Raw genomic sequence first — 72,089 nt, 5'->3', positions numbered from 1 at the left:
AAAGAAGGTTCAACATTTGTCTTAAAATGGAGGTGTTATAATTGTTTTTCATGCATTATATTATGAAATGTGGTAAAGTTGCAAAGTAGGTACCACATTTATCCAAAAATATGGAATTTGTATACATGTTTTACCCAAATTTATTAAGAAATGCGATAAAATTACAAAGAAGATGCAACATATGTCTTAAAATGGATATGTTATAATTGCTTTTCATGCTTTCATTATTTAATATGGTAAAGTTGTAAAGTAGGTACCACATTTATCCTAAAATATGGCATTTGTATATATGTTTTACCCGCATGTGTTAAGAAATGCGGTAAAATTACAAAAAACGTGCAACATTTGTCTTAAGATGGATGTGTTATAATTGTTTTTCATGCATTTATTATGAAATATGGTAAAGTTTTAAAGTAGGTACCATATTTATCCTAAAATATGGTATTTGTATACATGTCTTACCATCATTTATTAAGAAATGCGGTAAAATTACAAAGAAAGTGCAACATTAGTCTTAAAATGGATGTGTTATAATTGATTTTCATACATTTATTATGAAATGTGGTAAAGTTGTAAAGTAAGTATCACATTTTTCCTAAAATATGGTATTTGTATACAGGTTTTACCCGTACTTACTAAGAAATGCGGTAAAATTACCAAGAAGGTCCAACATTTGTCTTAAAATGGATGTGTTATAATTATTTTTCATGCATTTATATGAAATATACTAAAGTTACAATGTAGATACCACAGTTATCCCAAAATATGGTATTTGTATACATGTTTTACCCGCATTTATTAAGAAATGCGGTAAAATTACAAAGAAGGTGCAACATTTGTCTTAAAATGGATGTGATATAATTGTTTTTCATGCATTTATTATGAAATATGCTAAAGTTGTAAAGTAGGTACCACATTTATTCTAAAATATGGTATTTGTATACATGAGTTACCGACATTTATTAAGAAATGCGGTAAAGTTACAAAGAAGGTGCAACATTTGTCTTAAAACGGAGGTGTTATAATTGTTTTTCATGCATTTTATTATGAAATGTGGTAAAGTTGCAAAGTAGGTACCACATTTATCCCAAAATATGGAATTTGTACACATGTTTTACCCACATTTATAAAGAAATGCGATAAAATTACAAAGAAGGTGCAACATATGTTTTAAAATGGATGTGTTATATTTGCTTTTCATGCTTTCATTTTTTAATATGTTAAAGTTGTAACGTAGGTACCATATTTATCCTAAAATATGGCATTTGTATATATGTTTTACACGCATGTATTAAGAAATGCGTTAAAATTACAAAGAAAATGCAACATTTGTCTTAAAATGGATATGTTATAATTGGTTTCACGCATTTATATGAAATGTGGTAAATTTACAAAGTAGAAACCACATTTATCCTAAAATATAATATTTGTATACATGTTTTGGAAAATTCCAAAGAAGGTGCAACATTTTTCTTAAAATGGATGTGTTATAAATGTTTTTCATGCATTTATTTAAAATGTGGTAAAGTTGTAAAGTAAATACCACATTTATCCTAAAATATGGTATTTGTATACAGGTTTTACCCGTAGTTACTAAGAAATGCAGTAAAATTACAAAGAAGGTCCAACATTGGTCTTAAAATGGATGTGTTATAATTATTTTTCATGCATTTATATGAAATATACTAAAGTTACAATGTAGATACCACAGTTATCCCAAAATATGGTATTTGTATACATGTTTTACCCGCATTTATTAAGAAATGCGGTAAAATTACAAAGAAGGTGCAACATTTGTCTTAAAATGAATGTGATATAATTGTTTTTCATGCATTTATTATGAAATATGCTAAAGTTGTAAAGTAGGTACCACATTTATTCTAAAATATGGTATTTGTATACATGAGTTACCGACATTTATTAAGAAATGCGGTAAAGTTACAAAGACGGTGCAACATTTGTCTTAAAATGGAGGTGTTATAATTGTTTTTCATGCATTTTATTATGAAATGTGGTAAAGTTGCAAAGTAGGTACCACATTTATCCTAAAATATGGTATTTGTATACATAAGTTATCAGCATTTATTAAGAAATGCGGTAAAATTACAAAGAAGGTGCAATATTTGTCTTAAAATGGATGTGTTAAAATTGTTTTTCATGCATTTTATTATGAAATGTGGTAAAGTTGCAAAGTAGGTACCACATTTATCCAAAAATATGGAATTTAAATACATGTTTTACCCACATTTATTAAGAAATGCGATAAAATTACAAAGAAGGTGCAAATTATGTCTTAAAATGGATATTATATAATTGTTTTTCATGCATTTATTATTTAATATGGTAATGTTGTAAAGTAGGTACCACATTTATCCTAAAATATGGTATTTGTATACATGTGTTACTAGTATTTATTAAGAAATGCGTTAAAATTACAAAGAAGGTGCAACGTTTGTCTTAAAATGGAGGTGTTATAATTGTTTTTCATGCATTTTATTATGTAATGTGGTAAAGTTGCAAAGTAGGTACCACATTTATCCCAAAATGCGGTATTTGTATACATGTTTTACCCGTATTTATTAAGAAATGCTGTAAACTTACAAAGAAAGTGCAACATTTGTCTTAAAATGGATGTGTTATAATTGTTTGTCATGCATTTATTATGAAATATGGTAAAGTTGTAAAGTAGGTTTCACATTTATCCTAAAATATGGTATTTGTATACATGAGTTACCAACATTTATTAAGAAATGGGGTAAAATTACAAAGAAGGTTCAACATTTGTCTTAAAATGGAGGTGTTATAATTGTTTTTCATGCATTATATTATGAAATGTGGTAAAGTTGCAAAGTAGGTACCACATTTATCCAAAGTATGGAATTTGTATACATGTTTTACCCAAATTTATTAAGAAATGCGATAAAATTACAAAGAAGATGCAACATATGTCTTAAAATGGATATGTTATAATTGCTTTTCATGCTTTCATTATTTAATATGGTAAAGTTGTAAAGTAGGTACCACATTTATCCTAAAATATGGCATTTGTATATATGTTTTACCCGCATGTGTTAAGAAATGCGGTAAAATTACAAAAAAGGTGCAACATTTGTCTTAAGATGGATGTGTTATAATTGTTTTTCATGCATTTATTATGAAATATGGTAAAGTTTTAAAGTAGGTACCATATTTATCCTAAAATATGGTATTTGTATACATGTCTTACCATCATTTATTAAGAAATGCGGTAAAATTACAAAGAAAGTGCAACATTAGTCTTAAAATGGATGTGTTATAATTGATTTTCATACATTTATTATGAAATGTGGTAAAGTTGTAAAGTAAGTACCACATTTTTCCTAAAATATGGTATTTGTATACAGGTTTTACCCGTAGTTACTAAGAAATGCGGTAAAATTACAAAGAAGGTCCAACATTTGTCTTAAAATGGATGTGTTATAATTATTTTTCATGCATTTATATGAAATATACTAAAGTTACAATGTAGATACCACAGTTATCCCCAAATATGGTATTTGTATACATGTTTTACCCGCATATATTAAGAAATGCGGTAAAATTACAAAGAAGGTGCAACATTTGTCTTAAAATGGATGTGATATAATTGTTTTTCATGCATTTATTATGAAATATGCTAAAGTTGTAAAGTAGGTACCACATTTATTCTAAAATATGGTATTTGTATACATTAGTTACCGACATTTATTAAGAAATGCGGTAAAGTTACAAAGAAGGTGCAACATATGTCTTAAAACGGAGGTGTTATAATTGTTTTTCATGCATTTTATTATGAAATGTGGTAAAGTTGCAAAGTAGGTACCACATTTATCCCAAAATATGGAATTTGTACACATGTTTTACCCACATTTATAAAGAAATGCGATAAAATTACAAAGAAGGTGCAACATATGTTTTAAAATGTATGTGTTATATTTGCTTTTCATGCTTTCATTTTTTAATATGTTAAAGTTGTAAAGTAGGTACCACATTTATCCTAAAATATGGCATTTGTTGTAAGTTGTAAATGCGCCTAAGAGGGGGGGTGAATTAGGTGGTTAAAAATTCTTCGATCTTGTTTCCGGTTTATGGTTATTTTTCGTTTAAGTGGGGAAAAATAAATTGCGGAAAGTAAAAAGACACCGGAAATTATAGTGGTTCCCTTCACAATCCGAAGGTACATCCACTCCCCTTTCCACACGAAAGAGATTTCACTATAGTTAGAATTATGGTACAGCCTATTCACACAAACGGTGATGCCTACTATCTAACCTATAGGTAAACAAGTGTATGAAGAACAATCCTCTTCAACACCAACCCCTTGTGTCCAACAATCCTGGATCACAAGTCAAACAGAAATAATTCTTTTGAATATTTTAACAAAGTGTAGTATTATCAATCTTCTCTTGATTGATCTTCTCCTTAGATAAATAATTCACTCAAAAGATAATATGCAAGTGTTCAACAATAGAATGAGATGAAACTTTGATTATGAACACTTTTTAAAAATATTGAAAGAAAATATGAAAGAGTGATTATTTGAAGTTTGTATGAAAATTCTTGGAGGTGAAAATTCATTTGAAAATTTAAGAATTTATATTGCCAAATACCTTTTCAAAGAGGTATCATTTTCTCCATGAACATTGATGAAAAGATATAATTTTTCAAAAACCTTTTTACTGTAACGAACAGTGTTAACGGGTTAACCAAATAGGTTAACGGGTTAACGCAGTGTTAACAGGTTAACCAAATAGGTTAACGGGTTAACGCATATTAACGTTAGCACAGGATTTCAAAAAACTGGACTGTTAACCGGTTAACCCATATGGTTAACCGGTTAACACTGTTGAAATGCAGAAAAAACTTTAAGAAAATTGTGTTTTGCATTTCAATGTGTTAACAAATGGTTATGTTAAAAGATGCAAATGCATATCATGATTGTTGAACACTTGTATACTAATCTAAGAGTGAGTTAGATATACCTAAGAAGTGAATCAACAATCTTGCAAACGGTTGACTTGAAAAATGAAGCTTGATCAAATGGTTCCTCATGCGTATGTGGCTTGATCACTTTGATGCTTGAAATATCTTTGAAGCTCTTCTCTTTGATTAATCCAAGATACATCTTCAAGACTTTAAATAATATGAAATCTTGTTCTCGCTTCAATGTCTTGATCCATTTCCTTTTTGAGCATGCATAACATCTTGAATGAATAATGTTGTCTTCATCAAAACCATTTAGAGGCTTGCCTTCACATTTGTATATATCTTTTACACGCATGTATTAAGAAATGCGTTAAAATTACAAAGAAAATGCAACATTTGTCTTAAAATGGATATGTTATAATTGGTTTCACGCATTTATATGAAATGTGGTAAATTTACAAAGTAGAAACCACATTTATCCTAAAATATAATATTTGTATACATGTTTTGGAAAATTCCAAAGAAGGTGCAACATTTTTCTTAAAATGGATGTGTTATAAATGTTTTTCATGCATTAATTTAAAATGTGGTAAAGTTGTAAAGTAAGTACCACATTTATCCTAAAATATGGTATTTGTATACAGGTTTTACCCGTAGTTACTAAGAAATGCGGTAAATTACAAAGAAGGTCCAACATTTGTCTTAAAATGGATGTGTTATAATTATTTTTCATGCATTTATATGAAATATACTAAAGTTACAATGTAGATACCACAGTTATCCCAAAATATGGTATTTGTATACATGTTTTACCCGCATTTATTAAGAAATGCGGTAAAATTACAAAGAAGGTGCAACATTTGTCTTAAAATGAATGTGATATAATTGTTTTTCATGCATTTATTATGAAATATGCTAAAGTTGTAAAGTAGGTACCACATTTATTCTAAAATATGGTATTTGTATACATGAGTTACCGACATTTATTAAGAAATGCGGTAAAGTTACAAAGAAGGTGCAACATTTGTCTTAAAATGGAGGTGTTATAATTGTTTTTCATGCATTTTATTATGAAATGTGGTAAAGTTGCAAAGTAGGTACCACATTTATCCAAAAATATGGAATTTGTATACATGTTTTACCCATATTTATTAAGAAATGCGATAAAATTACAAAGAAGGCGCAACATATGTTTTAAAATGGTAAAGTTGTAAAGTAGGTACCACTTTTATCCTAAAATATGGCATTTGTATATATGTTCTACCCGCATGTATTAAGATATGCGTTAATAATTACAAAGACAATGCAACATTTGTTTTAAAATGGATATGTTATAATTGGTTTTCATGGATTTATATGAAATGTGGTAAATTTACAAAGTAGAAACCACATTTATCCTAAAATATAATATTTGTATACATGTTTTGTAAAATTACAAAGAAGGTGTAACATTTGTCTTAAAATGGATGTGTTATAATTGTTTTTCATGCATTTATTATGAAATGTGGTAAAGTTGTAAAGTAAGTACCAAATTTATCCTAAAATATAGTATTTGTATACAGGTGTTACCCGTAGTTATTAAGAAATGCAATAAAATTACAAAGAAGGTGCAACATTTGTCTTAAAATGAATGTGTTATAATCATTTTTCCTGCATTTGTGTGAAATATGCTAAAGTTGCAAAGTAGATACCACATTTATCCAAAAATATGGTATTTGTATACATGTTTTACCCGCATTTATTAAGAAATGCGGTCAAATTACAAAGAAAGTGCAACATTTGTGTTAAAATGGATGTGTTATAATTGTTTTTCATGCATTTATTATGAAATATGGTAAAGTTGTAAAGTAGGTACCACATTTATCCTAAAATATGGTATTTGTATACATGTGTTACTAGCATTTATTAAGAAATGCGGTAAAATTACAAAGAAGGTGCAACATTTGTCTTAAAATGGATGTGTTAAAATTGTTTTTCATGCATTTTATTATGAAATGTGGTAAAGTTGCAAAGTAGGTACCACATTTATCCAAAAATATGGAATTTAAATACATGTTTTACCCACATTTATTAAGAAATGCGATAAAATTACAAAGAAGGTGCAAATTATGTCTTAAAATGGATATTATATAATTGTTTTTCATGCATTTATTATTTAATATGGTAAAGTTGTAAAGTAGGTACCACATTTATCCTAAAATATGGTATTTGTATACATGTGTTACTAGCATTTATTAAGAAATGCGTTAAAATTACAAAGAAGGTGCAACGTTTGTCTTAAAATGGAGGTGTTATAATTGTTTTTCATGCATTTTATTATGTAATGTGGTAAAGTTGCAAAGTAGGTACCACATTTATCCTAACATGCGGTATTTGTATACATGTTTTACCCGTATTTATTAGGAAATGCTGTAAACTTACAAAGAAAGTGCAACATTTGTCTTAAAATGGATGTGTTATAATTGTTTGTCATGCATTTATTATGAAATATGGTAAAGTTGTAAAGTAGGTTTCACATTTATCCTAAAATATGGTATTTGTATACATGAGTTACCAACATTTATTAAGAAATGGGGTAAAATTACAAAGAAGGTTCAACATTTGTCTTAAAATGGAGGTGTTATAATTGTTTTTTATGCATTATATTATGAAATGTGGTAAAGTTGCAAAGTAGGTACCACATTTATCCAAAAATATGGAATTTGTATACATGTTTTACCCAAATTTATTAAGAAATGCGATAAAATTACAAAGAAGATGCAACATATGTCTTAAAATGGATATGTTATAATTGCTTTTCATGCTTTCATTATTTAATATGGTAAAGTTGTAAAGTAGGTACCACATTTATCCTAAAATATGGCATTTGTATATATGTTTTACCCGCATGTGTTTAGAAATGCGGTAAAATTACAAAAAAGGTGCAACATTTGTCTTAAGATGGATGTGTTATAATTGTTTTTCATGCATTTATTATGAAATATGGTAAAGTTTTAAAGTAGGTACCATATTTATCCTAAAATATGGTATTTGTATACATGTTTTACCATCATTTATTAAGAAATGCGGTAAAATTACAAAGAAAGTGCAACATTAGTCTTAAAATGGATGTGTTATAATTGATTTTCATACATTTATTATGAAATGTGGTAAAGTTGTAAAGTAAGTACCACATTTTCCTAAAATATGGTATTTGTATACAGGTTTTACCCGTAGTTACTAAGAAATGCGGTAAAATTACAAAGAAGGTCCAACATTTGTCTTAAAATGGATGTGTTATAATTATTTTTCATGCATTTATATGAAATATACTAAAGTTACAATGTAGATACCACAGTTATCCCAAAATATGGTATTTGTATACATGTTTTACCCGCATTTATTAAGAAATGCGGTAAAATTACAAGAAGGTGCAACATTTGTCTTAAAATGGATGTGATATAATTGTTTTTCATGCATTTATTATGAAATATGCTAAAGTTGTAAAGTAGGTACCACATTTATTCTAAAATATGGTATTTGTATACATGAGTTACCGACATTTATTAAGAAATGCGGTAAAGTTACAAAGAAGGTGCAACATTTGTCTTAAAACGGAGGTGTTATAATTGTTTTTCATGCATTTTATTATGAAATGTGGTAAAGTTGCAAAGTAGGTACCACATTTATCCCAAAATATGGAATTTGTACACATGTTTTACCCACATTTATAAAGAAATGCGATAAAATTACAAAGAAGGTGCAACATATGTTTTAAAATGGATGTGTTATATTTGCTTTTCATGCTTTCATTTTTTAATATGTTAAAGTTGTAACGTAGGTACCACATTTATCCTAAAATATGGCATTTGTATATATGTTTTACACGCATGTATTAAGAAATGCGTTAAAATTACAAAGAAAATGCAACATTTGTCTTAAAATGGATATGTTATAATTGGTTTCACGCATTTATATGAAATGTGGTAAATTTACAAAGTAGAAACCACATTTATCCTAAAATATAATATTTGTATACATGTTTTGGAAAATTCCAAAGAAGGTGCAACATTTTTCTTAAAATGGATATGTTATAAATGTTTTTCATGCATTTATTTAAAATGTGGTAGAGTTGTAAAGTAAGTACCACATTTATCCTAAAATATGGTATTTGTATACAGGTTTTACCCGTAGTTACTAAGAAATGCGGTAAAATTACAAAGAAGGTCCAACATTTGTCTTAAAATGGGATGTGTTATAATTATTTTTCATGCATTTATATGAAATATACTAAAGTTACAATGTAGATACCACAGTTATCCCAAAATATGGTATTTGTATACATGTTTTACCCGAATTTATGCGGGTAAAATTACAAAGAAGGTGCAACATTTGTCTTAAAATGAATGTGATATAATTGTTTTTCATGCATTTTATATGTAATGTGGTAAAGTTGCAAAGTAGGTACCACATTTATCCTAAAATATGATATTTGTATACATGTTTTACCCGCATTTATTAAGATATGCTATAAAATTACAAAGAAAGTGCAACATTTGTCTTAAAATGGATGTGTTATAATTGTTTTTCATGCATTTATTATGAAATATGGTAAAGTTGTAAAGTAGGTACCACATTTATCCTAAAATATGGTATTTTGTATACATAAGTTATCAGCATTTATTAAGAAATGCGGTAAAATTACAAAGAAGGTGCAACATTTGTCTTAAAATGGATGTGTTAAAATTGTTTTTCATGCATTTTATTATGAAATGTGGTAAAGTTGCAAAGTAGGTACCACATTTATCCAAAAATATGGAATTTAAATACATGTTTTACCCACATTTATTAAGAAATGCGATAAAATTACAAAGAAGGTGCAAATTATGTCTTAAAATGGATATTATATATTGTTTTTCATGCATTTATTATTTATATGGTAAAGTTGTAAAGTAGGTACCACATTTATCCTAAAATATGGTATTTGTATACATGTGTTACTAGCATTTATTAAGAAATGCGTTAAAATTACAAAGAAGGTGCAACGTTTGTCTAAAATGGAGGTTTATAATTGTTTTTCATGCATTTTATTATGTAATGTGGTAAAGTTGCAAAGTAGGTACCACATTTATCCTAACATGCGGTATTGTATACATGTTTTACCCGTATTTATTAGGAAAATGCTGTAACTTACAAAGAAAGTGCAACATTTGTCTTAAAATGGATGTGTTATAATTGTTTGTCATGCATTTATTATGAAATATGGTAAAGTTGTAAAGTAGTTTCACATTTATCCTAAAATATGGTATTTGTATACATGAGTTACCAACATTTATTAAGAAATGGGGTAAAATTACAAAGAAGGTTCAACATTTGTCTTAAAATGGAGGTGTTATAATTGTTTTTTATGCCTTATATTATGAAATGTGGTAAAGTTGCAAAGTAGGTACCACATTTATCCAAAAATATGGAATTTGTATACATGTTTTACCCAAATTTATTAAGAAATGCGATAAAATTACAAAGAAGATGCAACATATGTCTTAAAATGGATATGTTATAATTGCTTTTCATGCTTTCATTATTTAATATGGTAAAGTTGTAAAGTAGGTACCACATTTATCCTAAAATATGGCATTTGTATATATGTTTTACCCGCATGTGTTTAGAAATGCGGTAAAATTACAAAAAAGGTGCAACATTTGTCTAAGATGGATGTGTTTATAATTGTTTTTCATGCATTTATTATGAAATATGGTAAAGTTTTAAAGTAGGTACCATATTTATCCTAAAATATGGTATTTGTATACATGTTTTACCATCATTTATTAAGAAATGCGGTTAAAATTACAAAGAAAGTGCAACATTAGTCTTAAAATGGATGTGTTATAATTGATTTTCATACATTTATTATGAAATGTGGTAAAGTTGTAAAGTAAGTACCACATTTTTCCTAAAATATGGTATTTGTATACAGGTTTTACCCGTAGTTACTAAGAAATGCGGTAAAATTACAAAGAAGGTCCAACATTTGTCTTAAAATGGATGTGATATAATTGTTTTTCATGCATTTATTATGAAATATGCTAAAGTTGTAAAGTAGGTACCACATTTATTCTAAAATATGGTATTTGTATACATGAGTTACCGACATTTATTAAGAAATGCGGTAAAGTTACAAAGAAGGTGCAACATTTGTCTTAAAACGGAGGTGTTATAATTGTTTTTCATGCATTTATTATGAAATGTGGTAAAGTTGCAAAGTAGGTACCACATTTATCCCAAAATATGGAATTGTACACATGTTTTACCCACATTTATAAAGAAATGCGATAAAATTACAAAGAAGGTGCAACATATGTTTTAAAATGGATGTGTTATATTTGCTTTTCATGCTTTCATTTTTTAATATGTTAAAGTTGTAACGTAGGTACCACATTTATCCAAAAATATGGCATTTGTATATATGTTTTACACGCATGTATTAAGAAATGCGTTAAAATACAAAGAAAATGCAACATTTGTCTTAAAATGGATATGTTATAATTGGTTTCACGCATTTATATGAAATGTGGTAAATTTACAAAGTAGAAACCAATTTATCCTAAAATATATTTTGTATACATGTTTTGGAAAATTCCAAAGAAGGTGCAACATTTTTCTTAAAATGGATATGTTATAAATGTTTTTCATGCATTTATTTAAAATGTGGTAGAGTTGTAAAGTAAGTACCACATTTATCCTAAAATATGGTATTTGTATACAGGTTTTACCCGTAGTTACTAAGAAATGCGGTAAAATTACAAAGAAGGTCCAACATTTGTCTTAAAATGGATGTGTTATAATTATTTTTCATGCATTTATATGAAATATACTAAAGTTACAATGTAGATACCACAGTTATCCCAAAATATGGTATTTGTATACATGTTTTACCCGCATTTATGCGGGTAAAATTACAAAGAAGGTGCAACATTTGTCTTAAAATGAATGTGATATAATTGTTTTTCATGCATTTTATATGTAATGTGGTAAAGTTGCAAAGTAGGTATCACATTTATCCTAAAATATGATATTTGTATACATGTTTTACCCGCATTTATTAAGATATGCTATAAAATTACAAAGAAAGTGCAACATTTGTCTTAAAATGGATGTGTTATAATTGTTTTTCATGCATTTATTATGAAATATGGTAAAGTTGTAAAGTAGGTACCACATTTATCCTAAAATATGGTATTTGTATACATAAGTTATCAGCATTTATTAAGAAATGCGGTAAAATTACAAAGAAGGTGCAACATTTGTCTTAAAATGGATGTGTTAAAATTGTTTTTCATGCATTTTATTATGAAATGTGGTAAAGTTGCAAAGTAGGTACCACATTTATCCAAAAATATGGAATTTAAATACATGTTTTACCCACATTTATTAAGAAATGCGATAAAATTACAAAGAAGGTGCAAATTATGTCTTAAAATGGATATTATATAATTGTTTTTCATGCATTTATTATTTAATATGGTAAAGTTGTAAAGTAGGTACCACATTTATCCTAAAATATGGTATTTGTATACATGTGTTACTAGCATTTATTAAGAAATGCGTTAAAATTACAAAGAAGGTGCAACGTTTGTCTTAAAATGGAGGTGTTATAATTGTTTTCATGCATTTTATTATGTAATGTGGTAAAGTTGCAAAGTAGGTACCACATTTATCCTAACATGCGGTATTTGTATACATGTTTACCCGTATTTATAGGAAATGCTGTAAACTTACAAAGAAAGTGCAACATTTGTCTTAAAATGGATGTGTTATAATTGTTTGTCATGCATTTATTATGAAATATGGTAAAGTTGTAAAGTAGGTTTCACATTTATCCTAAAATATGGTATTTGTATACATGAGTTACCAACATTTATTAAGAAATGGGGTCAAATTACAAAGAAGGTTCAACATTTGTCTTAAAATGGAGGTGTTATAATTGTTTTTTATGCATTATATTATGAAATGTGGTAAAGTTGCAAAGTAGGTACCACATTTATCCAAAAATATGGAATTTGTATACATGTTTTACCCAAATTTATTAAGAAATGCGATAAAATTACAAAGAAGATGCAACATATGTCTTAAAATGGATATGTTATAATTGCTTTTCATGCTTTCATTATTAATATGGTAAAGTTGTAAAGTAGGTACCACATTTATCCTAAAATATGGCATTTGTATATATGTTTTACCCGCATGTGTTAGAAATGCGGTAAAATTACAAAAAAGGTGCAACATTTGTCTTAAGATGGATGTGTTATAATTGTTTTTCATGCATTTATTATGAAATATGGTAAAGTTTTAAAGTAGGTACCATATTTATCCTAAAATATGGTATTTGTATACATGTCTTACCATCATTTATTAAGAAATGCGGTAAAATTACAAAGAAAGTGCAACATTAGTCTTAAAATGGATGTGTTATAATTGATTTTCATACTTTATTATGAAATGTGGTAAAGTTGTAAAGTAAGTACCACATTTTTCCTAAATATGGTATTTGTATACAGGTTTACCCGTAGTTACTAAGAAATGCGGTTAAAATTACAAAGAAGGTCCAACATTTGTCTTAAAATGGATGTGTTATAATTATTTTTCATGCATTTATATGAAATATACTAAAGTTACAATGTAGATACCATAGTTATCCCAAAATATGGTATTTGTATACATGTTTTACCCGCATATATTAAGAAATGCGGTAAAATTACAAAGAAGGTCCAACATTTGTCTTAAAATGGATGTGATATAATTGTTTTTCATGCATTATTATGAATATGCTAAAGTTGTAAAGTAGGTACCACATTTATTCTAAAATATGGTATTTGTATACATGAGTTACCGACATTTATTAAGAAATGCGGTAAAGTTACAAAGAAGGTGCAACATATGTCTTAAAACGGAGGTGTTATAATTGGTTTTCATGAATTTTATTATGAAATGTGGTAAAGTTGCAAAGTAGGTACCACATTTATCCCAAAATATGGAATTTGTACACATGTTTTACCCACATTTATAAAGAAATGCGATAAAATTACAAAGAAGGTGCAAAATTATGTCTTAAAATGGATATTGTTATATTGTTTTTTCATGCATTTATTTTTAATATGGTAAAGTTGTAAAGTAGTACCACATTTATCCTAAAATATGGTATTTGTATACATGTGTTACTAGCATTATTAAGAAATGCGTTAAAATTACAAAGAAGGTGCAACGTTTGTCTTAAAATGGAGGTATGTTATAATTGTTTTTCATGCATTTTATTATGAAATGTGGTAAAGTTGCAAAGTAGGTACGACATTTATCCTAACATGCGGTATTTGTATACATGTTTTACCCGTATTTATTAGGTAATGCTGTAAACTTACAAAGAAAGTGCAACATTTGTCTTAAAATGGATGTGTTATAATGTTTGTCATGCATTTATTATGAAATATGGTAAGTTGTAAAGTAGGTTTCACATTTATCCTAAAATATGGTATTTGTATACATGAGTTACCAACATTTATTAAGAATGCGGTCAAATTACAAAGAAGGTTCAACATTTGTCTTAAATGGAGGTGTTATAATTGTTTTTTTGCATTATATTATGAAATGTGGTAAAGTTGCAAAGTAGGTACCACAGTTATCCAAAAATATGGAATTTGTATACATGTTTTACCCGCATTTATTAAGCAATGCGATAAAATTACAAAGAAGATGCAAACATATGTCTTAAAATGGATGTGATATAATTGCTTTTCATGCTTTCATTATGTAATATGGTAAAGTTGTAAAGTAGGTACCACATTTATCCTAAAATATGGCATTTGTATATATGTTTTACCCGCATGTGTTTAGAAATGCTATAAAATTACAAAAAGGTGCAACATTTGTCTTAAGATGGATGTGTTATAATGTTTTTCATGCATTTATTATGAAATATGGTAAGTTTTAAAGTAGGTACCATATTTATCCTAAAATATGGTATTGTATACATGTCTTACCATCATTTATTAAGAAATGCGGTAAAATTACAAAGAAAGTGCAACATTAGTCTTAAAATGGATGTGTTATAATTGATTTTCATCAATTTATTATGAAATGTGGTAAAGTTGTAAAGTAAGTACCACATTTTCCTAAAATATGGTATTTGTATACAGGTTTTACCCGTAGTTACTAAGAAATGCGGTAAAATTACAAAGAAGGTGCAACATTTGTCTTAAAATGGATGTGATATAATTGTTTTTCATGCATTTATTATGAAATATGCTAAAGTTGTAAAGTAGGTACCACATTTATTCTAAAATATGGTATTTGTATACATGAGTTACCGACATTTATTAAGAAATGCGGTAAAGTTACAAAGAAGGTGCAACATTTGTCTTAAAACGGAGGTGTTATAATTGTTTTTCATGCATTTATTATGAAATGTGGTAAAGTTGCAAAGTAGGTACCACATTTATCCCAAAATATGGAATTTGTACACATGTTTTACCCACATTTATAAAGAAATGCGATAAAATTACAAAGAAGGTGCAACATATGTTTTAAAATGGATGTGTTATATTGCTTTTCATGCTTTCATTTTTAATATGTTAAAGTTGTAACGTAGGTACCACATTTATCCTAAAATATGGCATTTGTATATATGTTTTACACGCATGTATAAGAAATGCGTTAAAATTACAAAGAAAATGCAACATTGTCTTAAAATGGATATGTTATAATTGTTTCACGCATTTATATGAAATGTGGTAAATTTACAAAGTAGAAACCACATTTATCCTAAAATATAATATTTGTATACATGTTTTGGAAAATTCCAAAGAAGGTGCAACATTTTTCTTAAAATCGATGTGTTATAAATGTTTTTCATGCATTTATTTAAAATGTGGTAAAGTTGTAAAGTAAGTACCACATTTATCCTAAAATATGGTATTTGTATACAGGTTTTACCCGTAGTTACTAAGAAATGCGGTAAAATTACAAAGAAGGTCCAACATTTGTCTTAAAATGGATGTGTTATAATTATTTTTCATGCATTTATATGAAATATACTAAAGTTACAATGTAGATACCACAGTTATCCCTAAATATGGTATTTGTATACATGTTTTACCCGCATTTATTAAGAAATGCGGTAAAATTACAAAGAAGGTGCAACATTTGTCTTAAAATGAATGTGATATAATTGTTTTTCATGCATTTATTATGAAATATGCTAAAGTTGTAAAGTAGGTACCACATTTATTCTAAAATATGGTATTTGTATACATGAGTTACCGACATTTATTAAGAAATGCGGTAAAGTTACAAAGAAGGTGCAACATTTGTCTTAAAACGGAAGTGTTATAATTGTTTTTCATGCATTTTATTATGAAATTGGTAAAGTTGCAAAGTAGGTACCACATTTATCCTAAAATATAGTATTTGTATACATAAGTTATCAGCATTTATTAAGAAATGCGGTAATTTCTATACCTGTTTTACCCGCATTTAATAAGAAATATGGAAAAATTACAAAGAAGGTGGAACATTTGTCTTAAAATGGATGTGTTATAATTGTTTTTCATGCATTTTATTTAAAATGTGGTAAATTTACAAAGTAGAACCACATTTATCCTAAAAATATAATATTTGTATACATGTTTTGAAAAATTACAAAGAAACGGCAACATTTGTCTTAAAATGGACGTGTTATAATTGTTTTTCATGCATTTATTATGAAATGTGGTAAAGTTGTAAACTAGGTACCACATTTATCCTAAAAAATGGCATTTGTATATATGTTTTACCCGCATGTATTAAGAAATGCGTTAAAATTACAAAGAAAATGCAACATTTGTCTTAAAATGGATATGTTATATTTGTTTTTCATGCATTTTATTATGAAATGTGGTAAAGTTGCAAAGTAGGTACAACATTTATCTATGCGTAAAAGTTTGTATACATGTTTTAGCCACATTTATTAAGAAATGCGTAAAAATTACAAAGAAGGTGCAACATATGTTTTAAAATGGATGTGTTATAATTGTTTTTCATGCATTTATTATGAATAATGGTAAAGTTTTAAAGTAGGTACCACGTTTATCCTAAAATATGGTATTTGTATACATGTGTTACCTGCATTTATTAAGAAATGTGGTAAAATTACAAAGAAGGTGCAACATTTGTCTTAAAATGGAGGTGTTATAATTGTTTTTCATGCATTTTATTATGAAATGTGGTAAAGTTGCAGAGTAGGTACCACATTTATCCTAAAATATGGTTTTTGTATACATGTCTTACCCTCATTTATTAAGAAATGCGATAAAATTACAAAGAAGGTGCAACATATGTCTTAAAATGGATGTGTTATAATTGATTTTCATGCATTCATATGAAATATGGTAAAGTTACAAAGTAGATACCACATTTATCCTAAAATATGGTATTTGTATACATGTTTTTCCTTCATTTATTAAGAAATGCGGGTAAAATTACAAATAAGGTGCAACGATCGTCTTAAAATGGATGCGTTATATTGTTTTTTCATGCATTTATTATGAAATGTGGTAAAATTGTAAAGTAGGTACCACATTTATCCTAAAGTATTGCATTTGTATAAATGTTTTACCGTGTTTATTAAGAAATGCGGTAAAATTACAATGAAAATTCACCATTTGTCTTAAAATGGATGTGTTATAATTGTTTTTCATGCATTTATTACGAAATGTGGTAAGGTTGTAAAGTAGGCACCACATTTATCCTAAAATATGGTATTTGTATACATGTTGTACCCGCATTTATTAAGAAATGCGGTAAAATTACAAAGAAAGTGCAACATTTGTCTTAAAATGGATGTGTTATAATTGTTTTTCATGCATTTATATGAAATATTTTAAAGTTGTTAAGTACGAATCACGTTGATCCTAAAATATGGTATTTATATACATGTCTTACCCACATTTATTAAGAAATGCGATAAAATTCAAAGAAGGTGCAACATATGTCTTAAAATGGATGTGTTATAATTGATTTTCATACATTCATATGAAATATGGCAAAGTTACAAAGTAGATACCACATTTCTCCTAAAATATGGTATTTGTATACATGTTTTTCCTGTATTTATTAAGAAATGCGGAAAAATTACAAAAAAGGTGCAACGATCGTCTTAAAATGGATGTGTTATAAATGTTTTTCATGCATTTATTATGAAATGTGGTAAAATTGTAAAGTAGGTACCACATTTATCCTAAAATATGGTATTTGTATACATGTTTTACCCGCATTTATTAAGAAATGCGGTAAAATTACAAAGAAAGTGCAACATTTGTCTTAAAATTGATGTGTTATAATTGTTTTTCATGCATTTATTATGAAATGTGGTAAAGTTGTAAACTAGGTACCACATTTATCCTAAAAAATGGCATTTGTATATATGTTTTACCCGCATGTATTAAGAAATGCGTTAAAATTACAAAGAAAATGCAACATTTGTCTTAAAATGGATATGTTATATTTGTTTTTCATGCATTTTATTATGAAATGTGGTAAAGTTGCAAAGTAGGTACAACATTTATCTATGCGTAAAAGTTTGTATACATGTTTTAGCCACATTTATTAAGAAATGCGTAAAAATTACAAAGAAGGTGCAACATATGTTTTAAAATGGATGTGTTATAATTGTTTTTCATGCATTTATTATGAATAATGGTAAAGTTTTAAAGTAGGTACCACGTTTATCCTAAAATATGGTATTTGTATACATGTGTTACCGGCATTTATTAAGAAATGTGGTAAAATTACAAAGAAGGTGCAACATTTGTCTTAAAATGGAGGTGTTATAATTGTTTTTCATCCATTTTATTATGAAATGTGGTAAAGTTGCAGAGTAGGTACCACATTTATCCTAAAATATGGTTTTTGTATACATGTCTTACCCTCATTTATTAAGAAATGCGATAAAATTACAAAGAAGGTGCAACATATGTCTTAAAATGGATGTGTTATAATTGATTTTCATGCATTCATATGAAATATGGTAAAGTTACAAAGTAGATACCACATTTATCCTAAAATATGGTATTTGTATACATGTTTTCCTTCATTTATTAAGAAATGCGGTAAAATTACAAATAAGGTGCAACGATCGTCTTAAAATGGATGCGTTATAATTGTTTTTCATGCATTTATTATGAAATGTGGTAAAATTGTAAAGTAGGTACCACATTTATCCTAAAGTATTGCATTTGTATAAATGTTTTACCCGTGTTTATTAAGAAATGCGGTAAAATTACAATGAAAATTCACCATTTGTCTTAAAATGGATGTGTTATAATTGTTTTTCATGCATTTATTACGAAATGTGGTAAGGTTGTAAAGTAGGCACCACATTTATCCTAAAATATGGTATTTGTATACATGTTGTACCCGCATTTATTAAGAAATGCGGTAAAATTACAAAGAAAGTGCAACATTTGTCTTAAAATGGATGTGTTATAATTGTTTTTCATGCATTTATTATGAAATATTTTAAAGTTGTTAAGTACGAATCACGTTGATCCTAAAATATGGTATTTATATACATGTCTTACCCACATTTATTAAGAAATGCGATAAAATTTCAAAGAAGGTGCAACATATGTCTTAAAATGGATGTGTTATAATTGATTTTCATACATTCATATGAAATATGGCAAAGTTACAAAGTAGATACCACATTTCTCCTAAAATATGGTATTTGTATACATGTTTTTCCTGTATTTATTAAGAAATGCGGAAAAATTACAAAAAAGGTGCAACGATCGTCGTCTTAAAATGGATGTGTTATAAATGTTTTTCATGCATTTATTATGAAATGTGGTAAAATTGTAAAGTAGGTACCACATTTATCCTAAAATATGGTATTTGTATACATGTTTTACCCGCATTTATTAAGAAATGCGGTAAAATTACAAAGAAAGTGCAACATTTGTCTTAAAATTGATGTGTTATAATTGTTTTTCATGCATTTATTATGAAATACTTTAAAGTTGTAAAGTACGTACCACGTTGATCCTAAATATATGGTATTTGTATATATGTTTTACCCGCATGTATTAAGAAATGCGGTTAAAATTACAAAGAAGGTGCAATATTTGTCTTAAAATGGAGGTGTTATAATTGATTTTTATGCATTTTATTTTGAAATGTGGTAAAGTTGCAAAGTAGGTACCACATTTATCCTAAAATATGGTATTTGTATACATGTCTTACCCACATTTATTAAGAAATGCGATAAAATTTCAAAGAAGGTGCAACATATGTCTTAAAATGGATGTGTTATAATTGATTTGCATGCATTCATATGAAATATGGTAAAGTTACAAAGTAGATACCACATTTATCCTAAAATATGGTATTTGTATACATGTTTTTCCTTCATTTATTAAGAAATGCGGTAAAATTACAAATAAGGTGCAACGATCGTCTTAAAATGGATGCGTTATAATTGTTTTTCATGCATTTATTATGAAATGTGGTAAAATTGTAAAGTAGGTACCACATTTATCCTAAAGTATTGCATTTGTATAAATGTTTTACCCGTGTTTATTAAGAAATGCGGTAAAATTACAATGAAAATTCACCATTTGTCTTAAAATGGATGTGTTATAATTGTTTTTCATGCATTTATTACGAAATGTGGTAAGGTTGTAAAGTAGGCACCACATTTATCCTAAAATATGGTATTTGTATACATGTTGTACCCGCATTTATTAAGAAATGCGGTAAAATTACAAAGAAAGTGCAACATTTGTCTTAAAATGGATGTGTTATAATTGTTTTTCATGCATTTATTATGAAATATTTTAAAGTTGTTAAGTACGAATCACGTTGATCCTAAAATATGGTATTTATATACATGTCTTACCCACATTTATTAAGAAATGCGATAAAATTTCAAAGAAGGTGCAACATATGTCTTAAAATGGATGTGTTATAATTGATTTTCATACATTCATATGAAATATGGCAAAGTTACAAAGTAGATACCACATTTCTCCTAAAATATGGTATTTGTATACATGTTTTCCTGTATTTATTAAGAAATGCGGAAAAAATTACAAAAAAGGTGCAACGATCGTCTTAAAATGGATGTGTTATAAATGTTTTTCATGCATTTATTATGAAATGTGGTAAAATTGTAAAGTAGGTACCACATTTATCCTAAAATATGGTATTTGTATACATGTTTTACCCGCATTTATTAAGAAATGCGGTAAAATTACAAAGAAAGTGCAACATTTGTCTTAAAATTGATGTGTTATAATTGTTTTTCATGCATTTATTATGAAATACTTTAAAGTTGTAAAGTACGTACCACGTTGATCCTAAATATATGGTATTTGTATATATGTTTTACCCGCATGTATTAAGAAATGCGGTAAAATTACAAAGAAGGTGCAATATTTGTCTTAAAATGGAGGTGTTATAATTGATTTTATGCATTTTATTTTGAAATGTGGTAAAGTTGCAAAGTAGGTACCACATTTATCCTAAAATATGGTATTTGTATACATGTCTTACCCACATTTATTAAGAAATGCGATAAAATTTCAAAGAAGGTGCAACATATGTCTTAAAATGGATGTGTTATAATTGATTTGCATGCATTCATATGAAATATGGTAAAGTTACAAAGTAGATACCACATTTATCCTAAAATATGGTATTTGTATACATGTTTTTCTTGTATTTATTAAGAAATGCGGTAAAATTACAAATAAGGTGCAACGGTCGTCTTAAAATGGATGTGTTATAAATGTTTTTCATTCATTTGTTATGAAATGTGGTAAAATTGTAAAGTAGGTACCACATTTATCCTAAAGTATGGTATTTGTATACATGTTTTACCCGCATTTTTATTAAGAAATGCAGTAAAATTACAATGAAAATTCACCATTTGTCTTAAGATGGACGTGTTATAATTGTTTTTCATGCATTTATTACGAAAAGTGGGAAAGTTGTAAAGTAGGTACCACATTTATCCTAAAATATGGTATTTGAATACGTGTTTTACCACCCTTTATTAAGAAATGCGGTAAATATACAAAGAAAGTGAAAAATTTGTCTTAAAATGGTTATGTTATAATAGTTTTTAATGCATTTATATGAAATGTGGTAAATTTACAAGGTGGGAACCACATTTATCCGAGAATATAAGATTTCTATACCTGTTTTAACCGCATTTAATAAGAAATATGGAAAAATTACAAAGAAGGTGGAACATTTTTCTTAAAATGGACGTGTTATAATTGTTTTTCATGCATTTATTATAAAATGTGGTAAAGTTGTAAAGTAGGTACCACATTTATCCTAAAAAATGGCATTTGTATATATGTTTTACCCGCATGTATTAAGAAATGCGTTAAAATTACAAAGAAAATGCAACATTTGTCTTAAAATGGATATGTTATATTTGTTTTTCATGCATTTTATTATGAATTGTGGTAAAGTTGCAAAGTAGGTACAACATTTATCTATGCGTAAAAGTTTGTATACATGTTTTAGCCACATTTATTAAGAAATGCGTAATAATTACAAAGAAGGTGCAACATATGTTTTAAAATGGATGTGTTATAATTGTTTTTCATGCATTTATTATGAATAATGGTAAAGTTTTAAAGTAGGTACCACGTTTATCCTAAAATATGGTATTTGTATACATGTGTTACCTGCATTTATTAAGAAATGTGGTAAAATTACAAAGAAGGTGCAACATTTGTCTTAAAATGGAGGTGTTATAATTGTTTTTCATGCATTTATTATGAATGTGGTAAAGTTGCAGAGTAGGTACCACATTTATCTAAAATATGGTATTTGTATACATGTCTTACCCTCATTTATTAAGAAATGCGATAAAATTACAAAGAAGGTGCAACATATGTCTTAAAATGGATGTGTTATAATTGATTTTCATGCATTCATATGAAATATGGTAAGGTTACAAAGTAGATACCACATTTATCCTAAAATATGGTATTTGTATACATGTTTTTCCTTCATTTATTAAGAAATGCGGTAAAATTACAAATAAGGTGCAACGATCGTCTTAAAATGGATGCGTTATAATTGTTTTTCATGCATTTATTATGAAATGTGGTAAAATTGTAAAGTAGGTACCACATTTATCCTAAAGTATTGCATTTGTATAAATGTTTTACCCGTATTTATTAAGAAATGCGGTAAAATTACAATGAAAATCACCATTTGTCTTAAAATGGATGTGTTATAATTGTTTTTCATGCATTTATTACGAAATGTGGTAAGGTTGTAAAGTAGGCACCACATTTATCCTAAAACATGGTATTTGTATACATGTTTTACCCGCATTTATTAAGAAATGCGGTAAAATTACAAAGAAAGTGCAACATTTGTCTTAAAATGGATGTGTTATAATTGTTTTTCATGCATTTATTATGAAATATTTTAAAGTTGTTAAGTACGAATCACGTTGATCCTAAAATATGGTATTTGTATACATGTCTTACCCACATTTATTAAGAAATGCGATAAAATTTCAAAGAAGGTGCAACATATGTCTTAAAATGGATGTGTTATAATTGATTTTCATACATTCATATGAAATATGGTAAAGTTACAAAGTAGATACCACATTTCTCCTAAAATATGGTATTTGTATACATGTTTTTCCTGTATTTATTAAGAAATGCGGAAAAATTACAAAAAAGGTGCAACGATCGTCTTAAAATGGATGTGTTATAAATGTTTTTCATGCATTTATTATGAAATGTGGTAAAATTGTAAAGTAGGTACCACATTTATCCTAAAATATGGTATTTGTATACATGTTTTACCCGTATTTATTAAGAAATGCGGTAAAATTACAAAGAAAGTGCAACATTTGTCTTAAAATTTATGTGTTATAATTGTTTTTCATGCATTTATTATGAAATACTTTAAAGTTGTAAAGTACGTACCACGTTGATCCTAAAATATGGTATTTGTATATATGTTTTACCCGCATGTATTAAGAAAGGCGGTAAAATTACAAAGAAGGTGCAATATTTGTCTTAAAATGGAGGTGTTATAATTGATTTTTATGCATTTTATTATGAAATGTGGTAAAGTTGCAAAGTAGGTACCACATTTATCCTAAAATATGGTATTTGTATACATGTCTTACCCACATTTATTAAGAAATGCGATAAAATTTCAAAGAAGGTGCAACATATGTCTTAAAATGGATGTGTTATAATTGATTTGCATGCATTCATATGAAATATGGTAAAGTTACAAAGTAGATACCACATTTATCCTAAAATATGGTATTTGTATACATGTTTTTCTTGTATTTATTAAGAAATGCGGTAAAATTACAAATAAGGTGCAACGGTCGTCTTAAAATGGATGTGTTATAAATGTTTTTAATGCATTTGTTATGAAATGTGGTAAAATTGTAAAGTAGGTACCACATTTATCCTAAAGTATGGTATTTGTATACATGTTTTACCGGCATTTTTATTAAGAAATGCAGTAAAATTACATTGAAAATTCACCATTTGTCTTAAGATGGACGTGTTATAATTATTTTTCATGCATTTATTACGAAAAGTGGTAAGGTTGTAAAGTAGGTACCACATTTATCCTAAAATATGGTATTTGAATACGTGTTTTACCACCCTTTATTAAGAAATGCGGTAAATATACAAAGAAAGTGAAAAATTTGTCTTAAAATGGTTATGTTATAATAGTTTTTAATGCATTTATATGAAATGTGGTAAATTTACAAAGTGGAAACCACATTTATCCGAGAATATAAGATTTCTATACCTGTTTTACCCGTATTTAATAAGAAATATGGAAAAATTACAAAGAAGGTGGAACATTTGTCTTAAAATGGATGTGTTATAATTGTTTTTAATGCATTTATTAAGAAATATGGTAAAGTTGTTAAGTAGGTACCATATTTATCCTAAAATATGGTATTTGTATACATGTTTCATCCGCACTTATTAAGACATGCGATAAAATTACAAAGAAGGTGCAACATTTGTCTTAAAATGGATATGTTATAATTGCTTTTCATGCTTTCATTATTTAATATGGTGAGGTTGTAAAGTAGGTACCACATTTATCCTTAAATATGGCATTTGTATATATGTTTTACCCGCGTGTATTAAGAAATGCGTTAAAATTACAAAGAAAATGCAACATTTGTCTTAAAATGGATATGTTATAATTGGTTTTCAGGCATTTATATGAAATGTGGTAAATTTACAAAGTAGAAACCACATTTATCCTAAAATATAATATTTGTATACATGTTTTGAAAAATTACAAAGAAGAGGCAACATTTGTCTTAAAATGGACATGTTATAATTGTTTTTCATGCATTTATTATGAAATGTGGTAAAGTTGAAAAGTAGGTACCACATTTATCCTAAAAAATGGCATTTGTATATATGTTTTACCCGCATGTATTAAGAAATGCGTTAAAATTACAAAGAAAATGCAACATTTGTCTTAAATGGATATGTTATATTTGTTTTTCATGCATTTTATTATGAAATGTGGTAAAGTTGCAAAGTAGGTACAACATTTATCTATGCGTAAAAGTTTGTATACATGTTTTAGCCACATTTATTAAGAAATGCGTAAAAATTACAAAGAAGGTGCAACATATGTTTTAAAATGGATGTGTTATAATTGTTTTTCATGCATTTATTATGAATAATGGTAAAGTTTAAAGTAGGTACCAGGTTTATCCTAAAATATGGTATTTGTATACATGTGTTACCTGCATTTATTAAGAAATGTGGTAAAATTACAAAGAAGGTGTAACATTTGTCTTAAAATGGAGGTGTTATAATTGTTTTTCATGCATTTTATTATGAAATGTGGTAAAGTTGCAGAGTAGGTACCACATTTATCCTAAAATATGGTATTTGTATACATGTCTTACCCATATTTTTTAAGAAATGCGATAAAATTTCAAAGAAGGTGCAACATATGTCTTAAAATGGATGTGTTATAATTGATTTTCATGCATTCATATGAAATATGGTAAAGTTACAAAGTAGATACCACATTTATCCTAAAATATGGTATTTGTATACATGTTTTTCCTTCATTTATTAAGAAATGCGGTAAAATTACAAATAAGGTGCAACGATCGTCTTAAAATGGATGCGTTATAATTGTTTTTCATGCATTTATTATGAAATGTGGTAAAATTGTAAAGTAGGTACCACATTTATCCTAAAGTATTGCATTTGTATAAATGTTTTACCCGTGTTTATTAAGAAATACGGTAAAATTACAATGAAAATTCACCATTTGTCTTAAAATGGATGTGTTATAATTGTTTTTCATGCATTTATTACGAAATGTGGTAAGGTTGTAAAGTAGGCACCACATTTATCCTAAAATATGGTATTTGTATACATGTTTTACCCGCATTTATTAAGAAATGCGGTAAAATTACAAAGAAAGTGCAACATTTGTCTTAAAATGGATGTGTTATAATTGTTTTTCATGCATTTATTATGAAATATTTTAAAGTTGTTAAGTACGAATCACGTTGATCCTAAAATATGGTATTTGTATACATGTCTTACCCACATTTATTAAGAAATGCGATAAAATTTCAAAGAAGGTGCAACATATGTCTTAAAATGGATGTGTTATAATTGATTTTCATACATTCATATGAAATATGGCAAAGTTACAAAGTAGATACCACATTTCTCCTAAAATATGGTATTTGTATACATGTTTTCCCTTTATTTATTAAGAAATGCGGAAAAATTACAAAAAAGGTGCAACGATCGTCTTAAAATGGATGTGTTATAAATGTTTTCATGCATTTATTATGAAATGTGGTAAAATTGTAAAGTAGGTACCACATTTATCCTAAAATATGGTATTTGTATACATGTTTTACCCGCATTTATTAAGAAATGCGGTAAAATTACAAAGAAAGTGCAACATTTGTCTTAAAATTGATGTGTTATAATTGTTTTTCATGCATTTATTATGAAATACTTTAAAGTTGTAAAGTACGTACCACGTTGATCCTAAATATATGGTATTTGTATATATGTTTTACCCGCATGTATTAAGAAATGCGGTAAAATTACAAAGAAGGTGCAATATTTGTCTTAAAATGGAGGTGTTATAATTGATTTTTATGCATTTTATTTGAAATGTGGTAAAGTTGCAAAGTAGGTACCACATTTATCCTAAATATGGTATTTGTATACATGTCTTACCCACATTTATTAAGAAATGCGATAAAATTTCAAAGAAGGTGCAACATATGTCTTAAAATGGATGTGTTATAATTGATTTGCATGCATTCATATGAAATATGGTAAAGTTACAAAGTAGATACCACATTTATCCTAAAATATGGTATTTGTATACATGTTTTTCTTGTATTTATTAAGAAATGCGGTAAAATTACAAATAAGGTGCAACGGTCGTCTTAAAATGGATGTGTTATAAATGTTTTTCATTCATTTGTTATGAAATGTGGTAAAATTGTAAAGTAGGTACCACATTTATCCTAAAGTATGGTATTTGTATACATGTTTTACCGGCATTTTTATTAAGAAATGCAGTAAAATTACATTGAAAATTCACCATTTGTCTTAAGATGGACGTGTTATAATTATTTTTCATGCATTTATTACGAAAAGTGGTAAGGTTGTAAAGTAGGTACCACATTTATCCTAAAATATGGTATTTGAATACGTGTTTTACCACCCTTTATTAAGAAATGCGGTAAATATACAAAGAAAGTGAAAAATTTGTCTTAAAATGGTTATGTTATAATAGTTTTTAATGCATTTATATGAAATGTGGTAAATTTACAAAGTGGAAACCACATTTATCCGAGAATATAAGATTTCTATACCTGTTTTACCCGTATTTAATAAGAAATATGGAAAAATTACAAAGAAGGTGGAACATTTGTCTTAAAATGGATGTGTTATAATTGTTTTTAATGCATTTATTAAGAAATATGGTAAAGTTGTTAAGTAGGTACCATATTTATCCTAAAATATGGTATTTGTATACATGTTTCATCCGCACTTATTAAGACATGCGATAAAATTACAAAGAAGGTGCAACATTTGTCTTAAAATGGATATGTTATAATTGCTTTTCATGCTTTCATTATTTAATATGGTGAGGTTGTAAAGTAGGTACCACATTTATCCTTAAATATGGCATTTGTATATATGTTTTACCCGCGTGTATTAAGAAATGCGTTAAAATTACAAAGAAAATGCAACATTTGTCTTAAAATGGATATGTTATAATTGGTTTTCATGCATTTATATGAAATGTGGTAAATTTACAAAGTAGAAACCACATTTATCCTAAAATATAATATTTGTATACATGTTTTGAAAAATTACAAAGAAGAGGCAACATTTGTCTTAAAATGGACATGTTATAATTGTTTTTCATGCATTTATTATGAAATGTGGTAAAGTTGAAAAGTAGGTACCACATTTATCCTAAAAAATGGCATTTGTATATATGTTTTACCCGCATGTATTAAGAAATGCGTTAAAATTACAAAGAAAATGCAACATTTGTCTTAAAATGGATATGTTATATTTGTTTTTCATGCATTTTATTATGAAATGTGGTAAAGTTGCAAAGTAGGTACAACATTTATATATGCGTAAAAGTTTGTATACATGTTTTAGCCACATTTATTAAGAAATGCGTAAAAATTACAAAGAAGGTGCAACATATGTTTTAAAATGGATGTGTTATAATTGTTTTTCATGCATTTATTATGAATAATGGTAAAGTTTAAAGTAGGTACCAGGTTTATCCTAAAATATGGTATTTGTATACATGTGTTACCTGCATTTATTAAGAAATGTGGTAAAATTACAAAGAAGGTGTAACATTTGTCTTAAAATGGAGGTGTTATAATTGTTTTTCATGCATTTTATTATGAAATGTGGTAAAGTTGCAGAGTAGGTACCACATTTATCCTAAAATATGGTATTTGTATACATGTCTTACCCATATTTATTAAGAAATGCGATAAAATTTCAAAGAAGGTGCAACATATGTCTTAAAATGGATGTGTTATAATTGATTTTCATGCATTCATATGAAATATGGTAAAGTTACAAAGTAGATACCACATTTATCCTAAAATATGGTATTTGTATACATGTTTTTCCTTCATTTATTAAGAAATGCGGTAAAATTACAAATAAGGTGCAACGATCGTCTTAAAATGGATGCGTTATAATTGTTTTTCATGCATTTATTATGAAATGTGGTAAAATTGTAAAGTAGGTACCACATTTATCCTAAAGTATTGCATTTGTATAAATGTTTTACCCGTGTTTATTAAGAAATACGGTAAAATTACAATGAAAATTCACCATTTGTCTTAAAATGGATGTGTTATAATTGTTTTTCATGCATTTATTACGAAATGTGGTAAGGTTGTAAAGTAGGCACCACATTTATCCTAAAATATGGTATTTGTATACATGTTTTACCCGCATTTATTAAGAAATGCGGTAAAATTACAAAGAAAGTGCAACATTTGTCTTAAAATGGATGTGTTATAATTGTTTTTCATGCATTTATTATGAAATATTTTAAAGTTGTTAAGTACGAATCACGTTGATCCTAAAATATGGTATTTGTATACATGTCTTACCCACATTTATTAAGAAATGCGATAAAATTTCAAAGAAGGTGCAACATATGTCTTAAAATGGATGTGTTATAATTGATTTTCATACATTCATATGAAATATGGCAAAGTTACAAAGTAGATACCACATTTCTCCTAAAATATGGTATTTGTATACATGTTTTCCCTTTATTTATTAAGAAATGCGGAAAAATTACAAAAAAGGTGCAACGATCGTCTTAAAATGGATGTGTTATAAATGTTTTTCATGCATTTATTATGAAATGTGGTAAAATTGTAAAGTAGGTACCACATTTATCCTAAAATATGGTATTTGTATACATGTTTTACCCGCATTTTTTAAGAAATGCGGTAAAATTACAAAGAAAGTGCAACATTTGTCTTAAAATTGATGTGTTATAATTGTTTTTCATGCATTTATTATGAAATACTTTAAAGTTGTAAAGTACGTACCACGTTGATCCTAAATATATGGTATTTGTATATATGTTTTACCCGCATGTATTAAGAAATGCGGTAAAATTACAAAGAAGGTGCAATATTTGTCTTAAAATGGAGGTGTTATAATTGATTTTTATGCATTTTATTTTGAAATGTGGTAAAGTTGCAAAGTAGGTACCACATTTATCCTAAAATATGGTATTTGTATACATGTCTTACCCACATTTATTAAGAAATGCGATAAAATTTCAAAGAAGGTGCAACATATGTCTTAAAATGGATGTGTTATAATTGATTGCATGCATTCATATGAAATATGGTAAAGTTACAAAGTAGATACCACATTTATCCTAAAATATGGTATTTGTATACATGTTTTTCTTGTATTTATTAAGAAATGCGGTAAAATTACAAATAAGGTGCAACGGTCGTCTTAAAATGGATGTGTTATAAATGTTTTTCATTCATTTGTTATGAAATGTGGTAAAATTGTAAAGTAGGTACCACATTTATCCTAAAGTATGGTATTTGTATACATGTTTTACCCGCATTTTTATTAAGAAATGCAGTAAAATTACAATGAAAATTCACCATTTGTCTTAAGATGGACGTGTTATAATTGTTTTTCATGCATTTATTACGAAAAGTGGGAAAGTTGTAAAGTAGGTACCACATTTATCCTAAAATATGGTATTTGAATACGTGTTTTACCACCCTTTATTAAGAAATGCGGTAAATATACAAAGAAAGTGAAAAATTTGTCTTAAAATGGTTATGTTATAATAGTTTTTAATGCATTTATATGAAATGTGGTAAATTTACAAGGTGGGAACCACATTTATCCGAGAATATAAGATTTCTATACCTGTTTTAACCGCATTTAATAAGAAATATGGAAAAATTACAAAGAAGGTGGAACATTTTTCTTAAAATGGACGTGTTATAATTGTTTTTCATGCATTTATTATAAAATGTGGTAAAGTTGTAAAGTAGGTACCACATTTATCCTAAAAAATGGCATTTGTATATATGTTTTACCCGCATGTATTAAGAAATGCGTTAAAATTACAAAGAAAATGCAACATTTGTCTTAAAATGGATATGTTATATTTGTTTTTCATGCATTTTATTATGAAATGTGGTAAAGTTGCAAAGTAGGTACAACATTTATCTATGCGTAAAAGTTTGTATACATGTTTTAGCCACATTTATTAAGAAATGCGTAAAAATTACAAAGAAGGTGCAACATATGTTTTAAAATGGATGTGTTATAATTGTTTTTCATGCATTTATTATGAATAATGGTAAAGTTTTAAAGTAGGTACCACGTTTATCCTAAAATATGGTATTTGTATACATGTGTTACCTGCATTTATTAAGAAATGTGGTAAAATTACAAAGAAGGTGCAACATTTGTCTTAAAATGGAGGTGTTATAATTGTTTTTCATGCATTTTATTATGAATTGTGGTAAAGTTGCAGAGTAGGTACCACATTTATCTAAAATATGGTATTTGTATACATGTCTTACCCTCATTTATTAAGAAATGCGATAAAATTACAAAGAAGGTGCAACATATGTCTTAAAATGGATGTGTTATAATTGATTTTCATGCATTCATATGAAATATGGTAAAGTTACAAAGTAGATACCACATTTATCCTAAAATATGGTATTTGTATACATGTTTTTCCTTCATTTATTAAGAAATGCGGTAAAATTACAAATAAGGTGCAACGATCGTCTTAAAATGGATGCGTTATAATTGTTTTTCATGCATTTATTATGAAATGTGGTAAAATTGTAAAGTAGGTACCACATTTATCCTAAAGTATTGCATTTGTATAAATGTTTTACCCGTATTTATTAAGAAATGCGGTAAAATTACAATGAAAAATCACCATTTGTCTTAAAATGGATGTGTTATAATTGTTTTTCATGCATTTATTACGAAATGTGGTAAGGTTGTAAAGTAGGCACCACATTTATCCTAAAACATGGTATTTGTATACATGTTTTACCCGCATTTATTAAGAAATGCGGTAAAATTACAAAGAAAGTGCAACATTTGTCTTAAAATGGATGTGTTATAATTCTTTTTCATGCATTTATTATGAAATATTTTAAAGTTGTTAAGTACGAATCACGTTGATCCTAAAATATGGTATTTGTATACATGTCTTACCCACATTTATTAAGAAATGCGATAAAATTTCAAAGAAGGTGCAACATATGTCTTAAAATGGATGTGTTATAATTGATTTTCATACATTCATATGAAATATGGTAAAGTTACAAAGTAGATACCACATTTCTCCTAAAATATGGTATTTGTATACATGTTTTTCCTGTATTTATTAAGAAATGCGGGAAAAATTACAAAAAAGGTGCAACGATCGTCTTAAAATGGATGTGTTATAAATGTTTTTCATGCATTTATTATGAAATGTGGTAAAATTGTAAAGTAGGTACCACATTTATCCTAAAATATGGTATTTGTATACATGTTTTACCCGTATTTATTAAGAAATGCGGTAAAATTACAAAGAAAGTGCAACATTTGTCTTAAAATTTATGTGTTATAATTGTTTTTCATGCATTTATTATGAAATACTTTAAAGTTGTAAAGTACGTACCACGTTGATCCTAAAATATGGTATTTGTATATATGTTTTACCCGCATGTATTAAGAAATGCGGTAAAATTACAAAGAAGGTGCAATATTTGTCTTAAAATGGAGGTGTTATAATTGATTTTTATGCATTTTATTATGAAATGTGGTAAAGTTGCAAAGTAGGTACCACATTTATCCTAAAATATGGTATTTGTATACATGTCTTACCCACATTTATTAAGAAATGCGATAAAATTTCAAAGAAGGTGCAACATATGTCTTAAAATGGATGTGTTATAATTGATTTGCATGCATTCATATGAAATATGGTAAAGTTACAAAGTAGATACCACATTTATCCTAAAATATGGTATTTGTATACATGTTTTTCTTGTATTTATTAAGAAATGCGGTAAAATTACAAATAAGGTGCAACGGTCGTCTTAAAATGGATGTGTTATAAATGTTTTTAATGCATTTGTTATGAAATGTGGTAAAATTGTAAAGTAGGTACCACATTTATCCTAAAGTATGGTATTTGTATACATGTTTTACCGGCATTTTTATTAAGAAATGCAGTAAAATTACATTGAAAATTCACCATTTGTCTTAAGATGGACGTGTTATAATTATTTTTCATGCATTTATTACGAAAAGTGGTAAGGTTGTAAAGTAGGTACCACATTTATCCTAAAATATGGTATTTGAATACGTGTTTTACCACCCTTTATTAAGAAATGCGGTAAATATACAAAGAAAGTGAAAAATTTGTCTTAAAATGGTTATGTTATAATAGTTTTTAATGCATTTATATGAAATGTGGTAAATTTACAAAGTGGAAACCACATTTATCCGAGAATATAAGATTTCTATACCTGTTTTACCCGTATTTAATAAGAAATATGGAAAAATTACAAAGAAGGTGGAACATTTGTCTTAAAATGGATGTGTTATAATTGTTTTTAATTCATTTATTAAGAAATATGGTAAAGTTGTTAAGTAGGTACCATATTTATCCTAAAATATGGTATTTGTATACATGTTTCATCCGCACTTATTAAGACATGCGATAAAATTACAAAGAAGGTGCAACATTTGTCTTAAAATGGATGTGTTATAATGGCTTTTCATGCTTTCATTATTTAATATGGTGAGGTTGTAAAGTAGGTACCACATTTATCCTAAAATGTGGCATTTGTATATATGTTTTACCCGCGTGTATTAAGAAATGCGTTAAAATTACAAAGAAAATGCAACATTTGTCTTAAAATGGATATGTTATAATTGGTTTTCATGCATTTATATGAAATGTGGTAAATTTACAAAGTAGAAACCACATTTATCCTAAAATATAATATTTGTATACATGTTTTGAAAAATTACAAAGAAGAGGCAACATTTGTCTTAAAATGGACGTGTTATAATTGTTTTTCATGCATTTATTATGAAATGTGGTAAAGTTGAAAAGTAGGTACCACATTTATCCTAAAAAATGGCATTTGTATATATGTTTTACCCGCATGTATTAAGAAATGCGTTAAAATTACAAAGAAAATGCAACATTTGTCTTAAAATGGATATGTTATATTTGTTTTTCATTCATTTTATTATGAAATGTGGTAAAGTTGCAAAGTAGGTACAACATTTACCTATGCGTAAAAGTTTGTATACATGTTTTAGCCACATTTATTAAGAAATGCGTAAAAATTACAAAGAAGGTGCAACATATATTTTAAAATGGATGTGTTATAATTGTTTTTCATGCATTTATTATGAATAATGGTAAAGTTTAAAGTAGGTACCAGGTTTATCCTAAAATATGGTATTTGTATACATGTGTTACCTGCATTTATTAAGAAATGTGGTAAAATTACAAAGAAGGTGCAACATTTGTCTTAAAATGGAGGTGTTATAATTGTTTTTCATGCATTTTATTATGAAATGTGGTAAAGTTGCAGAGTAGGTACCACATTTATCCTAAAATATGGTATTTGTATACATGTCTTACCCACATTTATTAAGAAATGCGATAAAATTTCAAAGAAGGTGCAACATATGTCTTAAAATGGATGTGTTATAATTGATTTTCATGCATTCATATGAAATATGGTAAAGTTACAAAGTAGATACCACATTTATCCTAAAATATGGTATTTGTATACATGTTTTTCCTTCATTTATTAAGAAATGCGGTAAAATTACAAATAAGGTGCAACGATCGTCTTAAAATGGATGCGTTATAATTGTTTTTCATGCATTTATTATGAAATGTGGTAAAATTGTAAAGTAGGTACCACATTTATCCTAAAGTATTGCATTTGTATAAATGTTTTACCCGTGTTTATTAAGAAATACGGTAAAATTACAATGAAAATTCACCATTTGTCTTAAAATGGATGTGTTATAATTGTTTTTCATGCATTTATTACGAAATGTGGTAAGGTTGTAAAGTAGGCACCACATTTATCCTAAAATATGGTATTTGTATACATGTTTTACCCGCATTTATTAAGAAATGCGGTAAAATTACAAAGAAAGTGCAACATTTGTCTTAAAATGGATGTGTTATAATTGTTTTTCATGCATTTATTATGAAATATTTTAAAGTTGTTAAGTACGAATCACGTTGATCCTAAAATATGGTATTTGTATACATGTCTTACCCACATTTATTAAGAAATGCGATAAAATTTCAAAGAAGGTGCAACATATGTCTTAAAATGGATGTGTTATAATTGATTTTCATACATTCATATGAAATATGGCAAAGTTACAAAGTAGATACCACATTTCTCCTAAAATATGGTATTTGTATACATGTTTTCCCTTTATTTATTAAGAAATGCGGAAAAATTACAAAAAAGGTGCAACGATCGTCTTAAAATGGATGTGTTATAAATGTTTTTCATGCATTTATTATGAAATGTGGTAAAATTGTAAAGTAGGTACCACATTTATCCTAAAATATGGTATTTGTATACATGTTTTACCCGCATTTATTAAGAAATGCGGTAAAATTACAAAGAAAGTGCAACATTTGTCTTAAAATTGATGTGTTATAATTGTTTTTCATGCATTTATTATGAAATACTTTAAAGTTGTAAAGTACGTACCACGTTGATCCTAAATATATGGTATTTGTATATATGTTTTACCCGCATGTATTAAGAAATGCGGTAAAATTACAAAGAAGGTGCAATATTTGTCTTAAAATGGAGGTGTTATAATTGATTTTTATGCATTTTATTATGAAATGTGGTAAAGTTGCAAAGTAGGTACCACATTTATCCTAAAATATGGTATTTGTATACATGTCTTACCCACATTTATTAAGAAATGCGATAAAATTTCAAAGAAGGTGCAACATATGTCTTAAAATGGAAGTGTTATAATTGATTTGCATGCATTCATATGAAATATGGTAAAGTTACAAAGTAGATACCACATTTATCCTAAAATATGGTATTTGTATACATGTTTTTCCTGTATTTATTAAGAAATGCGGTAAAATTACAAATAAGGTGCAACGGTCGTCTTAAAATGGATGTGTTATAAATGTTTTTAATGCATTTGTTATGAAATGTGGTAAAATTGTAAAGTAGGTACCACATTTATCCTAAAGTATGGTATTTGTATACATGTTTTACCAGCATTTTTATTAAGAAATGCAGTAAAATTACATTGAAAATTCACCATTTGTCTTAAGATGGACGTGTTATAATTATTTTTCATGCATTTATTACGAAAAGTGGTAAGGTTGTAAAGTAGGTACCACATTTATCCTAAAATATGGTATTTGAATACGTGTTTTACCACCCTTTATTAAGAAATGCGGTAAATATACAAAGAAAGTGAAAAATTTGTCTTAAAATGGTTATGTTATAATAGTTTTTAATGCATTTATATGAAATGTGGTAAATTTACAAAGTGGAAACCACATTTATCCGAGAATATAAGATTTCTATACCTGTTTTACCCGCATTTAATAAGAAATATGGAAAAATTACAAAGAAGGTGGAACATTTGTCTTAAGATGGACGTGTTATAATTATTTTTCATGCATTTATTACGAAAAGTGTTAAGGTTGTAAAGTAGGTACCACATTTATCCTAAAATATGGTATTTGAATACGTGTTTTACCACCCTTTATTAAGAAATGCGGTAAATATACAAAGAAAGTGAAAAATTTGTCTTAAAATGGTTATGTTATAATAGTTTTTAATGCATTTATATGAAATGTGGTAAATTTACAAAGTGGAAACCACATTTATCCGAGAATATAAGATTTCTATACCTGTTTTACCCGCATTTAATAAGAAATATGGAAAAATTACAAAGAAGGTGGAACATTTGTCTTAAGATGGACGTGTTATAATTATTTTTCATGCATTTATTACGAAAAGTGGTAAGGTTGTAAAGTAGGTACCACATTTATCCTAAAATATGGTATTTGAATACGTGTTTTACCACCCTTTATTAAGAAATGCGGTAAATATACAAAGAAAGTGAAAATTTTGTCTTAAAATGGTTATGTTATAATAGTTTTTAATGCATTTATATGAAATGCGGTAAATTTACAAAGTGGAAACCACATTTATCCGAGAATATAAGATTTCTATACCTGTTTTACCCGCATTTAATAAGAAATATGGAAAAATTATAAAGAAGGTGGAACATTTGTCTTAAAATGGATGTGTTATAATTGTTTTTCATGCATTTTATTTAAAATGTGGTAAATTTACAAAGTAGAAACCACATTTATCCTAAAATATAATATTTGTATACATGTTTTGAAAAATTACAAAGAAGAGGCAACATTTGTCTTAAAATGGACGTGTTATAATTGTTTTTCATGCATTTATTATGAAATGTGGTAAAGTAGTAAAGTAGGTACCACATTTATCCTAAAAAATGGCATTTGTATATATGTTTTACCCGCATGTATTAAGAAATGCGTTAAAATTACAAAGAAAATGCAACATTTGTCTTAAAATGGATATGTTATATTTGTTTTTCATGCATTTTATTATGAAATGTGGTAAAGTTGCAAAGTAGGTACAACATTTATCTATGCGTAAAAGTTTGTATACATGTTTTAGCCACATTTATTAAGAAATGCGTAAAAATTACAAAGAAGGTGCAACATATGTTTTAAAATGGATGTGTTATAATTGTTTTTCATGCATTTATTATGAATAATGGTAAAGTTTTAAAGGTGGTACCACGTTTATCCTAAAATATGGTATTTGTATACATGTCTTACCTGCATTTATTAAGAAATATGGTAAAATTACAAAGAAGGTGCAACAATTGTCTTAAAATGGAGGTGTTATAATTGTTTTTCTTGCATTTTATTATGAAATGTGGTAAAGTTGCAGAGTAGGTACCACATTTATCCTAAAATATGGTATTTGTATACATGTCTTACCCTCATTTATTAAGAAATGCGATAAAATTACAAAGAAGGTGCAACATATGTCTTAAAATGGATGTGTTATAATTGATTTTCATGCATTCATATGAAATATGGTAAAGTTACAAAGTAGATACCACATTTATCCTAAAATATGGTATTTGTATACATGTTTTTCCTTCATTTATTAAGAAATGCGGTAAAATTACAAATAAGGTGCAACGATCGTCTTAAAATGGATGCGTTATAATTGTTTTTCATGCATTTATTATGAAATGTGGTAAAATTGTAAAGTAGGTACCACATTTATCCTAAAGTATTGCATTTGTATAAATGTTTTACCCGTATTTATTAAGAAATGCGGTAAAATTACAATGAAAATTCACCATTTGTCTTCAAATGGATGTGTTATAATTGTTTTTCATGCATTTATTACGAAATGTGGTAAGGTTGTAAAGTAGGCACCACATTTATCCTAAAATATGGTATTTGTATACATGTTTTACCCGCATTTATTAAGAAATGCGGTAAAATTACAAAGAAAGTGCAACATTTGTCTTAAAATGGATGTGTTATAATTGTTTTTCATGCATTTATTATTAAATATTTTAAAGTTGTTAAGTACGAATCACGTTGATCCTAAAATATGGTATTTGTATACATGTCTTACCCTCATTTATTAAGAAATGCGATAAAATTTCAAAGAAGGTGCAACATATGTCTTAAAATGGATGTGTTATAATTGATTTTCATGCATTCATATGAAATATGGTAAAGTTACAAAGTAGATACCACATTTCTCCTAAAATATGGTATTTGTATACATGTTTTTCCTGTATTTATTAAGAAATGCGGAAAAATTACAAAAAAGGTGCAACGATCGTCTTAAAATGGATGTGTTATAAATGTTTTTCATGCATTTATTATGAAATGTGGTAAAATTGTAAAGTAGGTACCACATTTATCCTAAAATATGGTATTTGTATACATGTTTTACCCGAATTTATTAAGAAATGCGGTAAAATTACAAAGAAAGTGCAACATTTGTCTTAAAATTGATGTGTTATAATTGTTTTTCATGCATTTATTATGAAATACTTTAAAGTTGTAAAGTACGTACCACGTTGATCCTAAAATATGGTATTTGTATATATGTTTTACCCGCATGTATTAAGAAATGCGGTAAAATTACAAAGAAGGTGCAATATTTGTCTTAAAATGGAGGTGTTATAATTGATTTTTATGCATTTTATTATGAAATATGGTAAAGTTGCAAAGTAGGTACCACATTTATCCTAAAATATGGTATTTGTATACATGTCTTACCCACATTTATTAAGAAATGCGATAAAATTTTGAAGAAGGTGCAACATATGTCTTAAAATGGATGAGTTATAATTGATTTGCATGCATTCATATGAAATATGGTAAATTTACAAAGTAGATACCACATTTATCCTAAAATATGGTATTTGTATACATGTTATTCCTGTATTTATTAAGAAATGCGGTAAAATTACAAATAAGGTGCAACGGTCGTCTTAAAATGGATGTGTTATAAATGTTTTTAATGCATTTGTTATGAAATGTGGTAAAATTGTAAAGTAGGTACCACATTTATCCTAAAGTATGGTATTTGTATACATGTTTTACCAGCATTTTTATTAAGAAATGCAGTAAAATTACATTGAAAATTCACCATTTGTCTTAAGATGGACGTGTTATAATTATTTTTCATGCATTTATTACGAAAAGTGGTAAGGTTGTAAAGTAGGTACCACATTTATCCTAAAATATGGTATTTGAATACGTGTTTTACCACCCTTTATTAAGAAACGCGGTAAATATACAAAGAAAGTGAAAATTTTGTCTTAAAATGGTTATGTTATAATAGTTTTTAATGCATTTATATGAAATGCGGTAAATTTACAAAGTGGAAACCACATTTATCCGAGAATATAAGATTTCTATACCTGTTTTACCCGCATTTAATAAGAAATATGGAAAAATTACAAAGAAGGTGGAACATTTGTCTTAAAATGGATGTGTTATAATTGTTTTTCATGCATTTTATTTAAAATGTGGTAAATTTACAAAGTAGAAACCACATTTATCCTAAAATATAATATTTGTATACATGTTTTGAAAAATTACAAAGAAGAGGCTACATTTGTCTTAAAATGGACGTGTTATAATTGTTTTTCATGCATTTATTATGAAATGTGGTAAAGTTGTAAAGTAGGTACCACATTTATCCTAAAAAATGGCATTTGTATATATGTTTTACCCGCATGTATTAAGAAATGCGTTAAAATTACAAAGAAAATGCAACGTTTGTCTTAAAATGGATATGTTATATTTGTTTTTCATGCATTTTATTATGAAATGTGGTAAAGTTGCAAAGTAGGTACAACATTTATCTATGCGTAAAAGTTTGTATACATGTTTTAGCCACATTTATTAAGAAATGCGTAAAAATTACAAAGAAGGTGCAACATATGTCTTAAAATGGATGTGTTATAATTGTTTTTCATGCATTTATTATGAAATATTTTAAAGTTTAAAGTACGAATCACGTTGATCCTAAAATATGGTATTTGTATACATGTCTTACCCACATTTATTAAGAAATGCGATAAAATTTCAAAGAAGGTGCAACATATGTGTTAAAATGGATGTGTTATAATTGATTTTCATGCATTCATATGAAATATGGTAAAGTTACAAAGTAGATACCACATTTCTCCTAAAATATGGTATTTGTATACATGTTTTTTCCTGTATTTATTAAGAAATGCGGAAAAATTACAAAAAAGGTGCAACGATCGTCTTAAAATGGATGTGTTATAAATGTTTTTCATGTATTTATTATGAAATGTGGTAAAATTGTAAAGTAGGTACCACATTTATCCTAAAATATGGTATTTGTATACATGTTTTACCCGCATTTATTAAGAAATGCGGTAAAATTACAAAGAAAGTGCAACATTTGTCTTAAAATTGATGTTTTATAATTGTTTTTCATGCATTTATTATGAAATACTTAAAAGTTGTAAAGTACGTACCACGTTGATCCTAAAATATGGTATTTGTATATATGTTTTACAACGCATGTATTAAGAAATGCGGTAAAATTACAAAGAAGGTGCAATATTTGTCTTAAAACGGAGGTGTTATAATTGATTTTTATGCATTTTATTATGAAATGTGGTAAAGTTGCAAAGTAGGTACCACATTTATCCTAAAATATGGTATTTGTATACATGTCTTACCCACATTTATTAAGAAATGCGATAAAATTTCAAAGAAGGTGCAACATATGTCTTAAAATGGATGTGTTATAATTGATTTGCATGCATTCATATGAAATATGGTAAAGTTACAAAGTAGATACCACATTTATCCTAAAATATGGTATTTGTATACATGTTTTTCCTGTATTTATTAAGATATGTGGTAAAATTACAAATAAGGTGCAACGGTCGTCTTAAAATGGATGTGTTATAAATGTTTTTAATGCATTTGTTATGAAATGTGGTAAAATTGTAAAGTAGGCACCACATTTATCCTAAAGTATGGTATTTGTATACATGTTTTACCAGCATTTTTATTAAGAAATGCAGTAAAATTACATTGAAAATTCACCATTTGTCTTAAGATGGACGTGTTATAATTATTTTTCAGGCATTTATTACGAAATGTGGTAAGGTTGTAAAGTAGGTACCACATTTATCCTAAAATAGGGTATTTGTATATGTGTTTTACCACCCTTTATTAAGAAATGCGGTAAATATACAAAGAGAGTGCAAAATTTGTCTTGAAATGGTTATGTTATAATAGTTTTTACTGCATTTATATGAAATGTGGTAAATTTACAAAGTGGAAACCACATTTATCCTAGAATATAAGATTTCTATACCTGTTTTACCCGCATTTAATAAGAAATATGGAAAAATTACAAAGAAGGTGGAACATTTGTCTTAAAATGGATGTGTTATAATTGTTTTTCATGCATTTATTATGAAATATGGTAAAGTTGTTAAGTAGGTACCATATTTATCCTAAAATATGGTATTTGTATACATGTTTCATCCGCACTTATTAAGACATGCGATAAAATTACAAAGAAGGTGCAACATTTGTCTTAAAATGGATGTGTTATAATTGCTTTTCATGCTTTCATTATTTAATATGGTGAGGTTGTAAAGTAGGTACCACATTTATCCTTAAATATGGCATTTGTATATATGTTTTACCCGCATGTATTAAGAAATGCGTTAAAGTTACAAAGAAAATGCAACATTTGTCTTAAAATGGATATGTTATAATTGGTTTTCATGCATTTATATGAAATGTGGTAAATTTACAAAGTAGAAACCACGTTTATCCCAAAATATAATATTTGTATACATGTTTTGAAAAATTACAAAGAAGAGGCAACATTTGTCGTAAAATGGACGTGTTATAATTGTTTTTCATGCATTTATTATGAAATGTGGTAAAGTTGTAAAGTAGGTACCACATTTATCCTAAAAAATGGCATTTGTATATATGTTTTACCCGCATGTATTAAGAAATGCGTTAAAATTACAAAGAAAATGCAACATTTGTCTTAAAATGGATATGTTATATTTGTTTTTCATGCATTTTATTATGAAATGTGGTAAAGTTGCAAAGTAGGTACAACATTTATCTAAAAATATGGAATTTGTATACATGTTTTAGCCACATTTATTAAGAAATGCGTAAAAATTACAAAGAAGGTACAACATATGTTTTAAAATGGATGTGTTATAATTGTTTTTCATGCATTTATTATGAATAATGGTAAAGTTTTAAAGTAGGTACCATGTTTATCCTAAAATATGGTATTTGCATATATGTGTTACCAGCATTTATTAAGAAATGTGGTAAAATTACAAAGAAGGTGCAACATTTGTCTTAAAATGGAGGTGTTATAATTGTTTTTCATGCATTTTATTATGAAATGTGGTAAAGTTGCAGAGTAGGTACCACATTTATCCTTAAATATGGTATTTGTATACATGTCTTACCCTCATTTATTAAGAAATGCGATAAAATTACAAAGAAGGTGCAACATATGTCTTAAAATGGATGTGTTATAATTGATTTTCATGCATTCATATGAAATATGGTAAAGTTACAAAGTAGATACCACATTTATCCTAAAATATGGTATTTGTATACATGTTTTTCCTTCATTTATTAAGAAATGCGGTAAAATTACAAATAAGGTGCAACAATCGTCTTAAAATGGATGCGTTATAATTGTTTTTCATGCATTTATTATGAAATGTAGTAAAATTGTAAAGTAGGTACCACATTTATCCTAAAGTATTGCATTTGTATAAATGTTTTACCCGTATTTATTAAGAAATGCGGTAAAATTACAATGAAAATTCACCATTTGTCTTAAAATGGATGTGTTATAATTGTTTTTCATGCATTTATTACGAAATGTGGTAAGGTTGTAAAGTAGGCACCACATTTATCCTAAAATATGGTATTTGTATACATGTTTTACCCGCATTTATTTAGAAATGCGGTAAAATTACAAAGAAAGTGCAACATTTGTCTTAAAATGGATGTGTTATAATTGTTTTTCATGCATTTATTATGAAATATTTTAAAGTTGTAAAGTACGAATCACGTTGATCCTAAAATATGGTATTTGTATACATGTCTTACCCACATTTATTAAGAAATGCGATAAAATTTCAAAGAAGGTGCAACATATGTCTTAAAATGGATGTGTTATAATTGATTTTCATGCATTCATATGAAATATGGTAAAGTTACAAAGTAGATACCACATTTCTCCTAAAATATGGTATTTGTATACATGTTTTCCTGTATTTATTAAGAAATGCGGAAAAATTACAAAAAAGGTGCAACGATCGTCTTAAAATGGATGTGTTATAAATGTTTTTCATGTATTTATTATGAAATGTGGTAAAATTGTAAAGTAGGTACCACATTTATCCTAAAATATGGTATTTGTGTACATGTTTTACCCGCATTTATTAAGAAATGCGGTAAAATTACAAAGAAAGTGCAACATTTGTCTTAAAATTGATGTTTTATAATTGTTTTTCATGCATTTATTATGAAATACTTTAAAGTTGTAAAGTACGTACCACGTTGATCCTAAAATATGGTATTTGTATATATGTTTTACAACGCATGTATTAAGAAATGCGGTAAAATTACAAAGAAGGTGCAATATTTGTCTTAAAACGGAGGTGTTATAATTGATTTTTATGCATTTTATTATGAAATGTGGTAAAGTTGCAAAGTAGGTACCACATTTATCCTAAAATATGGTATTTGTATACATGTCTTACCCACATTTATTAAGAAATGCGATAAAATTTCAAAGAAGGTGCAACATATGTCTTAAAATGGATGTGTTATAATTGATTTGCATGCATTCATATGAAATATGGTAAAGTTACAAAGTAGATACCACATTTATCCTAAAATATGGTATTTGTATACATGTTTTTCCTGTATTTATTAAGAAATGCGGTAAAATTACAAATAAGGTGCAACGTTCGTCTTAAAATGGATGTGTTATAAATGTTTTTAATGCATTTGTTATGAAATGTGGTAAAATTGTAAAGTAGGTACCACATTTATCCTAAAGTATGGTATTTGTATACATGTTTTACCAGCATTTTTATTAAGAAATGCAGTAAAATTACATTGAAAATTCACCATTTGTCTTAAGATGGACATGTTATAATTATTTTTCATGCATTTATTACGAAATGTTGTAAGGTTGTAAAGTAGGTACCACATTTATCCTAAAATAGGGTATTTGTATACGTGTTTTACCACCCTTTATTAAGAAATGCGGTAAATATCCAAAGAGAGTGCAAAATTTGTCTTGAAATGGTTATGTTATAATAGTTTTTACTGCATTTATATGAAATGTGGTAAATTTACAAAGTGGAAACCACATTTATCCGAGAATATAAGATTTCTATACCTGTTTTACCCGCATTTAATAAGAAATATGGAAAAATTACAAAGAAGGTGGAACATTTGTCTTAAAATGGATGTGTTATAATTGTTTTTCATGCATTTATTATGAAATATGGTAAAGTTGTTAAGTAGGTACCATATTTATCCTAAAATATGATATTTGTATACATGTTTCATCCGCACTTATTAAGACATGCGATAAAATTACAAAGAAGGTGCAACATTTGTCTTAAAATGGATGTGTTATAATTGCTTTTCATGCTTTCATTATTTAATATGGTGAGGTTGTAAAGTAGGTACCACATTTATCCTTATATATGGCATTTGTATATATGTTTTACCCGCATGTATTAAGAAATGCGTTAAAATTACAAAGAAAATGCAACATTTGTCTTAAAATGGATATGTTATAATTGGTTTTCATGCATTTATATGAAATGTGGTAAATTTACAAAGTAGAAACCACGTTTATCCTAAAATATAATATTTGTATACATGTTTTGAAAAATTACAAAGAAGAGGCAACATTTGTCTTAAAATGGACGTGTTATAATTGTTTTTCATGCATTTATTATGAAATGTGGTAAAGTTGTAAAGTAGGTACCACATTTATCCTAAAAAATGGCATTTGTATATATGTTTTACCCGCATGTATTAAGAAATGCGTTAAAATTACAAAGAAAATGCAACATTTGTCTTAAAATGGATATGTTATATTTGTTTTTCATGCATTTTAATATGAAATGTGGTAAAGTTGCAAAGTAGGTACAACATTTATCTAAAAATATGGAATTTGTATACATGTTTTAGCCACATTTATTAAGAAATGCGTAAAAATTACAAAGAAGGTGCAACATATGTTTTAAAATGGATGTGTTATAATTGTTTTTCATGCATTTATTATGAATAATGGTAAAGTTTTAAAGTAGGTACCATGGTTATCCTAAAATATGGTATTTGCATATATGTGTTACCAGCATTTATTAAGAAATGTGGTATAATTACAAAGAAGGTGCAACATTTGTCTTAAAATGGAGGTGTTATAATTGTTTTTCATGCATTTTATTATGAAATGTGGTAAAGTTGCAGAGTAGGTACCACATTTATCCTTAAATATGGTATTTGTATACATGTCTTACCCTCATTTATTAAGAAATGCGATAAAATTACAAAGAAGGTGCAACATATGTCTTAAAATGGATGTGTTATAATTGATTTTCATGCATTCATATGAAATATGGTAAAGTTACAAAGTAGATACCACATTTATCCTAAAATATGGTATTTGTATACATGTTTTTCCTTCATTTATTAAGAAATGCGGTAAAATTACAAATAAGGTGCAACAATCGTCTTAAAATGGATGCGTTATAATTGTTTTTCATGCATTTATTATGAAATGTGGTAAAATTGTAAAGTAGGTACCACATTTATCCTAAAGTATTGCATTTGTATAAATGTTTTACCCGTATTTATTAAGAAATGCGGTAAAATTACAATGAAAATTCACCATTTGTCTTAAAATGGATGTGTTATAATTGTTTTTCATGCATTTATTACGAAATGTGGTAAGGTTGTAAAGTAGGCACCACATTTATCCTAAAATATGGTATTTGTATACATGTTTTACCCGCATTTATTTAGAAATGCGGTAAAATTACAAAGAAAGTGCAACATTTGTCTTAAAATGGATGTGTTATAATTGTTTTTCATGCATTTATTATGAAATATTTTAAAGTTGTAAAGTACGAATCACGTTGATCCTAAAATATGGTATTTGTATACATGTCTTACCCACATTTATTAAGAAATGCGATAAAATTTCAAAGAAGGTGCAACATATGTCTTAAAATGGATGTGTTATAATTGATTTTCATGCATTCATATGAAATATGGTAAAGTTACAAAGTAGATACCACATTTCTCCTAAAATATGGTATTTGTATACATGTTTTCCTGTATTTATTAAGAAATGCGGAAAAATTACAAAAAAGGTGCAATGATCGTCTTAAAATGAATGTGTTATAAATGTTTTTCATGTATTTATTATGAAATATGGTAAAATTGTAAAGTAGGTACCACATTTATCCTAAAATATGGTATTTGTATACATGTTTTACCCGCATTTATTAAGAAATGCGGTAAAATTACAAAGAAAGTGCAACATTTGTCTTAAAATTGATGTTTTATAATTGTTTTTCATGCATTTATTATGAAATACTTTAAAGTTGTAAAGTACGTACCATGTTGATCCTAAAATATGGTATTTGTATATATGTTTTACAACGCATGTATTAAGAAATGCGGTAAAATTACAAAGAAGGTGCAATATTTGTCTTAAAACGGAGGTGTTATAATTGATTTTTATGCATTTTATTATGAAATGTGGTAAAGTTGCAAAGTAGGTACCACATTTATCCTAAAATATGGTATTTGTATACATGTCTTACCCACATTTATTAAGAAATGCGATAAAATTTCAAAGAAGGTGCAACATATGTCTTAAAATGGATGTGTTATAATTGATTTGCATGCATTCATATGAAATATGGTAAAGTTACAAAGTAGATACCACATTTATCCTAAAATATGGTATTTGTATACATGTTTTTCCTGTATTTATTAAGAAATGCGGTAAAATTACAAATAAGGTGCAACGTTCGTCTTAAAATGGATGTGTTATAAATGTTTTTAATGCATTTGTTATGAAATGTGGTAAAATTGTAAAGTAGGTACCACATTTATCCTAAAGTATGGTATTTGTATACATGTTTTACCAGCATTTTTATTAAGAAATGCAGTAAAATTACATTGAAAATTCACCATTTGTCTTAAGATGGACATGTTATAATTATTTTTCATGCATTTATTACGAAATGTTGTAAGGTTGTAAAGTAGGTACCACATTTATCCTAAAATAGGGTATTTGTATACGTGTTTTACCACCCTTTATTAAGAAATGCGGTAAATATCCAAAGAGAGTGCAAATTTGTCTTGAAATGGTTATGTTATAATAGTTTTTACTGCATTTATATGAAATGTGGTAAATTTACAAAGTGGAAACCACATTTATCCGAGAATATAAGATTTCTATACCTGTTTTACCCGCATTTAATAAGAAATATGGAAAAATTACAAAGAAGGTGGAACATTTGTCTTAAAATGGATGTGTTATAATTGTTTTTCATGCATTTATTATGAAATATGGTAAAGTTGTTAAGTAGGTACCATATTTATCCTAAAATATGGTATTTGTATACATGTTTCATCCGCACTTATTAAGACATGCGATAAAATTACAAAGAAGGTGCAACATTTGTCTTAAAATGGATGTGTTATAATTGCTTTTCATGCTTTCATTATTTAATATGGTGAGGTTGTAAAGTAGGTACCACATTTATCCTTAAATATGGCATTTGTATATATGTTTTACCCGCATGTATTAAGAAATGCGTTAAAATTACAAAGAAAATGCAACATTTGTCTTAAAATGGATATGTTATAATTGGTTTTCATGCATTTATATGAAATGTGGTAAATTTACAAAGTAAAAACCACGTTTATCCTAAAATATAATATTTGTATACATGTTTTGAAAAATTACAAAGAAGAGGCAACATTTGTCTTAAAATGGACGTGTTATAATTGTTTTTCATGCATTTATTATGAAATGTGGTAAAGTTGTAAAGTAGCTACCACATTTATCCTAAAAAATGGCATTTGTATATATGTTTTACCCGCATGTATTAAGAAATGCGTTAAAATTACAAAGAAAATGCAACATTTGTCTTAAAATGGATATGTTATATTTGTTTTTCATGCATTTATTATGAAATATTTTAAAGCTGTAAAGTACGAATCACGTTGATCCTAAAATATGGTATTTGTATACATGTCTTACCCACATTTATTAAGAAATGCGATAAAATTTCAAAGAAGGTGCAACATATGTCTTAAAATGGATGTGTTATAATTGATTTTCATGCATTCATATGAAATATGGTAAAGTTACAAAGTAGATACCACATTTCTCCTAAAATATGGTATTTGTATACATGTTTTTCCTGTATTTATTAAGAAATGCGGAAAAATTACAAAAAAGGTGCAACGATCGTCTTAAAATGGATGTGTTATAAATGTTTTTCATGTATTTATTATGAAATGTGGTAAAATTGTAAAGTAGGTTCCACATTTATCCTAAAATATGGTATTTGTATACATGTTTTACCCGCATTTATTAAGAAATGCGGTAAAATTACAAAGAAAGTGCAACATTTGTCTTAAAATTGATGTTTTATAATTGTTTTTCATGCATTTATTATGAAATAGTTTAAAGTTGTAAAGTACGTACCACGTTGATCCTAAAATATGGTATTTGTATATATGTTTTACAACGCATGTATTAAGAAATGCGGTAAAATTACAAAGAAGGTGCAATATTTGTCTTAAAACGGAGGTGTTATAATTGATTTTTATGCATTTTATTATGAAATGTGTTAAGTTGCAAATTAGGTACCACATTTATCCTAAAATATGGTATTTGTATACATGTCTTACCCACATTTATTAAGAAATGCGATAAAATTTCAAAGAAGGTGCAACATATGTCTTAAAATGGATGTGTTATAATTGATTTGCATGCATTCATATGAAATATGGTAAAGTTACAAAGTAGATACCACATTTATCCTAAAATATGGTATTTGTATACATGTTTTTCCTGTATTTATTAAGAAATGCGGTAAAATTACAAATAAGGTGCAACGTTCGTCTTAAAATGGATGTGTTATAAATGTTTTTAATGCATTTGTTATGAAATGTGGTAAAATTGTAAATTAGGTACCACATTTATCCTAAAGTATGGTATTTGTATACATGTTTTACCAGCATTTTTATTAAGAAATGCAGTAAAATTACATTGAAAATTCACCATTTGTCTTAAGATGGACATGTTATAATTATTTTTCATGCATTTATTACGAAATGTGGTAAGGTTGTAAAGTAGGTACCACATTTATCCTAAAATAGGGTATTTGTATACGTGTTTTACCACCCTTTATTAAGAAATGCGGTAAATATCCAAAGAGAGTGCAAAATTTGTCTTGAAATGGTTATGTTATAATAGTTTTTACTGCATTTATATGAAATGTGGTAAATTTACAAAGTGGAAACCACATTTATCCGAGAATATAAGATTTCTATACCTGTTTTACCCGCATTTAATAAGAAATATGGAAAAATTACAAAGAAGGTGGAACATTTGTCTTAAAATGGATGTGTTATAATTGTTTTTCATGCATTTATTATGAAATATGGTAAAGTTGTTAAGTAGGTACCATATTTATCCTAAAATATGGTATTTGTATACATGTTTCATCCGCACTTATTAAGACATGCGATAAAATTACAAAGAAGGTGCAACATTTGTCTTAAAATGGATGTGTTATAATTGCTTTTCATGCTTTCATTATTTAATATGGTGAGGTTGTAAAGTAGGTACCACATTTATCCTTAAATATGGCATTTGTATATATGTTTTACCCGCATGTATTAAGAAATGCGTTAAAATTACAAAGAAAATGCAACATTTGTCTTAAAATGGATATGTTATAATTGGTTTTCATGCATTTATATGAAATGTGGTAAATTTACAAAGTAGAAACCACGTTTATCCTAAAATATAATATTTGTATACATGTTTTGAAAAATTACAAAGAAGAGGCAACATTTGTCTTAAAATGGACGTGTTATAATTGTTTTTCATGCATTTATTATGAAATGTGGTAAAGTTGTAAAGTAGGTACCACATTTATCCTAAAAAATGGCATTTGTATATATGTTTTACCCGCATGTATTAAGAAATGCGTTAAAATTACAAAGAAAATGCAACATTTGTCTTAAAATGGATATGTTATATTTGTTTTTCATGCATTTTATTATGAAATGTGGTAAAGTTGCAAAGTAGGTACAACATTTATCTAAACATATGGAATTTGTATACATGTTTTAGCCACATTTATTAAGAAATGCGTAAAAATTACAAAGAAGGTGCAACATATGTTTTAAAATGGATGTGTTATAATTGTTTTTCATGCATTTATTATGAATAATGGTAAAGTTTTAAAGTAGGTACCATGTTTATCCTAAAATATGGTATTTGCATATATGTGTTACCAGCATTTATTAAGAAATGTGGTAAAATTACAAAGAAGGTGCAACATTTGTCTTAAAATGGAGGTGTTATAATTGTTTTTCATGCATTTTATTATGAAATGTGGTAAAGTTGCATAGTAGGTACCACATTTATCCTAAAATATGGTATTTGTATACATGTCTTACCCTCATTTATTAAGAAATGCGATAAAATTACAAAGAAGGTGCAACATATGTCTTAAAATGGATGTGTTATAATTGATTTTCATGCATTCATATGAAATATGGTAAAGTTACAAAGTAGATACCACATTTCTCCTAAAATATGGTATTTGTATACATGTTTTCCTGTATTTATTAAGAAATGCGGAAAAATTACAAAAAAGGTGCAACGATCGTCTTAAAATGGATGCGTTATAATTGTTTTTCATGCATTTATTATGAAATGTGCTAAAATTGTAAAGTAGGTACCACATTTATCCTAAAGTATTGCATTTGTATAAATGTTTTACCCGTATTTATTAAGAAATGCGGTAAAATTACAATGAAAATTCACCATTTGTCTTAAAATGGATGTGTTATAATTGTTTTTCATGCATTTATTACGAAATGTGGTAAGGTTGTAAAGTAGGCACCACATTTATCCTAAAATATGGTATTTGTATACATGTTTTACCCGCATTTATTTAGAAATGCGGTAAAATTACAAAGAAAGTGCAACATTTGTCTTAAAATGGATGTGTTATAATTGTTTTTCATGCATTTATTATGAAATATTTTAAAGTTGTAAAGTACGAATCACGTTGATCCTAAAATATGGTATTTGTATACATGTCTTACCCACACTTATTAAGAAATGCGATAAAATTTCAAAGAAGGTGCAACATATGTCTTAAAATGGATGTGTTATAATTGATTTTCATGCATTCATATGAAATATGGTAAAGTTACAAAGTAGATACCACATTTCTCCTAAAATATGGTATTTGTATACATGTTTTTCTTGTATTTATTAAGAAATGCGGAAAAATTACAAAAAAGGTGCAACGATCGTCTTAAAATGGATGTGTTATAAATGTTTTTCATGTATTTATTATGAAATGTGGTAAAATTGTAAAGTAGGTACCACATTTATCCTAAAATATGGTATTTGTATACATGTTTTACCCGCATTTATTAAGAAATGCGGTAAAATTACAAAGAAAGTGCAACATTTGTCTTAAAATTGATGTGTTATAATTGTTTTTCATGCATTTATTATGAAATACTTTAAAGTTGTAAAGTACGTACCACGTTGATCCTAAAATATGGTATTTGTATATATGTTTTACAACGCATGTATTAAGAAATGCGGTAAAATTACAAAGAAGGTGCAATATTTGTCTTAAAACGGAGGTGTTATAATTGATTTTTATGCATTTTATTATGAAATGTGGTAAAGTTGCAAAGTAGGTACCACATTTATCCTAAAATATGGTATTTGTATACATGTCTTACCCACATTTATTAAGAAATGCGATAAAATTTCAAAGAAGGTGCAACATATGTCTTAAAATGGATGTGTTATAATTGATTTGCATGCATTCATATGAAATATGGTAAAGTTACAAAGTAGATACCACATTTATCCTAAAATATGGTATTTGTATACATGTTTTTCCTGTATTTATTAAGAAATGCGGTAAAATTACAAATAAGGTGCAACGGTCGTCTTAAAATGGATGTGTTATAAATGTTTTTAATGCATTTGTTATGAAATGTGGTAAAATTGTAAAGTAGGTACCACATTTATCCTAAAGTATGGTATTTGTATACATGTTTTACCAGCATTTTTATTAAGAAATGCAGTAAAATTACATTGAAAATTCACCATTTGTCTTAAGATGGACGTGTTATAATTATTTTTCATGCATTTATTACGAAAAGTGGTAAGGTTGTAAAGTAGGTACCACATTTATCCTAAAATATGGTATTTGAATACGTGTTTTACCACCCTTTATTAAGAAATGCGGTAAATATACAAAGAAAGTGAAAAATTTGTCTTAAAATGGTTATGTTATAATAGTTTTTAATGCATTTATATGAAATGTGGTAAATTTACAAAGTGGAAACCACATTTATCCGAGAATATAAGATTTCTATACCTGTTTTACCCGCATTTAATAAGAAATATGGAAAAATTACAAAGAAGGTGGAACATTTGTCTTAAAATGTGTGTTATATTTGTTTTTCATGCATTTATTATGAAATATGGTAAAGTTGTTAAGTAGGTACCATATTTATCCTAAAATATGGTATTTGTATACATGTTTCATCCGCACTTATCAAGACATGCGATAAAATTACAAAGAAGGTGCAACATTTGTCTTAAAATGGATGTGTTATAATTTCTTTTCATGCTTTCATTATTTAATATGGTGAGGTTGTAAAGTAGGTACCACATTTATCCTTAAATATGGCATTTGTATATATGTTTTACCCGCATGTATTAAGAAATGCGTTAAAATTACAAAGAAAATGCAACATTTGTCTTAAAATGGATATGTTATAATTGGTTTTCATGCATTTATATGAAATGTGGTAAATTTACAAAGTAGAAACCACGTTTATCCTAAAATATAATATTTGTATACATGTTTTGAAAAATTACAAAGAAGAGGCAACATTTGTCTTAAAATGGACGTGTTATAATTGTTTTTCATGCATTTATTATGAAATGTGGTAAAGTTGTAAAGTAGGTACCACATTTATCCTAAAAAATTGCATTTGTATTTATGTTTTACCCGCATGTATTAAGAAATCCGTTAAAATTACAAAGAAAATGCAACATTTGTCTTAAAATGGATATGTTATATTTGTTTTTCATGCATTTTATTATGAAATGTGGTAAAGTTGCAAAGTAGGTACAACATTTATCTAAAAATATGGAATTTGTATACATGTTTTAGCCACATTTATTAAGAAATGCGTAAAAATTACAAAGAAGGTGCAACATATGTTTTAAAATGGATGTGTTATAAATGTTTTTCATGCATTTATTATGAATAATGGTAAAGTTTTAAAGTAGGTACCACGTTTATCCTAAAATATGGTATTTGCATATATGTGTTACCAGCATTTATTAAGAAATATGGTAAAATTACAAAGAAGGTGCAACATTTGTCTTAAAATGGAGGTGTTATAATTGTTTTTCATGCATTCATATGAAATATGGTAAATTTACAAAGTAGATACCACATTTATCCCAAAATATGGTATTTGTATACATGTTTTTCCTGCATTTCTTAAGAAATACGGTAAAATTACAAATAAGGTGCAACGATCGTCTTAAAATGGATGTGTTATAATTGTTTTTCACGCATTTATTACGAAATGTGGTAAGGTTGTAAAGTAGGTACCACATTCATCCTAAAATATGGTATTTGTATACATGTTTTACCCGCATTTATTAAGAAATGCGGTAAAATTATAAAGAAAGTGCAACATTTGTCTTAAAATTGATGTGTTATAATTGTTTTTCATGCATTTATTATGAAATATTTTAAAGTTGTAAAGTACGTACCACGTTGATCCTAAAATATGGTATTTGTATATATGTTTTACCCGCATGTATAAAGAAATGCGGTAAAATTACAAAGAAGGTGCAATATTTGTCTTAAAAGGGAGGTGTTATAATTGATTTTTATGCATTTTATTATGAAATGTGGTAAAGTTGCAAAGTAGGTACCACATTTATCCTAAAATATGGTATTTGTATACATGTCTTACCCGCATTTATTAAGAAATGCGATAAAATTTCAAAGAAGGTGCAACATATGTCTTAAAATGGATGTCTTATAATTGATTTTCATGCATTCGTATGATATATGGTAAAGTTACAAAGTAGATACCACATTTATCCTGAAATATGGTATTTGTATACATGTTTTTCCTGTATTTATTAAGAAATGCGGAAAAATTACAAATAAGGTGCAACGATCGTCTTAAAATGGATGTGTTATAAATGTTTTTCATGCATTTATTATGAAATGTGGTAAAATTGTAAAGTAGGTACCACATTTATCCTAAAGTATGGTATTTGTATACATGTTTTACCCGCATTTATTAAGAAATGCGGTAAAATTACAAAGAAAGTGCAACATTTGTCTTAAAATGGATGTGTTATAATTGTTTTTCATTCATTTATTATAAAATATGGTAAAGTTGTAAAGTACGTACCATGTTTATCCTAAAATATGGTATTTGTATATATGTTTTACCTGCATGTATTAAGAAATGCGGTAATATAACAAAGAAGGTACAACATTTGTCTTAAAGTGGAGGTGTTATAATTGATTTTCATGCATTTTATTATGAAATGTGGTAAAGTTGCAAAGTAAGTACCACATTTATCCAAAAATATGGTATTTGTATACATGTCTTACCCACATTTATTAAGAAATGCGATAAAACTTCAAAGAAGGTGCAACATATGTCTTAAAATGGATGTATTATAATTGATTTTCATGCATTCATATGAAATATGGTAAAGTTACAAAGTAGCTATCACATTTATCCTAAAATATGGTATTTGTATACATGTGTTTTCCTGTATTTATTAAGAAATGCGGTAAAATTACAAATAAGGTGCAACGGTCGTCTTAAAATGGATCTGTTATAAATGTTTTTCATGCATTTATTATGAAATGTGGTAAAATTGTAAAGTAGGTACCACATTTATCCTAAAGTATGGTATTTGTATACATGTTTTACCCGCATTTTTATTAAGAAATGCAGTAAATTTACAATGAAAATTCACCATTTGTCTTAAGATGGATGTGTTATAATTGTTTTTCATGCTTTTATTACGAAATGTGGTAAGGTTGTAAAGTAGGTACCACATTTATCCTAAAATATGGTATTTGAATACGTGTTTTACCACCCTTTTTTAAGAAATGCGGTAAATATACAAAGAAAGTGGTAAATTTATATGAAATGTGGATGTGTTAAAATGGATGTGTTATAAATGTTTTTCATGTATTTATTATGAAATGTGGTAAAATTGTAAAGTAGGTACCACATTTATCTTAAAGTATGGTATATGTATACAATGTTTACCCACATTTATTAAGAAATGCAATAAAATTACAATGAAAATTCACCATTTGTCTTAAAATGGATGTCTTATAATTGTTTTTCATGCATTTATTACGAAATGTGGTAAGGTTGTAAAGTAGGTACCACATTTATCCTAAAATAGGGTATTTGTATACGTGTTTTACCACCCTTTATTAAGAAATGCGGTAAATATACAAAGAGAGTGCAAAATTTGTCTTGAAATGGTTATGTTATAATAGTTTTTACTGCATTTATATGAAATGTGGTAAATTTACAAAGTGGAAACCACATTTATCCGAGAATATAAGATTTCTATTCCTGTTTTACCCGCATTTAATAAGAAATATGGAAAAATTACAAAGAAGGTGGAACATTTGTCTTAAAATGGATGTGTTATAATTGTTTTTCATGCATTTATTATGAAATATGGTAAAGTTGTTAAGTAGGTACCATATTTATCCTAAAATATGGTATTTGTATACATGTTTCATCCGCACTTATTAAGACATGCGATAAAATTACAAAGAAGGTGCAACATTTGTCTTAAAATGGATGTGTTATAATTGCTTTTCATGCTTTCATTATTTAATATGGTGAGGTTGTAAAGTAGGTACCACATTTATCCTTAAATATGGCATTTGTATATATGTTTTACCCGCATGTTCTAAGAAATGCGTTAAAATTAAAAAGAAAATGCAACATTTGTCTTAAAATGGATATGTTATAATTGGTTTTCATGCATTTATATGAAATGTGGTAAATTTACAAAGTAGAAACCACATTTATCCTAAAATATAATATTTGTATACATGTTTTGAAAAATTACAAAGAAGAGGCAACATTTGTCTTAAAATGGACGTGTTATAATTGTTTTTCATGCATTTATTATGAAATGTGGTAAAGTTGTAAAGTAGGTACCACATTTATCCTAAAAAATGGCATTTGTATATATGTTTTACCCGCATGTATTAAGAAATGCGTTAAAATTACAAAGAAAATGCAACATTTGTCTTAAAATGGATATGTTATATTTGTTTTTCATGCATTTTATTATGAAATGTGGTAAAGTTGCAAAGTAGGTACAACATTTATCTATGCGTAAAAGTTTGTATACATGTTTTAACCACATTTATTAAGAAATGCGTAAAAATTACAAAGAAGGTGCAACATATGTTTTAAAATGGATGTGTTATAATTGTTTTTCATGCATTTATTATGAATAATGGTAAAGTTTTAAAGTAGGTACCACGTTTATCCTAAAATATGGTATTTGTATACATGTGTTACCTGCATTTATTAAGAAATGTGGTAAAATTACAAAGAAGGTGGAACATTTGTCTTAAAATGGAGGTGTTATAATTGTTTTTCATGCATTTTATTATGAAATGTGGTAAAGTTGCAGAGTAGGTACCACATTTATCCTAAAATATGGTATTTGTATACATGTCTTACCCTCATTTATTAAGAAATGCGATAAAATTACAAAGAAGGTGCAACATATGTCTTAAAATGGATGTGTTATAATTGATTTTCATGCATTCATATGAAATATGGTAAAGTTACAAAGTAGATACCACATTTATCCTAAAATATGGTATTTGTATACATGTTTTTCCTTCATTTATTAAGAAATGCGGTAAAATTACAAATAAGGTGCAACGATCGTCTTAAAATGGATGCGTTATAATTGTTTTTCATGCATTTATTATGAAATGTGGTAAAATTGTAAAGTAGGTACCACATTTATCCTAAAGTATTGCATTTGTATAAATGTTTTACCCGTATTTATTAAGAAATGCGGTAAAATTACAATGAAAATTCACCATTTGTCTTAAAATGGATGTGTTATAATTGTTTTTCATGCATTTATTACGAAATGTGGTAAGGTTGTAAAGTAGGCACCACATTTATCCTAAAATATGGTATTTGTATACATGTTTTACCCGCATTTATTAAGAAATGCGGTAAAATTACAAAGAAAGTGCAACATTTGTCTTAAAATGGATGTGTTATAATTGTTTTTCATGCATTTATTATGAAATATTTTAAAGTTGTAAAGTACGAATCACGTTGATCCTAAAATATGGTATTTGTATACATGTCTTACCCACATTTATTAAGAAATGCGATAAAATTTCAAAGAAGGTGCAACATATGTCTTAAAATGGATGTGTTATAATTGATTTTCATGCATTCATATGAAATATGGTAAAGTTACTAAGTAGATACCACATTTCTCCTAAAATATGGTATTTGTATACATGTTTTTCCTGTATTTATTAAGAAATGCGGAAAAATTGGTGCAACGATCGTCTTAAAATGGATGTGTTTTAATTGTTTTTCATGCATTTATTACGAAATGTGGTAAAATTGTAAAGTAGGCACCACATTTATCCTAAAATATGGTATTTGTATACATGTTTTACCCGCATTTATTAAGAAATGCGGTAAAATTACAAAGAAAGTGCAATATTTGTCTTAAAATTGATGTGTTATAATTGTTTATCATGCATTTATTATGAAATACTTTAAAGTTGTAAAGTACGTACCACGTTGATCCTAAAATATGGTATTTGTATATATGTTTTACCCACATTTATTAAGAAATGCGATAAAATTTCAAAGAAGGTGCAACATATGTCTTAAAATGGATGTGTTATAATTGATTTTCATGCATTCATATGAAATATGGTAAAGTTACAAAGTAGATACCACATTTCTCCTAAAATATGGTATTTGTATACATGTATTTCCTGTATTTAATAAGAAATGCGGAAAAATTGGTGCAACGATCGTCTTAAAATGGATGTGTTTTAAATGTTTTTCATGCATTTATTATGAAATATGGTAAAATTGTAAAGTAGGTACCACATTTATCCTAAAATATGGTATTTGTATACATGTTTTACCCGCATTTATTAAGAAATGCGGTAAAATTACAAAGAAAGTGCAACATTTGTCTTAAAATTGATGTGTTATAATTGTTTTTCATGCATTTATTATGAAATACTTTAAAGTTGTAAAGTACGTACCACGTTGATCCTAAAATATGGTATTTGTATATATGTTTTACCCGCATGTATTAAGAAATGCGGTAAAATTACAAAGAAGGTGCAATATTTGTCAGAAAATGGAGGTGTTATAATTGATTTTTATGCATTTTATTATGAAATGTGGTAAAGTTGCAAAGTAGGTACCACATTTATCCTAAAATATGGTATTTGTATACATGTCTTACCCACATTATTTAAGAAATGCGATAAAATTTCAAAGAAGGTGCAACATATGTCTTAAAATGGATGTGTTATAATTGATTTGCATGCATTCATATGAAATATGGTAAAGTTACAAAGTAGATACCACATTTATCCTAAAATATGGTATTTGTATACATGTTTTTCCTGTATTTATTAACAAATGCGGTTAAATTACAAATAAGGTGCAACGGTCGTCTTAAAATGGATGTGTTATAAATCTTTTTAATGCATTTGTTATGAAATGTGGTAAAATTGTAAAGTAGGTACCACATTTATCCTAAAGTATGGTATTTGTATACATGTTTTACCAGCATTTTTATTAAGAAATGCAGTAAAATTACATTGAAAATTCACCATTTGTCTTAAGATGGACGTGTTATAATTATTTTTCATGCATTTATTCCGAAAAGTGGTAAGGTTGTAAAGTAGGTACCACATTTATCCTAAAATATGGTATTTGAATACGTGTTTTACCACCCTTTAATTAAGAAATGCGGTAAATATACAAAGAAAGTGAAAAATTTGTCTTAAAATGGTTATGTTATAATAGTTTTTAATGCATTTATATGAAATGTGGTAAATTTAAAAAGTGGAAACCACATTTATCCGAGAATATAAGATTTCTTTACCAGTTTTACCAGCATTTAATAAGAAATATGGAAAAATTACAAAGAAGGTGGAACATTTGTCTTAAAATGGATGTGTTATAATTGTTTTTCATGCATTTATTATGAAATATGGTAAAGTTGTTAAGTAGGTACCATATTTATCCTAAAATATGGTATTTGTATACATGTTTCATCCGCACTTATTAAGACATGCGATAAAATTACAAAGAAGGTGCAACATTTGTCTTAAAATGGATGTGTTATAATTGCTTTTCATGCTTTCATTATTTAATATGGTGAGGTTGTAAAGTAGGTACCACATTTATCCTTAAATATGGCATTTGTATATATGTTTTACCCGCATGTATTAAGAAATGCGTTAAAATTACAAAGAAAATGCAACATTTGTCTTAAAATGGATATGTTATAATTGGTTTTCATGCATTTATATGAAATGTGGTAAATTTACAAAGTAGAAACCACGTTTATCCTAAAATATAATATTTGTATACATGTTTTGAAAAATTACAAAGAAGAGGCAACATTTGTCTTAAAATGGACGTGTTATAATTGTTTTTCATGCATTTATTATGAAATGTGGTAAAGTTGTAAAGTAGGTACCACATTTATCCTAAAAATGGCATTTGTATATATGTTTTACCCGCATGTATTAAGAAATGCGTTAAAATTACAAAGGAAATGCAACATTTGTCTTAAAATGGATATGTTATATTTGTTTTTCATGCATTTTATTATGAAATGTGGTAAAGTTGCAAAGTAGGTACAACATTTATCTAAAAATATGGAATTTGTATACATGTTTTAGCCACATTTATTAAGAAATGCGTAAAAATTACAAAGAAGGTGCAACATATGTTTTAAAATAGATGTGTTATAATTGTTTTTCATGCATTTATTATGAATAATGGTAAAGTTTTAAAGTAGGTACCACGTTTATCCTAAAATATGGTATTTGCATATATGTGTTACCAGCATTTATTAAGAAATGTGGTAAAATTACAAAGAAGGTGCAACATTTGTCTTAAAATGGAGGTGTTATAATTGTTTTTCATGCATTCATATGAAATATGGTCAATTTACAAAGTAGATACCACATTTATCCTAAAATATGGTATTTGTATACATGTTTTTCCTGCATTTCTTAAGAAATACGGTAAAATTACAAATAAGGTGCAACGATCGTCTTAAAATGGATGTGTTATAATTGTTTTTCATGCATTTATTACGAAATGTGGTAAGGTTGTAAAGTACGTACCATGTTTATCCTAAAATATGGTATTTGTATATATGTTTTACCTGCATGTATTAAGAAATGCGGTAAAATTACAAAGAAGGTACAACATTTGTCTTAAAGTGGAGGTGTTATAATTGATTTTCATGCATTTTATTATGAAATGTGGTAAAGTTGCAAAGTAAGTACCACATTTATCCAAAAATATGGTATTTGTATATGTCATACCCCAAAAATTACCCATCATTTTTTCTAAAAAAAAAAAAAAAAAAAAAAAAAAAAAAAAAAAAAAAAAAAAAAAAAAAAAAAAAAAAAAAAAAAAAAGAAAAGAAAAGAAAAAAAATTTAATTAATTAATTAATTAATTAATTAATTAATTAATTAATTAATTAAATAATTAAAATAAATAAATAAATAAAATATAACAAATTATTTTGGACTTGGGTCTCCCTCATTCCAAGCCCATTACCCACGAAATTAGTCTATAAATACTGAAGTTTCAGTAGGGGAGTCACAACTTGGAGTTTACACTGGGAGATTTACTGGAGAAAGAAGGAAGAGAAGCAAAACACTCTGAGGTTTCCTTGGAACAAAACCTTGAGGAAAAAGAAAGAGAGAGAACAGAGAAGGACGGATAGAAACTTTGGCATAGGAACCCTGCCTACCCGGAGAATTCAGAGTAAAGAAACCCTGAAGGCAGCCCATCTGCACCGAAGCCATCGCCGTCCAATTCCCGCTGCCTAACTTATTCCGATACTACAAGTGGTCAATCCCTTCAACCTTGAATTGGCAAACAGGTTTGCGTATCTCTATTGTTTATACTTTCAATTGGCCATATCTACATATATAATGCATCATGATTAAATGTTGATATATAATTTGCTTTCGTATGGGAATTTAAATATGCCTGAATACCCTGAATGTTTGACCATGTTATTCCTGTGATAAAATGCCATAAAATTCAAAGTTCCTAACATGGGGCTGTTTTCAAATTCAAAATCCGTGGCCTTCGCTAGGCGAGGCAGAGGCGAACGAGACAGTACCTGATTCTTCTAGTCTGTTTTTTTTATGTTTTTATCATAGCCATGCATTATTTATCCTATCCTATTTATTGTTGTGATATTTCTCCGGTGTAATCTTCGATTGCACCCTGATTTGGTGTTCTGACATGTTTCTTTTTTTGAGTTTCGTAAAGGTTCACATATCCCAGGAAAAGGTTATTGGCTAGGTATTCCACTTTATTTGTGGGATACCCTTGTGGAGTTTCACCCTAAATTAATTTTTTAATGTATTAATTTCTAATGTATTAATTTTTTAATATATTATTTTTAATAATTTTAATGTGGAGTTTCATCCTAATTATATAATTAATTGTAAAACTTTGCCTTTGAATAAGTGATCTTGGACCTCTCTTTGTTGCCTTACGATTACGATATTACGGTCATGTCCCGCGAACGTGGGGATACCCTTAGCAAAGACCCTTCGGTTAAATCATCATAAAATAAATTATAGTCCCTCGGATGTTGCCTTCGAATATACAACTTTGTCCCTCGATGACCCTCCGATGTTGCCTACGGTTAAATGATGATAGTCCCTTCGAATGCTAAGGTATCCTCATAACTGTTGCCTTCAATGACCAATCGATGACCCTACGATGACCCTTTTACATCCAAAGGATAAAACTACTTATTTCTCAATAATAAGGACAGTTTTACCCTCATAAGGATAGGAAATGCCCGTAAAGACCTTGGGTCGGTATAACTCTTAATTGCTGGCTCACAACTTAAAACATTTTTTTGCACCTCACACCTTTCAAAATGCCTTTAGAAAATCACCACTTGGTATACATTCATACTAGAATCATTACCGAGTTATATTTTTCTAAACAATTTTCAAAACTAAAACGGGATAACCACTTTGTATACATTCATACAAGAATCATTACAAAGTTAAATTCTCTTTTCAAAACAATTTTCCAAACAATTCACAAACACTTTTTTTAGACAAAAATAATATAAGTGATCGAGCAATTAAGAGCCCATGGATAACCATGGATACAAAGGGTGCTAACACCTTCCCTTTGTATAATGTACCTCCCGAACCCAAAATCTAAATTAAGGTCTTTCCTGTTCTTTTCCACCTTTCCTTATTGGATAAAAGAAAAGTCGGTGGCGACTCTTGCTAACCGCGACATTGCGATTAAAACCACAAAAAAGTCCAGTTCACCGTATGACAGAACTGGCGACTCTGCTGGGGACCCTAAATATTTAAAAAGAGAGGTTACCTTAAAAACAAGATCACTTATTCAATTTGTCTGATTTATTTTTAAGGGATTGCTTGGGTATGTTATGCTTGAGTGAAAGATCCTACACCCGGATCTAGTGTACCTTAGGTAAGTAGCAAGAGATCATCGCGACTGTCCGGCGTATACTGGAATGGTCAAAATGATGGCTACGGTTAATGTGGCACTTTGGATGTCCTGATGTTCCTCATGTTAGTTGAGGAAATATTTGGCATTCGCGTGGTGTCATAAAAGCATTAACCAGACCTTTAGAACCCTAATTGACTCATCCTGGCCATTAGAAAGTAGTGAGATAACTGGCTTCGGTTCCGACTGGAGTTGGTTGAGACTCGATACTACACTCTTTGAGATTGGACTTTAGGGAAGCTTCGGTCAACCACTTGGTGTTGCACTGAAGTGGACTTAAGGAAAGGTCAATGATTTGAGATCCTTCTAGAACCCGGTTACTATTCTAAGACAGGTTGAACCAACCAAACTTCAGTGGGGAGGGTATTTACCTATGGAACTCACGCAAGCCTTAAAACCTAGGAATGATTGTTGTGTGACTTGCTTGTGCTTGTTATTTATCTAACAACATGACATCATAACAACATAACATCATAACATCATGGCATTGTACTAACCATTTCAAGGATTTAGGGATTTAACTCTGCTAAAAAAAAAAAAAAAAAAAACAAAAACAAAAGCAAAAACAAAAGAGAAAAGAAAAAAAAAGCTCTTTTTGGTAGTTTATGCAAAGTTAAATCCCGAAAGTCCTTGAAAACATTTCATACATTGCATTGCATCGCATAACAGGTATTCTAAAGGATCAGTGTTCTCACGATTTTCCTATCAAACAGATTCCAGCAGATTCAAACAGATTGAACAATGGCTCTCGAACAAACTGTCAAAGATCTCCAGGCCCAGAATGCTCAATTCCAGGAAATGATGCTGAGCTTATCTAAGGGGCAGGAAGAACTGAAAGCTCTTTTGATGGAGAAGAAGAAGGACCAGAAACCTGTGGGTTACATCAACCCGGGGAGAAGGCTTAAGGGACAGGTTACAGGAGTCAAGATTAGAATTCCGAAGGATTCAGAAGAAGAGACCGAGAATGATTCGGAAGATGAGAATCCTAATCTCGTCAATTCTGAGGACGACGATGAAGATTATGAACATGAACAGTACTCTCCGAAGGATGATAAGTACAAGTTGCTGGAAGAACGTATGCTAGCTATGGAGGGGCAGAAAGTGCCCGGTCTGGATTTCGAAAACTTGGGTCTGGTCTCTGATGTGGTCATTCCCCGCAAATTCAAGGTTCCCATTTTCACTAAGTATGATGGTGCCTCTTGTCCTCAGATGCATCTAAGGGCTTATGTGAGAAAGATTCAGCCGCACACTACTGATAAGAAACTGTGGATCCATTTCTTCCAAGAGAGTCTGTCTGGCACACAGTTAGAGTGGTATTATCAGCTTGAGAGCTCTAACATCCGCACATGGACTGATTTAGCAACAGCTTTCTACAAGCACTACCAGTATAATTCTGAGTTAGCGCCTACTCGGCTACAGCTACAAAATATGACTATGGGCTCTAAAGAAAGTTTCAAAGAATATGCTCAAAAGTGGAGAGATTTGGCTGGCAGAGTCAAACCCCCTATGACTGATCGAGAGTTAGTGGACATGTTCATGGGTACACTGACTGGCCCATTCTACAGCCATCTACTGGGAAGTTCCTCGTCAGGTTTCACTGAACTTATCTTGACAGGTGAACGGGTTGAAAGCGGCATTCGAAGTGGAAAGATACAGGCAGCTACTTCTGCAAGCACCAAAAAGTCCTATCAGGGAAAGAATGAATCAAATGCTGTGTACAGTGAGAGGAAGCATAACAAGAAGAATCGTGACCATACTGTTGGGGCAGTTACAATTGCCGCACCGCCATCTCAGAACTTCCAACACAGACAAGACAGGTCGAGAAGACAGTTTACCAAGATCAATATGACTTTAACCCAAGCACTGCAGAGTATGTTAAAGGCCAATTTGATTACCCTCAGAGGCCCTCCTGCAAATCCCAACACTACTTCTCCTCGTTATAATCCCAACGCCAGGTGTGCCTATCACTCCGATAGCCCCGGGCATGATACGAATGATTGCTGGTTGTTGAAGAACAAGATTCAGGATATGATCGACGCTGGAGAAATTGAATTTGATCCTCCGGCGACCCCCAATGTCATCACAGCACCTATGCCTAATCATGACCAGAATGTTAATGTTGTGGACGACAATTCTCACGTTACTGACGTTGCTGATTTAGCATCTCCTCTCCTGATCGTTAAGAAGAATTTATTGCAAGCTGGTTTATTTCCAGGTTGTGCTGAAGATTGCGATCTCTGTGTACTCCGACCCAATGATTGTTTGAAGTTGAAGAACGGCATTCAACGGCTGATGGATGATCGTACAATTCTATTTGAAAGGGTTCCTAAGGTGGACAACTCTATTGAAGAGGTATCTGTGATTGCTAGGTCCAAAGCTCCAGTGAAGATTACCGCTACTAGAGTGCCTGTGAAGATTACCGCTGAGCCCAAAGTGGCTCCCCTGATTATTACCGCACCTGGCCCCGTGCCATATTCCTCCAGCAAAGCTATTCCGTGGAACTATGGAGGCGACGTTTACATCCATGGCATAAAGCAAGTTGGTAGTTCTGCTAATCCTAATGATATTGTGGGGACTAGTAAAGTTACTCGAAGTGGAAGGATCTACTCCCCAGAAATCTCACCTCCCGCTCCCGAAATTCGAGGAAAAAGACCAGTCAATCCTCCTCAGTCAGAGACATCGGTCGAAGTTACTTCTGAAGATGTTGCCAAACAGGAAATGGAAGAGATGCTGAAAATCATCCGTAAGAGCGATTTTGATGTAGTGGAACAATTGGGGCATACTCCGTCTAAAATCTCAATGTTGTCCTTGTTATTATCCTCTGAATCCCATGCCAATGCATTGATGAAATTCTTGAAGACCGCTCATGTGCCTCAAGAAACATCCGTCGATCAATTCGAACATTATGTTGCTAATTTGACTGTTGACAATGGCCTAGGCTTTTCCGATGCTGACCTGACGCCAGCAGGAAAGAATCACAATAAAGCTCTGCATATCTCCATCGAGTGTGAGGGGATCACCCTGGCTCACGTGTTGATCGACAACGGCTCTTCCTTGAATGTGCTCCCGAAAGCTGTACTCGATAAATTTGACTACAAAGGCATTGAACTGAAACCTAGTGATGTTGTGGTGCGTGCTTACGATGGTGCGAAGAGTGTTGTCTATGGTGAAGTGGTTCTCCCTATCAAGATAGGACCTCAAGTCTTCAACACTACCTTTCACGTGATGGACATTCGTCCCGCCTACTCCTGCTTGTTGGGGCGCCCTTGGATCCATGGGGCAGGTGCGGTAGCTTCGTCGCTTCATCAAAAGCTGAAGTATCCAATAGCAGGCATGGTTGTCACTGTATGTGGAGAAGAAGAGTATATTGTCAGTAGTGTGCAAGCCTTCAAATACGTCGAGATGGATGGTGAATTCTTTGAGACTCCTTCTCAGTCATTTGAAGTGGTTCCTCCACCCAGTCCTGTCCTTAAGCCAACTCCCCTTGTGCCCAAGGTTGTTCGTGCTCCCCCTGTCATGATCTCTCTGAAAGATGCTCAAGCCGCGATTGAAAATGGTGATCGTGCTGGTTGGGGTCAACTGATCAATGTACCGTACAAGTCTGATAAAGCTGGCCTGGGGTTTAACTCTGGAAAGATAGTCAAAAATCAGATTAATGCTATGGAAGATGCTGATAGTGATTGCGACTTGGATAGCTGGATTTTCCCAACAATTGGTGACGGACTCAACAATTGGAAGACTGAAGACATTATCCCGATTTCCTTTAGTCAGGAGTAATTGTTATTGTTTATTCTAGAATTGCAAATTTTAATTTTCTTTTACAATCAAACTTCTTAAAGCATTGTGTCTATGCCCGAGGCACAATGGCTAATTTGTTAGGGGTTTGTCATTTTCATAAGCATATTCATATTCAATAGATCAATGGACTTTTTGCATTCAAATATTGCGCTCTTTATCTTTCCTGTCATTTTTCAAACAAGCTATGTTTCTTGCACACACTCACGTAACAATTTGCCGATCCATATCCACTCTGGATCCTGTTGGTAATGACTCTGCTACTGTTCATTATGACTTTGAAAATCCGATCTACCAAGCCGAGGATGGAAGCGAGGAAGATTGTGAAGTCCCTGGAGAACTTGCCCGACTACTGCAAGAAGAAAAGACTATACAGCCGCATGAGGAATCAATTGAAATTGTAAATCTGGGTACTGAAATAAACAAGAAAGAAGTCAGAGGTTTCTTGGGGCACTCGAATTACATTGCCCGATTCATTCCACACTTGACTGCTACCTGCAAACCCATCTTCAAATTACTGAGACAAAATCAAGAGATGGTATGGAATGATGAATGCCAAGAAGCTTATGACAAAATCAGGAAATATCGCCAAGAACCTCCAGTTCCGATGCCACCAGTTGAAGGAAGACCTTTAATTACGTATTTGACCGTGTTAGAAAATTCAATGAGGTGTGTTGGGGCAACATGACGAGTCTGGTCGAAAAGAGCATGCCATATACTGCCTTAGCAAAAGGTACCGACTGTGAAACAAGATACTCACAGCCCGAGAAAGCTTGCTGTGCTTTGGCCTGGGCTGCTCGCCGACTAAGACAGTATATGTTGAATCATACCACCTTATTGACTTCTAAGATGGATTCTATCAAATACCTATTTGAGAAACCTGCTGTCTCCTGAAAGAGTTATCACTGACAATGGTACTAATTTGAACAACAAGATGATTACTGAACTCTGCACGCAGTTCAAAATAAAACACCATAACTCTTCTCCGTACCGGCCAAAGATGAACGGCGCCGTGGGGACTGCTAACAATATCAAGAAGGTCATGCAAGAAATGACAGTAACATACAAAGACTGGCATGAGATGTTACCCTTTACTCTTTACGGTTATCGCACTTCAGTGCGCACTACGACAGGGGCAACTCCGTTCTCTTTAGTCTATGGAATGGAAGCCATCTTACTAGTGGAAGTTCAGATTCCCTCTCTAAGAATCATGAAAGAGGCGGGCTTAGATGAAGATGAATGGATTCAGACTCGACTCGATCAGATAAATCTGATTGATGAGAAGAGACTTGCGGCTGTTTGTCATGGGCAGATATATCAGAAATGCATGACCCAGGCATTTAACAAAAGAGTTAAGAGACAGGTGTACCAACTTGGCGACTTGGTGATCAAGCGTATCATTCTACCACAAGGTGATCCCAGAGGCAAATGGACTCCCACATACGAAGGGCCATTTGTGGTTAAGAAGGTATTCTCTGGTGGAGCCATGATACTCGCTACTATGGATGGTGAAGACTTCCCACATCCCGTGAACGCGGACATAGTTAAAAAATACTACGCATAAAAGAGACCCGCTAGATCGACGTATCTAGGCAAAAGTAAGGGCATCCCGGCGAACCAAAAGGGTTCGGGCAAAAATTAGGGATATATAAAAAAAATGTACACCCGGCAAGTCGAAAACCTGAAAAGGCGGCTTGGGCAAAAAAGGGTATCCTGGTGGACTGAAAACCTGAAAAGGCGGTCCAGGCAAAAATTAGGGATTAAAGCGTATGACTATGTCCCGTTCTCAGTCAACTTTCATCCAAGTTCGAGGGACTGACCAAGCCAATCACTTCTATCCGACAGCAAGGGATGAGATGCTCGAAGACATAATGACAGTAGTAGGCTTAAAATCAATAGGACTTCTTCCACATAGCTTTCTCTTTGTTTTCGACAATTTCCTCTTACTAGGATTTCTGTCTCCTTGTACACAAATTGCCTGTTTATAGGCCTCCTTTCAAAATCAATACAACCCTCTTTCAAAAAAAAGATGCTTTTGTTTTTACTTTTCTGTTTTGGTTGCGTAAATGTCCATTGATTTAATTTGAATTAATATGTGCATTTGAATATGACTGATGTTTACCAAAAATACATGCATAGAATAGCAATAGCAATTACTACCCGACTTCAGGATCAAGGAAAAGGTCTAATCATGCTTCCAATGAATCCGCTACCAATTCTCTTCCCCAGCAAGCCTGTTTTTTTTTCCTCAGAAAATGGCAGTATCCCCAGGCACAGCCAGTTACTCCCCAACAGAGGTCGGCGTCACCAGACAGATTGATCATCTCATCCATCCCCAGCCAGGCTCTGTTGAATATTTCCACCATCAGACAGAAATCAAGCATCCCCAGCCGAGAAAGGGTCATCGACACAAATGTCTCAAATCAGTAGATGGGGATTTATTTTCCCCAGTAGAGTCCCCAAGCAGAACTTCTCATACGCATAACTCATTCATTACATCCTTTCACAGCATACGCATGCATACAACATTCACATTTATTTTAGCATAACACGAAACATCTCATGCATCATGACATAGCATGAAGCTAACTTTTCTTTGCAGGTTATTTATCCTCCTGATATAGTCAAAATAAAAGGTTCATTCAGACAGACACCTTTATCAATCACATTCAAGATTCAGATACATATTTCAAATACAGTTCATGGGAACATTCATTCTGACAACACTTCGATATCCTCCTAACGATGGCATCTTTAAGCCCATCCCAGACATTTATTGCAAGTACAACATATACAGGTTATCAGATACAGCCTAACGTACGGTTCATTCTGATTCAGCCCAACATATGACTTCTTCAGCAACTCCAATGCGGTCTAACGTACGACCCATTTGGACCTTCAAATCCTCAGATGCTGCCTAGCGTACGGTACATTCAGGGGTGTAGTCTAGCGTACGACTACTTTCTTTTTCAGATGCAGCCTAACGGACGGCTCATTCTACAACTCGGATACGATCTAACGTACGATCCATTCTGAACTTCAACAACCCCAACGCGGTCTAACGTACGACCCGTTTGGATCTTACAACCCTCAGATGCTACCTAACGTACGGTACATTTCTGAAGTGTAGTCTGGCGTACGACTACCGCTTTCATCATCAGATGCGGCCTAACAGACGACTCATTCTGCGACGGTCTAACGTACGACCCGTTCGGATGTCCATCCCCTCAGATGCTACCTAACATACGGTACATTTCTGAAGTGTAGTCTAACGTACGACTACCCCTTTCGTCATCAGATTCAGCCTAACGTACGGCTCATTCTGCAACTCAGATACGATCTAGCGTATGGTCCATTCTGATCCTTTATCCCCAACAGCATATGACACACTCCGACTCCCCAGCGAAGTCGGCAGCCTAATGGATGACTCATTATACGGTCTAACGTACGACCCAGTGTGGCACCCATGTCTTCAAATTGGCCTAATATACGGCGCGATCTGAAGCTTTCGTCATCAAACCTCCCGGATGGCATCTTTAAGCCCATCTCCATCAAGACCAACTGTCGATTCTCAAGTGCAAATTTTTGGGGCATTCTAGTGTTCAATAATCTTCCACCTCCAGACCACGAATGGCATACACGCCATCCTAACTCTCTCGGTTCAAGAATATTGAACAGGGGCAGCTGTCATACCCCAAAAATTACCCATCATTTTTTCTAAAAAAAAAAAAAAAAAAAAAAAAAAAAAAAAACGAAAAAAAAAAACGAAAAAAAAAAAAAAAAAATTTAATTAATTAATTAATTAATTAATTAATTAATTAATTAATTAAATAATTAAAATAAATAAATAAATAAAATATAACAAATTATTTTGGACTTGGGTCTCCCTCATTCCAAGCCCATTACCCACGAAATTAGTCTATAAATATTGAAGTTTCAGTAGGGGAGTCACAACTTGGAGTTTACACTGGGAGATTTACTGGAGAAAGAAGGAAGAGAAGCAAAACACTCTGAGGTTTCCTTGGAACAAAACCTTGAGGAAAAAGAAAGAGAGAGAACAGAGAAGGACGGATAGAAACTTTGGCATAGGAACCCTGCCTACCCGGAGAATTCAGAGTAAAGAAACCCTGAAGGCAGCCCATCTGCACCGAAGCCATCGCCGTCCAATTCCCGCTGCCTAACTTATTCCGATACTACAAGTGGTCAATCCCTTCAACCTTGAATTGGCAAACAGGTTTGCGTATCTCTATTGTTTATACTTTCAATTGGCCATATCTACATATATAATGCATCATGATTAAATGTTGATATATAATTTGCTTTCGTATGGGAATTTAAATATGCCTGAATACCCTGAATGTTTGACCATGTTATTCCTGT

The sequence above is a fragment of the Lathyrus oleraceus genome, chromosome 1 (genome assembly GCF_024323335.1).
Source record: "Lathyrus oleraceus cultivar Zhongwan6 chromosome 1, CAAS_Psat_ZW6_1.0, whole genome shotgun sequence".
Lineage (NCBI taxonomy): Eukaryota > Viridiplantae > Streptophyta > Magnoliopsida > Fabales > Fabaceae > Lathyrus > Lathyrus oleraceus.
Note: the sequence above shows the minus strand (reverse complement) of the source record.